Here is a 64,052-nt window from a genome sequence, read left to right on the forward strand (position 1 = left end):
AAGAGGCTTTGGAAGCAACGTGATACTCACTTAAGAATATGAAAGCTGAGGGGTGCCTGGGTGGCTCAGCTGGTTGAGCGTCTGACTTCAGCTCAGGTCATGATCTCGTGGTCTTTGAGTTCGAGCCCCGCCTCGGGCTCCGTGCTGAAAGCTCAGAGCCTGCAGTCTGCTTCAGATTCTGTGTCTTCCTCTCTCTCCATCCCTCCCCTGCCCATTCTCTCTCTCTGTCAAAAATAAATAAACATTAAAAATAAAATTAAAAAAAAAAGAATATGAAAGCTGAGGGTGATATTGTAACAAGCCTCTGTCTCTCCCAAATGACAGGACAGGAATCCACACTGGTGACTCATTTGTATCCCAGAACACTAGGCTAGGCTGAGGATTTAGAAGGGATCACTATTCCCCAGAGACTCATTCAGGAAAAAAGATAAGACACCATCATGAGTCATTAAAAAATTTTAAATGCTCACAGCAAGGGTAGTCACATAGACATGGGGGAGAGAAAAATTTTCCCAAACTTGTCCCTTCTCTGCCCAGCCACAGCCAGGGTCAGGGGACCCTCCTCTCTTCCCAGAACAGGTGTTGCCCACGGCTGTCCCACCCATCCCGGCTCTGCCCTCTCCCTCTGCACCCAGGACAACCTCAAAGGCCTCCTGTGGTCTTCAAGTGGCCCTCATGGTCCCCCGTAGCCCCTCACAGGACTCCACGGCACCGTGAGCACAAGGCAGGCCGGCCTTCTCCCGCATGGGTCTGTTCTACCTGGAATTTTCTCCCCGAGCTCTGCTCTGGGCTTACCGTTCAGATCTTGGCTTCAGTGTTGTGCCCCCGAAGGGTCCTTTCCGGATCTCTCCGTAGAAGGTGAGTACCTCTTTCTTTCCTTATCAACTCATTCTGGTTATTTTCTTTACCTTTTTCATAAGCATCTGTGCGTGTGTGCGCGTGCACATATGAGCGTGTGTGTGTATTTAAGACATTTGTTCTACGTTTTAAAAGTTTTAATTCCAGTACAGTTAACATACAGTTTTAAATCAGTTCCAGGTGTACAATATAGTGAGTCAACAATTCTATACATCACTGAGGGCTCGTGATTTTGCTCGTTTTTAAAAAGAAAGGACAGGGGCGCCTGGGTGGCACAGTCGGTTAAGCGTCCGACTTCAGCCAGGTCACGATCTCAATCTCGCGGTCCGTGAGTTCGAGCCCCGCGTCAGGCTCTGGGCTGATGGCTCGGAGCCTGGAGCCTGTTTCCGATTCTGTGTCTCCCTCTCTCTCTGCCCCTCCCCCGTTCATGCTCTGTCTCTCTCTGTCCCAAAAAAATAAATAAAAATGTTGAAAAAAAATTAAAAAAAAAAATAATAAAAAGAAAAAAAAAATAAAAAGAAAGGACATTTAAGTCCGAAGGTCCCCCTCCCTCATTCTCTTCTGTATCCTGCACCTAACTTAATGCCAGGGGCACTCTGAGGACATAATGTGTATCTGAAGGGAGGGCGGGAGGGAGAGGGAGGGAGGGAGGAAGACATCCATAATTTCCAGGAGTTCTGTTCTTTCATGCAGTGCGTTTAATTTTCCTACAGCAGAATTACACTGCGGAATTTGAGAATTAGCCGAAAGCCGGTTAGGTCAGTTGGGGTGGAGAAAGAGGAAGAAACAGGCGGAAAACTGCTCTCTGTCTGGAGTATCAGTACCAAAGATGTCAAACTGTACAGACAGAACAATTTGGCCGATAAACGCAGTTATGCTTCTAGGCTGTTTTTCACCCAGGTAACGGTTACCCTATCCCTTGTCTCTTCAGAACTGTGTCTTGTTCAGTGGGAAGGAGCCATCAGAGTTAGGTAATATCTCTACACACAGTTTGCTGTTTCTTCCGGGCTCACCTTTCACCAATGTTTTATGTGTCTCCACCAGCTATGTAACATTGTTTTATTTTATTAAAAAATTTTTGTTTTCAATGTTCATTTATTTTTGAGAGAGAAAGAGAGAGAGCACAAGCTGGGGAGGGACAAAGAGAGACAGAGAGAGGGGGACACAGCATCCAAGCAGGCTCTAGGATCCGAGCCCCACATGGGGCTCAAACCCACAAACCACGAGATCGTCACCTGAGCCAAAGTGGGACGCTTAACGCACTGGGCCACCCAGGCGCCCCTGTAGCATTGTCTTAAAATGACCATCAGGCTGAGGGAGAGAAAGAAGTCTTTACCATATGTCCTCAGTGCATTCTGAGGGCCGCGTAAGAGCACAATAAAACTATCATTCCTATACGCTAATAAATTTAACAAAGGCATTTATTTGGGAGTACTTTGTCTCCGTAAAATATACTGAGTTGATTTCTCCCTTCGCTCCTGTGACATCACACTCACGCCCTTTCCTCCGATGTGACAACTGCTCATTCCTGTTTTCTGTCTCGTTCTATTTCCATTTCATCTTGAATGTTGGAGTTTCTCAAGTCTTCTAGATCCTACGTGCTTCTCAGTAAGATTAACACCAGGAACAACGCCTGTGAGCCACTCTTCTATGCGATTTTCTCAAGCTTTCTCTTTTACCTCTACCAAGGTAGTAAGGGACCAGCCCCTACTATTGTCTCTGTGCCGGAGGAAGAGACAGACACAGAGAGGTTCAGTGAGTTACCCAGCCTGGGTATCGTGTCCGGTCGTGGACAGAGCCGGGCAATCAAACGCCACAACACCAGTTCATAACCATAACTCTCTGCCCATGGTTCCCAACCAGAAGCAATTTTGCCCTGTCCTGGAAATGGTTGGTTATCACAACTGGGGGGGGGGGGGGGGGGAGGTCCTGGCATCAAGGGATCAGAAGTCAGGGATGCTGTTAGACATCCCACAGTGCAGGGGGCAGATCCCCCAAAGAATTATACAGCCCAGGATGTTAATGGTGCTAAGTGGAGAAACCCAGCTCTATGCATCTTTTGTTAACCTTTTACCTTGAGCTATCGGTGACTCAAAGTCCAACCTGCAGGCGGAATATACTAGAACTTATATTCTTTGCCCTGACCACCCCTTTGACGTTTACAACTTTCCTGCATTTGGTGATACAACTTGACATCTCCATTAGATGTCACAGATTCACTGTATCCAAAACTGAGCCCACGGGCCTGCCTCCATCACAAATTCCCCTCCAGGGCTCCCTATCTCCACCAAATGGCACCACCATCAAATTATCCACACAAGCCAGAAACCTGGGAGACCCCTTGGGACCTCCTTCTTCTCCCTCTTCTCCAATTCTATCCAGATTCTACTTCCCAAGTGTCTCTGGAGCCCACCCATTCCTCTCCATCGCCGCTGACACCACCCTCTGGGTCCCAGTTTCCCCGCAGGCATTTCCAGCTTGGGCAATCACGGTCACCTCCTGAGCTCGGCCTCACTGCTCTGCACCAACCGGGGCACCTCTCGTATGTTACGATCCCCTAGAAGCCATGACTTAAGAAGGGCTCTGCTTGGATTTAGGAAAAAAAAAAAAAATCTTGAAAGCTATTAAATAGCTATCTTCCCCAGCTCTGAAAGCATCCTTCTCAGAGCCATTTCCCAGTTTGCTCATTGTTTATCCGTGGGTATCTGAACAGATGGCACATTTGAAACAGGATGGTTAGGACCAATGGCAGAGCAGGAGACCCAGATTCTGTCCCCCAACAGAGAACAGTAATTAAACAGATATCCACAAATGGAGATAGCTCTGGGGGAGCTCAGGAGTCCACCCAAGAAGGTGCAGCCACATAGCAGAGCAAAAACCCCGAGATTCACCGGAATATGTACATCTGTCTTTATTCTCAGTCTTAACGCTGTGCCTGACACATAGTACCACTTCATAAATTAAAAGTGAAAAGATCTGGATACATTTTTTTCTATTTTTTAAAGTTTATTTAGTTATTTTGAGAGAGCGAGACAGAGAGTGACAGAGCACGAGTGGGGGAAAGGCAGGGAGAGGAGAGAGAGACAGAGACAGAGAGAATCCCAAGCAGGCTCTGTGCCCCCACCCTGAGTCCCATGCGGGGCTTGATCTCAAAGACCACGAGATCATCAGCTGAACTGAAATTAAGAGTTGGACACTTAACTGACTGAGCCACCCCGTGCCCCAAAAGACCCTGGATATATATTGAGCAGTTAGTAAGCACTGGGTTCTACCCCGAATGGTGGCATTACATTGGTGGAAAAGATTGGTCTGGTTCCAAAGACCTGACAGTTAAGGGCTTTTCTGATCACGAACGAAACGTTTTCACAATTAAACTGTTCCAATAGGGAAGCTGTTCCACTTGCTTCCAATAGCCAGAGTCCCACTGGCCCCATTCTCCCGAGAACGGTGGCTCTGGGTCCTTTCCCACTTACCTTAAATCTTGCATGAATTTCTCTCACCCACTCTGCTGTTCGAAAGGAATATTTTTTACAATCTTCACTTTTTTGTTTCTCCCCCCTAGGACTCAATGCCTGGCCAGAGTCATCACGCAGAATATGAAAAATCGATGATGCATTGTTGCTCTGGGCGTCCTCAAAGAGGTTATGTTCCTTATTGATTCACTGGAACACATTAAAGCCCTGTACTGAAATCCTGACGAATCCCTGCCTATTTTCATGGATTTTTTTTTAATCAGGCTAAAAAGATATCTTGTAAATTTTCTGCCATAATAAAATTTCTGCAGCCTGCAAGAGCTTCTGGTTTCAGACCGCCAGAACTATTTTGTTGGAATCTTGTATAAAACGCTCTGGAGAATAATCAATTTATGGCTTAATGATTTTCCAAACACAGTATGTCCTAGGACACATTATCTGCAGGGAACAGCAAAACGTGGTTGAGGGTAGAGAAAAGCTATGTTAAGGATTCTTAGTACCTGCTCCTGTTGTCAGAAATCGTGTGAATCGCTCTGCTCTTAAATATCACCCAAGAGGTCCTTGAACCTTTGGCGCTTGATTGAAGAATGTCTCCAGTCCTCATATTTCTAAGCATATAGCTTAACGTTAAGGATGCTGCTGGCCCTCCGTGCAAAGTAAAGAAGGCGAGAGAATGAAATTAGTGGAAGAGGACGGTAGGACAGGAGGAGAAATAAATTGAAAACCAGGAGGCCTGGCTTCAATCCCCTAACACTTTCACTAAATACATACGCACGTGTCACTTTCCCGCTCAGCATCCTGGCCTGTGAAACGAAGGAGCTGAACCAGATCAGAAATCACAAACCGGCAGCCAGCTGGCAGGATTTGGCTGGCAGGCATGTTTTCTTTGGGTCACACGGTATAAAATAAAACCAAACAAGCAAACAAACGTGAAAAGCCAACATAGCCCAAGATGTTTCGCGTAAAGAGATGGCCACTCAAATTCTACGTATCAAGGTGCTCCCGAAAAATCAGAAGATCCGGCCATCTCCAGCTGCACTCCTTGTGGCCACAGCTGTCAGAAGTGTGTAGCCGCTAGCCACTTGACCTGGGGGCCCTGGCAATCCAGTTCATGACCATCTGCACACCGCCCCCCCCCCCCATATCAACCCCTGGTACTGGTAGGGAGGTAGACGTTATTTTTCATTTCTGTGCACGTTACTCTATTGTTCTCTTGTTGTAGAGAACCATTTCATTTTCCAACGAGTGATAGGAAAAAAAAATTGCACAGGGGCAGAGAGACAATGAAAGCCGCCTGCTTCAATAAAAGTGGCAAAGAAAACACGCTCTCGTGGAACTGAAGACTATTTCTAAGTGTGTCAGATGCAGACAGAGTGTGTCCTCATCGAACAGATACAACAGGTTGATTTCACGCTTCACCTGGAAGGTAGGTATTGGCGATTATACCTCCCCGATGAGACGATCTCAGGGGTCCCCTCTAGCTCTAGAGACTATGCCTAAGAAAAATCTGTGTTCTGCTACTAGAAAAGCCATTTATTCACCTTTTAGGGCTCTCTCTCTCTTTGCCTGGAAGAGTAACTCAAGGGGCGCCTGGGTGGTTCATTCGGTTAAGCGTCCGGCTTCAGCTCAGGTCATGATCTCACGGTTCGTGAGTTCAAGCCCCGCATCGGGCTCCGTGCTAACAGCTCAGAGACTGGAGCCTGCTTTGGTTTCTGTGTCCCCCCCCTCTCTTTTTGCCCCTCGCCCTCTAATACTTTGTCTCTCAATCTCTCTCTCCCTCAAAAACTAAACAAACATTAAGAAAAGAAAAAGAGTAACTCACGATGTGTCTGCAAAAGTAGGACCTGACAAAAAGCAACAGGGCTGGTGTACAAAACACATTATGTGGGATGCGGCCATCCGCATAATACTCTGCCTCCACGAGGAAAAATCACCTACGCTCTTCAGCAGGGGCAGAAATGACATTGCAAGAGCCATGGACGGCACATTGACAAGTTGTATATGGAAAGGCAGCTCATTTCTCCATGGGCACATCAGCATCCATCATCAACAGCCAGAGCTCTGAATCTGGAGTCCACGGATCCAATCAGGTCCTGCAATGCAAAGGGCTTGAGAGTCTCTGAGACATCCTAGAAAAATGCAAATTTTTGCACGCCTGGGCACACGTGCATCCACAGGTTTCACAAAATTCCTGAAAGCCCCCTGACTCCTCACCGCCCCCCACCCACCCCGCAGGTTAAGAACCTTTGAGATACACAGGGCATCGATTAAGCTAACCAACGGTATAGGTGTTCTTGCTGGAGCATAATTACAATGACCGTATTTTCAGAACCAAAAGCTGGGGTGCAGATTTGGGCACATAGCTGGAAACCAAGACAGGATATTGAGATGACAATTGTTCCAGGAAACCCAAGACATTCAGTCACTTTAGATTAAAAAAAAATTTTTCTTAGTGTTTATTTTACTTTTGAGAGATAGAGACAGAGTGGGAGAGGGACAGAGAGGGAGGGAGACACAGGATCTGCAGCAGGCTCCAGGCTCTGAGCTGTCAGCACAGAGCCCGACGCAGGGCTCAAACCCACGAACCGTGAGATCACGACCTGAACCAAAGTTGGACGCTTAACCGACTGAGCCACCCAGGTGCCACCCGTCGCTTTAGAAATTAGACCGTGAGGAAGTGATGAGAGCAGGGGGGGGGGGGGGGGGGGGGGGAAATGTGGTTTGGGGGGCGGGGTTGGCCATAGTCATACCAAAAGACTTAGAATAAGCAGTCGCCCTGAGGACCGCAGTGTTTCCGGAAAAATCAGTACCAGATTCGGGATCTTTTATCATCCCTTTCAGTGGCCTTTTCCTCAACTCCACCCGTGGCATTTATTTCAGATCAGACCCTCTCCCCCCACCCCCGCCCCCCAACCTGTCCCTTCTAGTTCTATTTCCCAGAGAAAGCCTAGCAAAACACTTCCTCTGTTGTGGCCTCCTGTCTCTGGCTTTTCTTCTAGGCCAGAACACATGTCACAGTGATTGGACAGATCCTGTCTTTTTTTTTTTCCTTTTTTTTCTCTTATTTTTTCCTCCTTCTCCTTCTCTCTCTCTCTCTCTAGCAGCTGTGATTTCGAAGACGCTTTTCTGATGTCAGACCTCATTTTAAATCTCACAACCCAAATTGTGATCAGCGTCCGTAGCAGAGTAACAAACAGGAAAAAATGGAAAAAAACTGAAAACCTCTCAGACAATACGTTCTGTCAGTCAACCCACAAAAGTTTCTTCTGACCCTCACTGGTGCTCGGAACGAAAACCTCGCTCATGTGAGTGTGGTCCCAGAACCGGCGGTATCAGTTTCACCTGGAAACTGGCTAGAAATGCAGAGTCACAGGCTCTTCCTCTTCTTCCACAGGCTTAGAGAATGAGAAGCTGCATTTAGCAGGATCCCCGGGAGATTTGGAAACACATTACAGTTGGTCAAACTGCGTTAAAGGCAGGTGCCCGGCTGTTGGTTAGAGCGCCCCACCTGGCCAAAAGCTGTTATTACAGCCATCTTGGAGAAACCAGGAGAGACTCTAATGTACAGTCGGAACTAGCTACGCACATAGATCATAGGGGTGTCCCTTTTTCCTTCATGAAAAATCGAAGATGGTCCCTCTCCAGGACATGAGTGCAGCATGATGAAACACCAAAAGGACCGCCGTTCTAAGGGTCCAAAACCTGGGGCTCCCGGATGGTTCAATGGGTTAAGCATCCAGCTCTTGATTGCGGCTCAGGTCATGATCTCATGGTTGGTGAGTTCAAGCCCGGCGTGGGGCTCTCTGTGCTGACAGCATGGAACCTCCTTGGGATTCTCTCTCTCTCTCTCTCTCTCTGCCCCTCCCCTGCTTGCACGCGCGCTCTCTCTCTCTCTCAAAATAAATAAACATTAAAAAAAAATAATAAATGTCCCAAACCTGTCTTCTAAGTGTGGCCCTGCCACTTACTTACCTAGATTTCCCTAAGGTCCTGTCTCATCTGATTCAAAATAGAGTGAATATTACCCTTCGTGTCCATGGGGCAGCGTTTCTGGGAATGTCAAATGGAAGGGGTGCAGGGTCATGGTTAAGGAGGAATCTAGAGCCCTAGATTTAGCCCCAAATACAAAGTATTTGTCCACCACTTCTTAAGCTGAGTCGCCTTAGGTAAGTAGCTTGCCCTCTCTGTTATCAAAGTACCTCCCACATAAGGTTGTTGTGCAGAGTAAACATTGTAACATGTTAAGAAGCAAAGGCGCCCGGCGGGCACACAGGAAGTAACCGGTAAGTGTTATCGCCTATGTGAAAGCAGTTTTGTGAAGAGGTCTACAGATGGGCTGTATCCTCAGTGGTGGGTGGGCAGGTAAGGCGATCCCCAGATGGGAATTAAAGATGTCACCCTGTGGCTCACCAAGGAATTTCCCGGACCTCTGTCCAGGAGCCCTACTGTATACATGGCGGCACCAGGACTTTGGGAGTAACTCGGCGCTTCTCCACGACACGCAGGTAGCAAAGCCGCGAAGTCACAGGCCTCTTTGTAAAAACCCACGAAACGGTGTTCAGTTACAGCGTTTGCTCACACACGCTCACAAATGATCACTGCTGGCACTGCTGCTATTCAATGTTTAGTTTCCTGGAAGACTATCTTGAGATAGATTCGAATAAACCTAAGAGGGAGATAAGCACCAAAGGGTGTAATCAACAGGACTTCCTCAGTTTTTCCAAACAGGACTTGATGAAACTCGTCCACTGTGAAAATTAAAACAGACCCCTCTTCCTTGTGAAATTCTCGTGTTTTAAGGGCTTTACAGGCAGTAGCATTGCATTTGATGCTCTTCTGGGCTAGAGAAGAATAATATCCCCATTTCACACACGGTGACACTGAGACCCAGGGAGAGAAAGAGATTTGCCTCGGGCCACGCACCTGGTTGCCGCTGAAGCCGGACCCCCGGTCTGCGAGCCATTGTGCTTTCTGGGCGTGAGCCAGACTCGCTGTATTGTTTGGCTCCGGCCAAGGTCCGGTTCACTGAACATCCAGGAGGAAAAGAGCCTGAGGACCACCAGGCAGACGGAGGGTCGCATAGCAACCTCATGCTTGAGCCTGGTGAGTGAGGCTCCTCAAGTTTTTAAAGCGCCATCACTAACAATAGCCTGAGAGGGGACAGCTACAGACGCTGTCCTCCTCCTCCTCCCTTGCCACTGAAGGTCTCTGCTGGGTCATCCTTGAGAAAAGCATGTGAAATCATGGGAGGCGAACCCCTGCGGCTTTTATCCAGCACACACGCCACCTGACTGCGCTCACTCACCTCCTGGGTGAGGGTGCGGCCGTGTGGATGGTACTCGTGAAGTATCTGCCTCCGTTTCTCTCTCTCCCCTCCAAAGCTGGGCTTCCATCCAGGTTGGGGAAGCCCAGCCTGCTTGATTGCCAAACACACGGTCCTCAGCCTCCCCGTATTAATCTCCCCGAAAGTAATCACCTTGGCTGGAATCACCTTAGGGGCAAACGTTTCTAATACCTACATTTGTCACTCTGGGAGAAGCCGTGCCAATTACCGTGGCACCAACTATAAATCTCATGGCTTCTAAAGAATATTAGATATTTAATTAGATCTTGAAAACCCTCCTCACCTAGTACCTTAAGGGTCTCCGGGCCCTCTTCTGAAGCTGATAATTAAAGAAAGAACTCTTCCCTGAGTCTGCGTCTTCCTCTGGGAATCAGAAAACGCCCATCAGAATAATTACTAAGCCTCAATATTGGTCTGACTTGGGGAGGCATAAGGAGCAGCAAAAGAAATTTAAATGCAGCCATTTGCCCCCAAAGAACTTCCAAGCTAGTTGGCCATTTATTTATTATTCAAGTGTTCCATAAATATTTATTAAGGTGGAAATAATGGTCCCCCTAGATGTCCACCTCCCAATCTCCAGAACCTGTGAAGGTGTTAAATTGCATTGCCAAGGAGAAGTAAGGTTGCAGACGGAATTAAAAGTGCTAATCCACTGACTTTACAATAGTGAAATTAGCCTGAATAAAATGAAATTAAAGTAAAATACAGTAAAGTAAAATAAGATAAGATAAAATAAAATAGTGAGATTAGCCTGGATTATCTGGATGGGCCCAAGGTAATCACCAGGGTCCTTGAAAGTGGAAGAAGGTGAGGCACGTGGGTGGCTTTGTTGGTTGAGTGTCCAATTCAGCTCAGGTCGTGATCTCACAGCCCTTGGGGTCGAGCCCCACGTCAGGCTCTGGGAGCCTACTTCGGATTCTGTGTCTCCCTCTCTCTCTGCCCCTCCCGTGCTTGCACTCTGTCTCTCAACAATAAATAAATGTCACAAAACATTAAAAAAATAATAAAAAATTAAAAAACAAACAAACAAACAAACAAACCAGGATTAAAACCTACTTTGCTCAGAGGCTCCTAGCAGGGGCCCTCCCCACAGCCTCTGGCTCAGAGGGGTGGTTCTCATTAGTCATTGGCGATCCCCCTGGTCTCTGTCCTAGAACTAAGTCTGAATGAAACAGCGGTCAGTAAGATACATTCCTCTATCAAGCATGTAGAAGGACCCAAACAGGGAGTCTGTCACCATGATCTCTTTCGCCCTCCAGGACTCACCGACGTATGGCTGGTTCAGATGTATGCATGAGCCAAAGCACTTTTGCTCGAAAGCGTCCGAGGGAAACCAGAGCCACCCTGCTCCAGGATTTAACAAACAGGCCAGTGCAGAAACACGCAGGCCAGCGGCAAGCTTTTGGGTGTTCAGGTCATGTGATCAAGTAACATCTCTCTTCCCCGAAACAGCGGCTGGAGAAGCTTCTCAAATGTGCAGCGTGAGAAAGATTATTAAAGTGTTTCTTTTAAGATGACTTTTTAATTGCAAAATAATAATCTCCCGGCATCTCTGCCTCACCGAGCTTAGGGAAATATTCAGCGAGCGTTTGTGTGTCCTAAGAGAGAGGCTGATGCATAATTGCAAATTATTACCACCTCTGTAGGTCACGATGCCCAGATTATCTCCCAGCAGGTTGACAATCAGAAATCTGCTTCTAATCTGGTGGTTTTTCACAGCTGGTAACCTTTTCCTTTATTCCTGGATAGAATGGAAATTAGTGTTGTATGCCTCCGCCTTTTGCTTTCATGGACCATTTATCGTATCAAAGCCCATTTGTCTGTGTACCAGCCTCACCGAATTAGGTAAACAGAGTTCCAGGAGGAACCAACAGCTGTTACCCAGACAAGTAATCACAAAACACAAAGCTTCAGTTCAGCAGCTGCCACGTAAACATCGTTTTCAAAAATACGGCAGCTAAGAGGCAGCGTGAGGAGAGAACCTTCAGGGGACTGTTTATAAGCGCTTGGTTTGAAACGGAGGCTTGAATTCCCAGTTCCTTACTCGGGCCAAATAGCGCTCCGGTTCTGGCCCTGCCCACCTCTCTGAGCTCCCTTCTCCCCCTCAGAACCTTCCTGGCCATCAGGGTGTCGGGTCCAGTGCTAAATGCATTCCCAGCATTGTTTCCCTTCATTCTCACAGCAACCCTTTGAGGCAGATACAAGGACGGCTAAAGCCATTCAGAGAGGTGCAGTAATCTGCCTGGGGGTGCACAGCTAGAAAGGGGACGGGCTCCTCGTATCAGTCTGATCTTTGTGAAAACGGTAAGGGAGACTTCCGCAGGGGGTGTCAAGACTATCACCATAGAGGAGAGAGACCAGGCTCAACTCTGGAACTTGGTATTTAGGTCCGGTGAGCTTAGTGTGAGGGCCAGTGGATGGAAAGTTGCTAGAAGGGACCTCGGGGGTAGGTAGCGGCATCCTTGCTAAACTGACTTCACGGGATTCTTGCCAACTGGCTTATACCTCAAGGTGGAGGTCAAGGTCAAGGCCTTATAAGGTCAAGGGTCAAGGACATACCTCAAAGTGGGGGATGAGGAACTTGACCAGATGGCAAGAGCAGGGTGATCCCCACTAAGCTGACTTAGCAGGCTTTCCCGTAAAATTGGGCTAGGCAACCCAGAACAGGAAGGGCAGGGGGGTACGGCTGATGCTTCGTAGAAAAGAGGGCTCTGAGGAACCTGAACTAAAATCTGGGCAGAGAGGGTCTTCGTCAGGGTGCTGATGTGAACCGGGCAGACAGTTCCTACCCTCATGAGCGTGGAGTCTAAGGTCAAACGGTGACTGTATTGTTGTCTGTGAGGTCACAGCCATCCATAGTGGGCCAGGACCCTCCCGTGGGTTTCCTTTCCTTTCATCAGTGTCTGACCAGGTGGTAGAAGGTGGAGGTGATGGCAGCAGAGAGGGGAAGTGACGAGAGAAAATGTGGCAGCCTGCGTGGGTAGCCTGCGTGTTGCAGGACCTGGCAATGATCGGCTCACCCCTGGGAGAGGCTGCCAGCCCAGGGCTGGTCTCAGCCCTGTATCCCTTGGCTCCTGGCCCTTTCTCCCTGGTTTGTCTTGTCTGGGGGGTGTCATCTGACCCCGACGTACCACCGAGATTTGGACGGCGCCTTGACTTGCCAGGCCCTGATGGAGAGTTAGTTCCAAGGGCAGGAAGACTGGGGAGACGGTTTCCAGCTTGATTATACTGGATCCTTCTCAGTCCTGCATTTTGTTAAACCCTGGGGGCCCCGGTCCTCGCCGGCAGCAAGGAGAGCCTGTTGTCTGTGGACATACTACAAGGACATTGTAAGCTAGAACTATTTAACAGGATGTAGATGTGGGATGAAAAAGAGAGAGGCTTCTTGTTTTCTTCCCCGGGCTACCTGGAGGTTCACCGACAAACCTGTGTGCAATGGACATCTTGCCACCTTGCCCTCAGCTTCTAATGCAATTTCCTCCTCTCTCCCACTTAGACAACTCGTGTCTCCAGTCTTCTTCAGCCTTACTATCAATCAAACCCCCTGAAACAATTTTCTCACAATTAGATGCGGGGCTTGAACTCATGACGCTGGGATCAAGACCTGAGCTGAGAGCAAGAGGCAGACGCTTCACCAACTGAGCCACCCAGGCGGCCCTAAACCATTTGCTAACAGGCAAGGTATACATTACAAATGAAAGACATCTGAGGGTGTCTATTTATGTATATGTACGTATACATGTATATATTAAGTAGCAGTCAGACACAAAAACACAGAGAAAGTATAAAAAACCACGTTTCGTAAGGAGCCAAACGTCATACGTGGATTTTGCCATTGGAGTCTCACGGCTTTTATGCAAATCCCAGCTCTATCTGTATCTGCTCTATGTTACTTAGCTGTTTACCTGCTCTCCGTCTCAGGATGTTTATCTGCAAAGAAAGAGAAGTGTCTACCTTGCAGGGTCGTTCTGGGATTTAATCCAACCCATCCATGTAAAGCAAGGAACACCCTTTCCTCAAACGCCTCACACACGGGGCCCTCGTGCGTAAGTGGTTGTCGTTGATGACGATTTCTGACACAGAGAGACTAAAACTCACACGGTCACGGGGTTAAGGAAAGGAAAACGAGTTACCCCCGGGGATGCCGTGGTGCAGGAAGATGCCATCAGGAATACATTCTTCACCTCTCCCAAACTGACACCCATTTTAATCTCCACGCAAGGTCAGAGTTAGGCTCCGGTTGAGGCAAAACTGCCGACATCTCGTTTCCCACGAGGCTACGCAAACTAGCCCACTTAGGCGCCCAGCACCTTTTTTGGGGGACACAATGTTACTTTTGACGATGAAGAAAGACAAACAGCGTTCAAAGAAGCGAGTTCTGCTTTGTACCCCTGCCTCTGAAGCACATCTGTATTCTGAATGACGACGCGGAAAGGAAATACGTCCCGACAGCAGCTGCCTCTCACCCCCTCCGTGTATGTCCTGCCGAGACTTGTTAATGAGGGTGGCATCCTTCGAGAGCGTCTGGTTGGGCGTGTTTCATGCTAGGCATTTTGCTTCCGTGTAGATACACTGAAGCAAGTTCTTTAGGAATACACGATTGCAAAAACCGATAAAAGCGAACCCCATGCGTACATCGTGTGTGTATATGTATCCGTGGGTATGTGGCAGGCCGGTCGCCAAGCCAGGATGCCAGAGGGGGGAGTGGCTCCCTGTCCACACTGCCTCTTCCCCAGTAGAGAACCCACCACTCTCTGGAGACAGGGTGCCCCCCACCTCTCACCGCCCCTGCCCCCCTTGGGGGCTGCCCCTATAGAGCAAGCCAGCCTCTCTCTCTCTCTTTCTCTCTCCCCCCTACCCCACTCCCACCAGCTGGCCTCCATGTATCCCGGCAGGTTTCCCCCACTATTTGGCTTCCCACCCTTTCTTCAGGCAAAACCAGCCTCTCCATAACCCCCCAAGTGTTTTATTCTCCGGGCTTCTGCCTCCTGGAGCGACTGTCACCTTCACGAAAGCCCATCAAAATCCTCCCTGCCCTTCAAAGCCCAGATGAAATCCTGCCTTTCTACATTTAGCCAAACACTATGTATTGATACCCATGTGCGGAGGCAACCGTGGTGGGGATAAGAGGCATCGCTCTCTGTCTCCCGGAGTCTAGGTTTTCGTGGGGAGAGGCAGAGAATTACGGAAAACGAAACACGGTATCATGTAGAGAAGAGTGCTTCAAAGAGAAATAAAGTGGGTTAAGGGAACAGGGAATGGCAGTGTTTTAGCTACTCTTTGGGGCAGCAGACCAGGCTCCCCCAGGAAGGTTTCCTTTATCCCCGGGAGGAAACTGCATCCCTCCCCTGAACCCCTACTCATCGCTCTAATGGGGCACCGCCCCAAGTGCCTTCAGCAAAACACAAGGTCCGATCACTGCTAGTGGGTCTTATGGGGGCAAAAAAGAACTCCGGGGCCAAGTACATCCGAGAAAAGCTGGGGTCCACGAAATAAAGGAGGCTTCCTTACAGCCGGACTTTGAGGGAACTTTGCCATGTTAATACAGAGCAGAGATCTGCAAGGGGAGGCATCAAATGCCACTGTCCCCAAACGTTGTTTGACCACAGTGCTCTCCCACTGGGCGCTTCACAGGGTAAGTTTGCTTGGATCCCCTTCTAGAACATTAGCTCTTCAATGACAAGTATGACAGCCAATCTCTGTGCCCTACATATGATAATACAGCTCACGCCATACAGTAGGCATCAGCAAGTAAGCTTTCAGGAGCGCCTGGCTGGCTCTGTCGAAAGAGTGTGCGACTCTCGATCTCAGAGTCATGAGCTCGAGCCCCACGTTGGGTGTAGAGATTACTTAAATAAATAAATAAACTTTAAAAAATAAAAAACAGGGGCGCCTGGGTGGCGCAGTCGGTTAAGCGTCCGACTTCAGCCAGGTCACGATCTCGCGGTCCGTGAGTTCGAGCCCCGCGTCGGGCTCTGGGCTGATGGCTCAGAGCCTGGAGCCTGTTTCCGATTCTGTGTCTCCCTCTCTCTCTGCCCCTCCCCCGTTCATGCTCTGTCTCTCTCTGTCCCAAAAATAAATAAACGTTGAAAAAAAAATTAAAAAAAAAAAACAAACAAATAGGTACTTTCATTGCTAGAGACCTGTTTCTTCTTCTTTTTTTTTTTTTTGAGTAACTTTCTTCTTTTTTTTAATGTTTATTTATTTTGAGAGAGAGAGCATGCACAAGCAAGGAAGGGGCAGAGAGAGAGAGGGAGAGAGAGAGTTCCAAGCAGGCCCTGAGCTGTAGGCGCAGAGCCCCATGCGGGTCTCGAACTCACGACCCCTGAGATCGTAACAAGAGCTGAAATCGGGAGTGGGAGGTTTAACTGACTGAGCCACCCAGGCGCCCCCTAGAGACCTGTTTCAAATCCTCTCTGATGTGCTAGGAGGGAGATCAGGGGCAGGTAGGAGCCTGCTGGGGGGAACGTGAGCTCACATTTGCTGTCGTTGTAAAAGAAAAGAATTAATAAGGATGCCTGCTTCTAGGATCCATCTCCCAAAAATACCCTCGGAAGAAACCTCTAAGAATCCCCCCCAAAGCGTGCACTCTGTGTGGAGGACCGGAGCTGCTATTTCCAAGAAGACTGCACGACAATTGGAAGTGGGGGAACTACAACCCTCAGGTTATGCTCATTTGGTGGCCGCCAGACACATGTGGCTAAGTTACCTGAAAGTAAATCAAATTCAAAAAAATTCAAAAAAATTTTTTTTTAAATATTTATTTTTGAGAGACAGAGCGCGAGCAGGGGAGGGGCAGAGAGAGAGGGAGAGACACAGAACCCGAAGCAGGCTCCATGCTCCGAGCTGTCAGTACAGAGCCCGACGCGGGGCTCGAACCCGTGAACCGCGAGATCGTGACCTGAGCCGAAGTCAGACGCTCAACCGACTGAGCCACCCAGGCGCCCCCCAAATTAAGAATTTTCAGTTCTTTAGTCACACCAAGTAGTCAAGCGCACAACTGGTCAGTGGCTGCTGCATTAGAGAACACAGGTAGAGAGACGATTTCCCTCACTGCAGAAGGTTCTATTGGACAGTGCTGCCCGAAGTATAACCCTCCCCCACCAGCTCCTTGAAACTGCTCCAAAATAGCCTGTGTCCTTTTCTGGCTTTTCCGCTGAGGACCTCACCCTCAATAACCAGCACCCTCTGTCCCCAACAACACCATGATGTGGCCATTTTAAGGTAGCCAGCCGTGGGACAAACGTGAGAGCAGCGGCTAGCAGCAAATTGGTGTGGTCTCAAAGGGTTTGTCTGTCTCTCTCTCTCTCTCTGCCCACCCTGCAGTGATTATGACACCAGTGACACCATACTCTGCGTGCCAGAGTGTCATTCCTGCGAGCAGAGCTCAGGCAGCATGGTTCCTGCCGAGGTGTCAAGAACGCATTGGATGAGGCACCAAGATAGGTGGCTGGTGGAGCCTGTATCCGAGGAGAGATCTGAGTTCCTGCCTCCCCTCGCCCACCAGAACGGGCAAGAACGCTTAACCAGGGTTGAGCTTCGAGTTCTGGGTGGGCAGACCTCGAGGCCAAGGTGAGGACACAAAGGGTGAATTCCCTGTGCGGTGGAGTCCGTGGTTCTTCCGCAGACGCCGAGCTTCCCACATGCACTGGAAAATCTGAAGCCAATTTCACGACTAATTCACAGGCTAATTGGGACCAGACTGCTGGTCGCCGTGCGGCACAGTCACGCCATTATGTGCATCCTAGACCGAGCCTTCATTTAGATTACAAATTTTCCCAGCACAGTTGTTACTGGTAATTAAACCTACTTGATTGTTCCATTATACAGAGATTACATGATGGTAAAGGAATCAGACATAACTAATCTTTATCTCATTTCTAAAGGGGCACAGAAACGAGAACCAACAATGGCATAAAATACAGGAGTGATGCCCATCCATTTTTGTGGGGTTTTGCCAGCCTGGCTCATGGAAACACAGAGATTGAAGCCATCTTAGCACGCAAGCATGTATCTGTTTTATTGTTGCACAATGAAAATTAAACATGGATGAAAACACCATGAATTGCTTTGAAAAATCACATTGGCGGTGCCTGGAAATAAATTCTCAGTGATTCACATTCTTATAATCTAGTTCTAAAAGCATTTCCCTATAATCCCTACCTAAACTTTAATTCATCGTCCACACCTGCTGCCAGAAATCAAGGGCTGTCTCAAGTCATTGACTTTTTGGCTGAAGTGACTACCCAGGCTTCCTGGGCCTGGCTGATTTCCACTATTTTTTAATTGAATTGAATTGTATTGTATTGTGTTATTTTATTTTCAGATTCGAGTTCCATTTCTCCTCCTTTCAAAGTGTACACTCCGAACAGAATTACCCGAAGGTCTGGAAGCAAATGCGGATGCTTGGGTCCCACCTGAGTCAGGATCCCCGAGGCCACAGCCCAAGAGCCTCCATGTTGAATCAGCCCCCAGGAGATCCTCGTGCAGACTGAGACTGCTCACCGCCACATCTGACACCGAACCCTCAAGAGTAAGGACCAACTGATACGTGTCTTTATGTCTCTGACATCCGACTCCATGCCTAGCCGAGAATGGGCACTTGACCAGAGAACGTACTGAACCAAACTCATAAACTCTTTCCTTTCTAATGGGTCCAAAAAAAAAAAAGAAAAGAAAAGAAAAGAAAAAGGCAAGGACCACGTGATGTGGGGATCAGTCCACTCCAGCCCACTTTCTACAAAACAATCACTCAACTTTCCCCTGGGGCCTCCCCTGAGACGAATCTGCCCAAATTGCCAGCTCCCAAGACCAGAGAGGAAGAATGTTCCAGTGGCACCAGAAATGGTAGTTCCTGGCCCTCGTGGCCACCACCTGTCGTCTCCTCTGAGGATGCCACATCAGCAAGTGCTACAAGGAGGGGGCTTTATCTTCTCAATATCAAACGTCTCCCTTTGGAGCCCTTAAACCAGTGTCTTTGACCTTTACAGCAGAATCATCTAGATGCTCTGGCGCACCTGGCTGGCTCAGTCAATTTTGGCTCAGGTCATGATCTCACAGTTCGTGAGTTTGAGTCCCGTATCGGGTTCAGTGCAGAGCCTGCTTGGGATTCTCTCTCTCTTCCTCTTTCTGCCCCTGCCCTGCTCATGCTCCCTCTCTTTCTCTCTCTCTCAAAATAAATAAAATTTTTTTTTTAAACCTTAAGCAACAAAAAAGAAATGTACGTTCCTGGGTGGGTTTTACTCTGAGATAAGTGTCTGTGGGGTGGGATCTGGGGCACTGAGGTGTCCATGCAGCATCCTTTCCCCCAAATGATTTTGATGCTGAGCTCCCCCCACTCCACCCCGCCTTCCCATCTGCAGAGAAATTCCTATTGAAACCCGGTCCTCAAAGAACTCCTTCAACTTCCTCTCCTTAAAAGTGGGGGAAGACTGTGGCTCCTTAACTCTGTCTGATTTCGGGGTGGGGGAGGGTTGATGGAGGATGGGGCTGTGCGTTGGCAGAGTTGGGGGGGGGTGGGAAGCGTCTGCTTTGCAAATCCCCAACCCAGCAGTTGTAGCCAGTATACTCGGATCGGATGCACTGGGGAGACACTCCCCTGTGACTTCCTTCTAAGGATTTAGAGCCCCTCCCACAAACTGAAGGTATGGGGGAAACTCAGATTTCCCAGGAGAATAATGCTCAGTACGCGTTCCCCAGTAGTTTCCCTTCTCTCCACAGCCTACTTGGACCCCACTGCCTGTGTCCAGCAGAATTCATTGTTTGCTATACCCCTCATCCCCCAGAGCATTTAGCCCTTTTCCTGGATTAAAGCACTCATCTGGCAATAAAGTTAATTGTTTGTCGTAGGTCTTGCCCCCAGATATCCTTTGCTCCTGAAGGCTGATTGGTATTTTCTTATCTCTGTGCCACCCAGGCCTGGCCATGGGGTGCTGCTCAAATAAAGGTTCCAGATGGGTGGGCTGCAGATAAGGTCCACCCTGCAGCCTGGGATGTGCTTCTTTGAGAGAAACACCAGCCTGGGATGTGCTTCTTTGAGAGAAACACGCAGGCTGGCCTGGACCTTGTTACAGCTTTGCCTCTCTTTTACACATTTTCCAGAATTATGTCACTACCAACAAATGTGTGCGCAGAAACTACAGAGACAAGCCATTTCCCCTAAAAGACATTGCCCGTTAACCTTGAAGCCTGTGTTGTTTTGCAGGTGCAGAGATATACACACACCCATACATATATAATCTTATTATGATGTACTTCACCTTGTGATGTTCCCTGTGGCTGTGGCTTCCAGCCTTAAAAAGCCATAAAAACGAAATGTTTTTACAGCAGTATATCTGATCTTGAAAGAAGATGCTGTGGACAGGGCCTTGGTACACAGCAAAGCGTCTCGGGATGCCGCATTTTACGTTAAAGCAACCTGGACCCCTGCCACGCTCTTTCTCATGTTGGGATTATGTGAATTTTTCTGGACGTCCAAAGCATCTTTTTCTGTTCTTTGGGTCCAGACTTTTGGAAGAGCCCCCTGCTCGCCCCCCTACTTTCACTCCCTACTTTTAATTCATTCCCACTCTGCTTCCACAGAGATCTCCTGGGAAACCCAGACCTGTTATTCTGCTCCCTTCTGGAAGAAGTTCAACCTCCATTTTGTTTTGGCTTCCAAAGCCTTTTCATCTGTTCCCAGAGATCCATTCTGAAAAATGTCCCTTTCTGTTCCCGTGTGCTATGCTGAGCAAGACCCCTCCCACGCTGCCTTCTGCTGTTCCCTCCGCCCAGAATGTCAACTTCCCCACCTGGGCCTCTTTGAAATCCCACCTACCTCTCAAATCCCACTGGAGTGCCGGATGCAGTTAATCGGACGGGCTCGAAACCAGGCTCCACCATTTACTTGCTCTGAGACCATGAGCAAGGCACTCAACCACGCTGAGCCACAGTTTAGTCATCTTCAAAACGAGGATTCAGACAAAGGACGCCTGAACAAAGAGCAAATCAAATCCTCAGGCGGTGATGTTCAGCCCTCCATTTCATTCTCGGAACCAGTCTCCCATCCCCTCTCCTACAGAGCTGAGAGAATACTGTGCATTGCTAGAGCTGAGAATCATGTTGATTATCACCCCCAATAGACCAGGAGGCTTTAGAGGTCAAGGGGCCCCATCTTAGACATGTCTAGCCCATAGTTGCTACACGGTGGGTATTGGATATTTATCTCCTCACTCACAGAGCCACATAATTCATAGTCACTTGCCTCTGAGAAGTGATGTCAAAATAAAAGAGCACAGAGGTCAGAACCGTCTGATCTTGAACTCTAGCTGTGTCACCTCACCAAGACATTTTTTTAAATTTCCTAATCTGGAAAGTGAGGAAATAACTCTCTGTGGACATAACTCTCTGTTGTGTGGTTGCTCAAAGGATTAAGTTCACACTAATGTGGGTGAAGGTGCCATTAACATTATCATTTGGATGCCAACAAGCTTTTAGTTTGGGCTCTCAGTCTTGCCAGGACTGGCAAGGTGAACATCTGAGTTCAGTGGTTTTAAAAGTCTTAAGAAGTATGGCTCAACTGTCCCACGACTGAGGGCCACAGAGTGATATTTCATGGGCTCTAGACAATTTTGGTTTCATGGACTCCTTCCTCCATGAAATAATAATAACATATTTTATGACTGCACTGGTATAAAGTGGATATAACCCAGGCTGGATTGATTATTACATATTGGTTATTATTGTATCCATCTTTTTTCTTCTGATTTTAAAAGAATTTAAAGGGGCACCTGGGTGGCTCAGTCGGTTAAGCATCCGACTCCGGCTCAGGTCCTGATCTCACAGTTCATGAGTTCAAGCCCTGCGTCAGCCTCTGTGCTGACAGCTCAGAGCCTGGAGGCTGCTTCGGGTTCTGTGTCTCCCTCTCTCTCTCCTCCTTACCCGTTTACACTCGGTCTCTGTCTCTCTCTCTCTCAAAAATAAATAAACATTAAAAAAACTAATTTTGAATAAATTAAAACTGGAACATTTTTGTGAGTCCCCAAAGTTACCGTGTACCTCCTGGGCCGCCAGTCTTTGAAGTCTGATGTCTTACGAGTGTCAGCTCAAAGCAGGCTCCCTGTCACTCGCTCTTCTCCAGCCACTCTGGGGTCTCTGTACAAACTTAGTCTTCTTCCTGGAACCCTCTCCCCTTATTTACTTTCCAAACATACCTTAGAGCAGTGGCTCTCTGAATATCCCACTCTCCTTAAAGCCCGGATTGCTGGGCCTTACCCCCAGCTTCTGATGCAGGAGCTCTGGGGGGAACCCAAGAATCTACTTTTTTTTCATTTATGTTTTTAACATTTATTTATTTTTGAGAGAGAGAGAGAGAGAGAGAGAGAGAGAGAGAGAGAGAGAGAAAATGAATGAGTGGGGAGGGGCAGAGAGAGAGTGAGACACAGAATCCGAAACAGGCTCCAGGCTCCGAGCTGTCAGCACAGAGCCGGACGCGGGGCTCGAACTCACGGACCGCGAGATCATGACCTGAGCTGAAGTCGGACACTCAACCGACTGAGCCACCCAGGCGCCCCACCAACGCCATTCTTGAACCCACCAACCGTGAGAGCAGGACCCGAGGCTAAGTCCGACCCTTAACAGACTGAGCCACCCAGGCGCCCCCAGAATATACATTTTTAACAGCACCCAGGTGATGCTCATGCTCTGGTCCCAGGACCACACATGGAGCACAGCTGCTCTAGAGGACGGCGGGTGTCCATTCTCTCTGGTGAGCCTTCTCTGACCTGCTTCACTCGCGTTTCTCCCTCATATGCTCTCCAAGGACAAAGGCATCTGCTTTATCTATGAAATGGCTTGATCCACGTTTCTCCCGTGCACTTGTCTGCAGGCTGGCTCCATGCGACTTTTTGCTGGCTATGCGATCTGCCCAAGCACGTGGTAGGTGCTCAGTAAACATGTGTAGACTGCTGTTCAGAGAAGTTGAACCAACTTAACCTCCTAGCAACAGTGAATGCGGTTTCAGAATCCTTTTAAATCACCTGCACTGCATTTTCCCCCTTCAACCTCAGAATTCTCATAGGCTCCCCATTCTTGTGGAAGAGTAAGGAGCTTGCAAACTGGTGCAGCCGCTCTGGAAAACAGTGTGGAGGTTCCTCAAAAAATTAAACGTAGATCTGTCCTATGACCCAGCAATAGCACTGCTAGGAATTTACCCAAGGGACACAGGAGTGCTGGTGCATAGGGGCACTTGGACCCCAATGTTTACAGCAGCACTTTCAACAATAGCTAAATTATGGAAAGAGCCTAAATGTCCATCAACTGACGAATGGATACAGAAGATGTGGTTTATATATACAACGGAATACTACTTGGCAATGAGAAAGAATGAAATCTGGTCATTTGTAGCAACGTGGACGGAACTGGAGAGTGTGATGCTAAGTGAAATAAGTCAGTCAGAGAAAGACAGATACCATATGTTTTCACTCATGTGGATCTTGAGAAACTTGACAAGACCATGGGGGAAGGGAAGCGGGGAAAAGTTACAAACAGAGAAGGAGGGAGGCAAACCATAAGAGACTCTTAAATACTGAGAACAAACTGAGGGTTGATGGGGGGTGAGGGAGAGAGGAAAGTGGGTGATGGGCGCTGAGGAGGGCACCTGTTGGGATGAGCTCTGGGTGTTGTATGGAAACCAATCTGACCATAAAATATATTTAAAAAAAAAAAAAAAAAAGGAGCTGGGCGGAAACTGCTTTAGCGAGTCCCCTAACGGCCTGGCCCTACGCCCCGCCCCACCCCGCCCCCTAAGGCCATAGGCCCCGCCTCTCTCCCCGCCCCAGGTCGCGGCTGCTCTGCGCATGCCCACTCGGCAGAGCGCGAGCTAGGAGTTGCGGTGGGGAAACAAACTTTGCCCGGGAGATGTCTCCAGCTCGTCCTTCCCCGGAGCCTGTCAGGTAAAGTCCCCCGGTCCCTGGCACTGCGAGCAGGGCCCGGCTGGCCCCGAGCGCGGCGCCGGGGCCGTTCGGCCGGGACTTTTCTTGCCGCGCCCAGCTACCCACCTGCGGAGCCCGCGATCGGTGCGCTCGCCTCCCGGGCCGCCCGCGGGGCCGCGGGGCCTCTGCACCCATGGGCTCACACCCGGCCCCGCAGGGTCCGCACCCCTTTCTCCTGCCCAGCCGCCTTTCCTCTTCAGCTTAGGGCTTCTCCGGAGTTCCATCCCAGAAGCCGGGAGCCCGCACCAGGCAGCTCCGGTTTCAAGGCCGCGGTGGCCACCTCCAGGGTCTGGCAGTTACCTAACCTCTCTGAGCCTGGGCGGGACCCAGTCCTAACCTCGCCCGGGCTGTTCAGAGGACAGAAAGAGAAAAGCGTGGAATGCGTGGGACGAGCCCTTGCTCAGAACCGGGTGGCTGCTACGTTGGTGTTTTTTTTTGGTGGTTATTCCAGCCAGCCCCTGATGTGGACACACACGTTTTTGCAGTTTTGCTTCTGCTGGTCCCTCTGATCGGTTCTGGGGCTTCTTAAAAAGCCACAGTCGGTGGGTCCAGTGCACACTCTGGCGGGCCAGTTTTCTGGACGTGGGCCTGTGTGCATGGGGTACACCGAGGAGCCCCCTCCAGTGCCCGCTTGCTGTGGTTCTGAAAAGGCCTTTGGTCGTTTTTGAAATCCACTGCTGGCACGCAGCCAGCTTTAGTGAGCATCCTGCCATGAAGAAAGAGGCGCAAAAAAAAAAAAAAAAAAAAAAGGCAAACACCTTCCCCAAACAACTTGCCCACCTAATGCCGGAGACATTTATGACAGCAGTCACGACGTGTTTACAGATACCTTCAAGCAGGTCACAGATGAGGAAAGCAAGGCCTGGAGAGGTCCTTCCTAAACACTTTACAAGCAGTTCTGCCCCCCCCCCCCTTAAATATCTGACTTCGCCCACTCTGCAAAATTGCCTTTCCGAGAGAAAAATTAAAACCAAACTGTTAGTTTCTAGGGCCGCCGTAACAAAGTATCACAAACTTGATGGCGTAAAACAACAGAAATCCATTCTGCCATTGTCCTGAAGCCCAGACGTCTGAATTTCCTGCCTGTTGCAGCTTCCGATGGACCTTGATGTTCCTTGGCTTGTGGCCACATCACTCTAACCTCTGCCTCTGTCTTCACATTGGCTTCTTCTGTGTGTGTGTGTTTCTATGTCCTCTCTTCTTATGAGTATGCCGATCATTGGATGTAGGGTCCACCCTACATCCGGGATGATTTCATCTTAAGACTCGTGATTCCACCTGCAAAGACACTGCTTGCAAATGAAGTTGCATTCTGAGCCTTCTGGGTGACATGAATTTGGGGGGACACTATTTAAGCTACTACACAAACCAGCAACAAAATACACCAGTCAAAAAGACCAGAACATTCAAAGTCCTGAATTCGGGGCACCAAATGTTACAAATCCAAATACGTGCATATTGTCAGGTAATGGCTCTCAAAGGGGGTTCCTCTGGTCCACAGCATCAGCATCATGGTTGCTTGGGAGTTTGATGCTAAGTTCCAGGCCCCACCCCAGACTTACCGAGTCACGCTTTAGGGGTGGGCCTAGCCATCTGTGTTGTAACACGGTGAATCTGTTGTCACTAGATTTTTGGGACCTTTAAGGCAATTGAAGACATAAGGGTTTTTAACCCTTTTTGAAAAACTTTATAAGGCAATTGAAGACATAAGGGTTTGATAACATAAGGATCAGGCTAAGAGAGTTCTAACTTAATGACAACGACCTGCTTACCAAACCTGTCTTACTGGAGTATTATCAAGGATTGCAACATTTAACTGTTGCAGTTTTGAAAGAATCTTTTACCATAATTTGTACTTAATTTCCAAAGTGAAACCATGCACTAAACTGTATTCTTAGCCTTTTTTTTGCTCATTTTATCTTGCCGGTCATGCAATTGGGGTGAGAGTATTATTCCTGCCATGTTATCGACAAATACAGTGAGAGTCAGCCCTGGTAAGCTCCGAGATGCACAACACAACAGAAACATAGGCAGGACTGGGAGCTTTTTCCCCGCAACTCTGGTTACTGAAGTGTTTTGTTTGTTTCCATTTCAGAAACAGTCTGATAGATGATGCGAAGGCCCGCTTAAAAGAGCATGATCCCGGGACCAGATATTCTCATTTGTCGTATGACAAATACTCTGTCCTTTTACCGTTGCTGGTGAAAGAAGGAAAACTCCATTTGTTGTTCACCCTCCGGTCGGAGAAGGTAGGTGACAGAAAGGTCCCTGCCATTAAAGTTCCAGGACCTTCGAAAACCCCACCAAAACCCGTCACGTGCACGCATTTTGAGGCCACGGATTCTCAAATGGACTTTGAAGATTGTGATGTTCAGGGGGACAAGAAGCCGCAGGGTAGCATGGCAGTTTTTGGAGAAGTTTTAGAAAGAAAAATAAGCAATTAGCAAGTAGTTTGAAATATTTTTAGGTCAGGGTTTCCTTAACCTTAGCTGTATTGGTTGGCATCTGGGCTGGATAATTCTTTGTTGTAGGAGCTCTTCTGTGCACTGCGAGATGTTTAGCATCATCCCTGGGTTTTACCCGCTAGGTGCCAGTAATACACACACACACACACACACACACACACACACACACACCCCTTTGTGACAACCACAGGTGTCTCCAGACGTCCCTGCCTTGGCAGGGTTGGGGGCCACAACTGCCACTGCCACTAGAAAATTCTCGAACACAGAAATGAACAGCCAGGGCCCTGAAGCTGGCTGCCCGCCTTTGAACGCAGGCTCTCTCCTGGCCAGCTGTGTGTCTTTGGTCTAGTTACTTACCCTCTCTGTGCTACAGTCTCTTTACTTGCAAAATGAGGACAAACCACTAGTACTTGCTTTGTGGGGCTACCCACGAAGGATTTCCCAGGGAAACAAACACAGAGCACCTAAACCCACCTCTTGCTTGGCAAGGACTCGGTAAGTTTCAGCCGCCACCATTGTTACTGTTAGCCCACTCGGCCTGGGCTTTAAAGATAAACTGTTGGGGCGCCTGGGTGGCTCAGTCGGTTGAGCGTCCGACTTCGGCTCAGGTCACGATCTCAACGGCTCGTGGGTTCGAGCCCCGCGTCAGGCTCTGGGCTGATGGCTCAGAGCCTGGAGCCTGCTTCCGATTCTGTGTCTCCCTCTCTCTCTGCCCCTCCCCCATTCATGCTCTGTCTCTCTCTGTCTCAAAAATAAATAAACATTAAAAAAAAATTTTTTTTTAAAGATAAACTGTTGTACTTTAAAGAGGTGTTGGGCTGAGAATGGAGTTTCCATGGGTACACCCCCTGGATACAGTCATTCTCCTTTGCTGTTGGGGCACTTCTTTTTTTTTTTTTTTAACGTTTATTTATTATTGAGAGACAGAGAGCATGAGCATGGGGGGGGGGGGGGCGCGGTGCGGGCAGAGAGAGGAGGAGACACAGAATCCAAAACAGGCTCCAGGCTCTGAGCTATCAGCACAGAGCTCAATGTGGGGCTTGAACCCACAAACTGTGAGATCATGACCTGAGCCGGAGTCGGATGCCTAACCGACTGAGCCACCCAGGCGCCCCTCTATTGGGGTACTTCTGAGGTAAAATTGGGGAAGCAATAACTTCAAAGTTATCCAAGTACAAAAATGAAAATGGGCCATAATAGCCCTGGCTTTCTAAGCAGGACAATGAACTGTATCCCCTCAGGGGGACAAAGAAAGCGGAGGAATCAGCTGAAGTTTTGTGGGTTTGGGATTAGACTCGTGTGGATTCTTCTATTCTTTTTTTTTTTTTTTTTTTTTTTTTTTTTTTTTATTTCTTTAAGTCATCTCTACACCCAATATGGGGCTGGAACTCACGACCCCGAGATCAAGAGTCGTGGGCTCTTCCTGACTGAGGCAGCCAGGCGCCCCTAGACTCGTGTGGGTTTTTTTGGATCTGGGTCAGGCAACGATCACATCAATACAGGAGGTAATGAAAATCCAGGTTCCAACAGGAGAAACCCAACTGGAAACCAGGGGACTGGGTCTGTTCTCATTTCTGCCAAAGAGCAAAGAAGCACTTCAATATATTTTTTTTTTTTAATTTTTTTTTCCAACATTTATTTATTTTTGGGACAGAGAGAGACAGAGCATGAACGGGGGAGGGGCAGAGAGAGAGGGAGACACAGAATCGGAAACTGGCTCCAGGCTCCAAGCCATCAGCCCAGAGCCTGACGTGGGGCTCGAACTCCCGGACCGCGAGATCGTGACCTGGCTGAAGTCCGACGCTTAACCGACTGCGCCACCCAGGCGCCCCTCAATATATTTTTTGAACAAGGAGATAGACTAGTGTAGAAAATCGAGGCAAGACCGAAATGGATCTCCAAGTTCTGTATCACCCAGATAGCTTTGCCTGTTGATAATTACAGGAGAATCATCTTAGACCATAAACTCTGGTGTGCAATGGTCACATTTCTTTAAAAAAGAATATTGAGGGGCACCTGGGTGGCTCAGTTGGTTGAGTCTCCAACTTAGGCTCAGGTCATGATCTCGCAGGTCATCGGTTCGAGCCCTGCGTGGGGCTCTGTGCCGGCAGCTCAGAGCCTGGAGCCTGCCTCAGATTCTGTGTCTCCCTCTCTCTCTGCCCCTCCCCCACTCACTCCCTCTCTCTTTCTCTCTCAAAATCAAATAAACATTAAAAAATTAAAAAAAATAAAGAAAATTTAAGTCGAATTAGATCCGACTATATCCTATCTGCCTCTGGAGGGCAAGGAATTTCCCTCCCAGGCATTACGGGAGCTGCACCCCTCCCTGGAGTCATGCATGCAAAGGCTCATGGGTTTCCCACCAGTAAATGGGGAAGGGGTGCCTGCCTCAATCCCTCCTGCTTCCGTGTGGGCTCTCGTCCTAGCTCCGGAACCTACAGCAAAGTTCTTCATCTCTGTGAGCCTCAGTTTTCTATTCTCAAAATAGGACTGAAAACAGTGCGTAATGTTTGGAGGGTAAAGAAGCTCTCCCTCTCCCTCTTCTCTCCCCTGTTCTGTCCCCCTCTCTCCTTGCCTCCCTCTGCCCCCAGCTCTCGGGGCTTGAAACAGACAAGAGGAAAGGCAACAATAAAACGTGGACTGAAGTTTTAGGAAATCAGCCTGCAACCTCATTTGGCTTCTGAAGAGAATTCCACAAGGTTTTATTTAAGAAAAAATGTTATGCTGTTAAAAAGAAAGATGGGGTGCCTGGGTGGCTCAGTCGGTTAAGCGTCCGACTTTGGCTCAGATCGTGATCTCGCTATTCATGGGTGTGAGCCCCACCTCCGGCTCTGTGCTGACAGCTCGGAGCCTGGAGCCTGTTTCAGATCCTGTGTCTCCCTCTCTCTCTGCCCCTCCCCGGCTCCCACTCTGTCTGTCTCTCTCCAAAATAAATAGACATTAAAGAATTTTTAAAAAAAAAAGAAAGATGGAAACCTTGCGTACTTTGATAGGGGCCTTTTTGGTGCTGACAGTTTGTGAATAATCATTTTTGTGAATGTGTCTGTTCCTTGAAAACAGCATAGCATTTTCTTAGGAGTATTCAGAATAACCCATTACGTCAGGCCAGTATTTCTGTCAAAGCCGATGATTCCCTGTAAGTGCCTCCTGCCCGTATCGCTTTGATGCTGAATGAGCTAACAGAATGGAGGACTTCTTGCAGAGGTGATCTTACAGGACGTCTCTTTCTTGGGCGTATGGGTGGTCATCGTCAAGACGGTAGAAACATATCCCTCAACCTTGTTTTCACCAACTCATAACCCTGATATGAAGGTGTGTGCGATTTCTGTGTACTATGGCAATTCCTGCAGTGTTATTGATTTGTTAGCAGAGAAGAACCTTAAAATGTTTCCTTTTGCTTTTTAAAAAGCTTGCTCAAATAGGACTTTCAATTCTGGAATGCTGCAGAATTGATAATGGCATCTGGCTTGTTCTTACACAGATATATTGGCCCTGGTGCTAAAAATGCCAACAGGACCTTTTGATTTAGCTTCTAAACATCATGAACTGACCTTGCAAGTTGATGTCAACAAATATTTCACATGGGCCAGGCCCTGTGCCGTGACGTTCAGCCGCTAGCTCCTGTGACTGGCCCTGTGACCTTGGGAGGTACCTGACCCTGGGAGCTCTGTGGAGGACGTTCCCTCCCCCCACCCCCCACCCCCATGGTGCCCTGTTGAGAAGAGGCCCACCCGGGACTCTAGCTGACCCTGAGGCCTCCTCGACAGTTGAGTAGAGAGAGGATGGTGGGCACTGGGCGCGAGTGAGTGTCCACGAAGTTGAGGTCACATTTGCTGAGGAGTTTGGTCCTGCACAAGGGGATGTGCTTCCCCACCTCTGGCCAAGATAAGAGAGAACTCATAACAAGACGGAGACAAGAGAAAGGGAGGATGCTACAAACGGAGCCACAGTTCTGAAGTCAGGAAGGCATGGGATCAAGGACGGAGGTGAAAGGGCCAGTGCAGGGAGAAGGGACTCCTGTCCCTTCACGTGCATGTGCAGAGGGACACAGAGGCACCCCCACTTGTCACCGCTAATGGCTCAGGTGGCCACAGTTCCTGTGTTTTAGTAAGCCCTTAATTAATGCTGGTATGCTGGTTAAGAGCCGGGATGGAGAAGTAAACATTCCACTGCGTACCTTGCGTGACCCTGGTCGTGTTATTTAACCTCTTTGAGCTTAATTCCCTTGCCAAAAAGTGGAAGTGATAATAGAATAGTAGCTTATATATCCACAAATGGATCGAGAGATAACTTGTGGGAGCACCTGGGTGGCCTGGTTAGTTGAGCATCCGACTCTCAGTTTTGGCTCAGGTCATGATCCCAGGGTCATGGGATCAAGCCCCACATCAGGCTCCATGCTGAGTGTGGACCCTGCTTAAGAGTCAGTCTCTCTCTCTCTCTCTCTCTCTCTCTCTCTCTCTCTCTCTCTCTTCCCCCCCTCCCTCTCTCCCTCTCTTCCTCTCCCTCCCTCTCCCTCTCCCCCTCTCCCTCTGCCCCTGTCTCCCACTTGTGCTCTCTCTCTAAAATAAAAAAAAAAAATTTTGGAAAAGATAACAAATTGTGATATATACATACAGTGGAATACCGTTCTGTCATGAAAAGGAAAAAGTGCTGATATGCCGTGGTACAACACAGAAGAGTGTGAAAACCTCACTCCGGTGTAATGTATATATAATTGTTGAATCACGATATTGTACACCTGCCACTAATTTAATATTATATGTCAACTATACTTCAGTTGAAAACTTAAAGATTAAAAAAATTTTAAAACATTATGCTAAGTCAAAGAAACCAGACACGAAAGGTCACATGTCATATGATTGCATGTATATGAAATAACCTGGGGTAGGTAAATCCCTAGAGACAGAAAGGAGGGGCGGGGTAGGGAGGGGTGGGGAGCAGCTGCTTAGTGAGTACAGGGTCTCCCTCTGGGATGAAAATATTCCGGAACCAGATAGTGGCAGTGCTCACACCCCACTGTGAATGTATTAGATGCCACTGAATGGTTCGCTTTAAAATGGTTCATTTCATGTTATGTGAATTTCATCTCAATTAAAAAAAAAAAATGTTTAAAAAAAACCCAACAGCATGTGGAGCCGATCTGAGGGCTCCTGTGAAGCAACATGCCCAGAACATGGTGGGACTCAGTAAAGCTTATCTGCTGATCACCGTGCCCTTTTTATCACCCCTCCCAATTTTCTTCCCCCGTCCATGTAAATCTGTATCTTCTGGGCAGATACAGATTTTTCTGAGAACGGTGACAAGTAAAGGGAGTTCGCAGAGTTCATGTTTCAAAAGGATTCAAGTAAAAACTTTTTTTTTTTTTTTTTTTTTTTTGTGTGTGTGTGTGGTGGGGCAGTCTTCTTTCCGCTTACTCCCACCAGGGTGGTGGGACTGGTCTGTGACCCAAGTTCAGTAAATCCTTGCTGAGTGAGTGAACGGTGCCTGAGTGGGAATCCCGCATTGCGACTCTGCCCTTTCAATTCTCAGCTACGCAGGTCTCCTGGAGAAGTTTGCTTTCCTGGAGGCAAGTGTGAACCCACAGATGTGGATGATATGGCCACGGCTGTCCGGGAAGCCCAGGAGGAAGTGGGGCTGTGCCCCCGTCAGGTGGAGGTCGTCAGCCGCCTGGTGCCGTATCTGCTTGAGGTAAGTGTCGGGGTGGATCTGGGTGGCTCGGACTCCGAGCACCCAGCGGATCCACTGTCTCAGCATTCCACGCGTGGCCAACCGTGACCCTCGACAGCGCCTAACACAGAGTCAAGAGCCTGGTTCTCATGCGGACTTTGCCCCTCGTGAACTCAGTGGCCTTGGGCAAAGCTCCGTTGCCCATCTGGGCCCCTCTTTGACCATCCAGAAATGAACGGGTCAAACTGCATCAGTGGGTCTCAAAATGGTTTCTGTGGAACCCTGTTCACAGAACAGAGTTCTTTCCTTAGCATTAGGTTTCCATTTACTTTGCACCGGTCAGCATTTCTTTTGAGAATTCTGTTGAAAAACCACCACACACGTGAGCATGCTGTATACCACATTTTCACCTCTTGGAGGCCACCAGTGCATCACCTTTGTCCTAAATATGCTCAGTTTTATTATGTATTTACTTTTTTTTTTTTAATTATTAAGTTTATTTATTTTGAGACAGAGTGCAAAGGGGGTGGGGCAGAGAGAGAGGGGGGGAGAGAGAGAGAGAGAGAGAGAGAGAGAGAGAGAGAGACCGACCCAGACTCTGAAGGAGGCTCCAGGCCCCAGGCTGTCAGCGCAGAGCCCGACGTGGGGCTCGAACCCACAAGCTGTGAGATGATGATCTGAGCCGAAGTCAGATGCTCAACCAATTGAGCGACCCAGGCACCTCTAAATATACTCATTTTGATATATACCATGGAATCAGGCTTCTTTTCCATATATTCATTGAGTAGTACCCTGAGATCTCCAGGCAAGCTGTTCAAAAACTATTACTATTTGTGACTACATTTCTGTACGAGTCAGGATTTCTTGAATAGTATACACCAAAAACCCATAAATGCAGCAAAATGAATTCTGGAGCTGATCTAGCCTGATCTTATTTCATATGAACTCATGACTGTTTACTAATTGACTTTAGAAGGAGTAAATGTAAATTTGTATTTGGATACCAGCATTATTTTAAAGTTTATTTATTTTTGAGACAGAGAGAGACAGAGCATGAACAGGGGAGGGGCAGAGAGAGAGGGAGACACAGAATCTGAAACAGGCTGCAGGCTCTGAGCCGTCAGCACAGAGCCGACGCGGGGCTTGAACTCACGGGCCGTGAGATCATGACCTGAGCTGAAGTCGGATGCTTAACCGACCAAGCCACCCAGGCGCCCCGATACCAGCATTATTTTATCGCTTTAAAATTTTGAACGTAAACTTGCAATGTCAGAATAGTTGCAGATTTACAGAAAAGTTGCAAAGATACTATGAAGAGTCCTCATAATCCCGCCCCCACTTCATCTCATTAACATCTTGCATCCCTGATGTCTACTTGTCACAACTAAGAAAGCAACGTTATTACATTGCTGTTACCTAAATTCCACATTTTATTTGCCTTTTACCAATTTTTCTACTAATGTCCTCCTTTTCTGCCCTGGATCTCATCTGGGACATCATATTGTATTTGCTTGTCATGTCTCCTTAGTCTCTGCTCTGTGACAAGTTCTCAGACTTTCCTTATTCTCATGACCTTGACAGTTTTTTTTGTTTTTTTTTTTAATATTTACTTTTGAGAGAGAGAAAGACAGAGTGTGAGTGAGGGAGGGGCAGAGAGAGAGGGAGACAGGATTCCAAGCAGGCTCCAGGCTCAGAGTCATCAGCACAGAGCCCGATGCAGGGCTCAAACTCACCGACTGTGAAATTGTGACCTGAGCTGAAGTCCGACGCTTAACCGACTGAGCCACCCAGGTGCCCCGATCTTGACACTTTCGAGGTGCACTGGTCAAGTATGTTGTAGAATGCCTCTCCATTTGGATTTATCTGATATTTTCCTCGTGGGTAGGCTGGGGTTATGGGCTCGGGGGAAGAATACCACAAAGGTAGTGTGCTCCAACCAGGTATCGGAGGTAGGTGTGAGCTGTATGTTTTATACATTGGGCATTCAGGTAAATTTTTATTTCGGGAGGAGAGTCCCACTGATGCATACAAATCAGAACACCCGTGGGTTAGACCATTCTTTATGTTGCATTCGGCCTCAAGTCTTAATGGTACAGCGTTGTCACAATTAATGATGCTGAGACATCTATCTTAATCTGGCCCATTTGAAAAACAGAAAGGTCACCACTCGGGGGAGATTGAGTTGAGAAGAAGCTAATGGCCTCTCAAATAAATGCTTCCTAACTAAGAGGGGAAAATGTGGGATTAGGACAAGAAATGTGTCAGTTACTTAATTACTTTCTAGGCAGCTCTGTTCTCTCTACGGGGAACCCTTTCCACTTGGCATCGGCAAAATCCTCCAGCGTGTTTTGGGGATTTATATTAAAACTCTATTGCCAGATCGAACCGTAATGGTTAAAAGTTGCCCCAGTGAGAGGAACTCCATTTCCAAGGTGCCCGGGAGCTACTGAGTTCTGCCCGGAGCGGTGGGAATACAACAGTGTTCACAGGAGTGTCTTGGGTCTCAGGAGATTTCTGTGGGCCAGACGCTCCTGGGGCCGGATGTTTCTACAATGACCAGCTCTTGATATAATAATGCCAGTCACATGATCAAGAAATGAGGAGGAACACAGGGCTTTCTGGAAGGGTGTACTGTCTTTGGAAGTGCTGGCGAGGACTGCTTTGTTCTTTGAGCCTTGCAGTTCTTTTAAATGTAGCACAAAAATGCCATGTGTTAAACACTTAGAAGCATAATCTAATTCAGTGCCTCCTACCTAGGGGCGATCTCGTCCCCCAGGGAACATGGCAATGTCTGGAGATGTTTCTGGGTGTCAGAGCCAGAGCGGGTGCTGTTGGCTTTTTCCCACCCCTGCACTAACCGCCCCCCCCCCCCCCCCCCCCGCCAAGGCAGGCTGTGGCCCTCTGAGCCCACCCCAGTGGTCTTTTCGTCAAACGTGTGTGTACTTCTCTTTGCAAAAGTCTCAGGAGACATTTCTTCTTTTTCTCTGTCTGTGGCCATTACGTTTCCGTTCACTCCTTCACTTTGCCATCTCTGCAGCTTCAACTCCTGTAAACATTTCGGTGCATTCCAGTGGCATGTCCCTTCCTGGGCATGTTTCTAAGAGCATGTGGCTTGGGACGACTGGGTGGCTCAGTCAGATGTCTGATTTCAGCTCAGATCACCATCTTGCAGTCTGTGAGTTCGAGCCCTGCATCGGGCTCTGTGCTGACAGCTCAGAGCTTGGAGCCTGCTTCGGGTTCTGTGTCTCCCTCTCTCTGCCCCTCTCCGGCTCATGCTATGTCTCTCTCTTTCTCTCTCAAAAATAAATAAACATTGGGGTGCCTGGGTGGCTCAGTTGGTTAAGCGTCCGACTTCGGCTCAGGTCATGATCTCACAGCCCGTGAGTTCAAGCCCCGCATCGGGCTCTGTGCTGACAAGCTCAGCCTGGAGCCTGTTTCATATTCTGTGTCTCCCTCTCTCTCTGCCCCTCCCCTGCTCATGCTCTGTCTCTCTCTGTCTCAAAAATAAATAAAAACATTAAAAAATTTTTTTTAAATAAATAAACATTGAAAAAAACCAGCATGTGGTTGCCTCCAGAGACCCAGAAGCATGCCTTTCCCCTTTCCCACAGCCTAAGCCAGTCTCCACGGGATTCCAGCCCAGCAGGTGGCCGAAATTCAGTCTTTTCTTGGTCCTAGAACGTCCGCCATGCACCCGCCATCTTTCTTCCTTCCAAGATGGACACCCGTGTCTAGGAACTGGGTGTCCAAAGATGCTGCTTCATTTACCGATTTCCAAAGTCTCTCACTTTTCTAAACTTGAACCACATTGAACGTGCCTGACTTCCCTTCTGAATCATTCAGTCTCAAACCGTTATCTCCCTTCGTGGCTTTGATATTTTTCCCCACCAATTTCCTCACGCTTGGACACGCTGGTCCAGGGGCCAGCACTGGCCTCGCCAGGTTGCTCGTTCACACCCGTGCCTGTAACGGTTTGGCCCTTAGAGTAAGGATGCATTTGTGTCCCTAGCTCAGCCCTCAGCAAGAGCTTAAGTCCGAGCTGCAGCTGAGAACTCTCCAGAGCATGTGCAAGCCACGTGCAAGGCTGGTGTGCCACTCGGAGATAGGGTAACATTTGTGTCTTCACCGAACATAAGTGCTCTGCTCTACAGCGTGGGCAGCAGGCCAGGTGAATCCTGGTTCCTGCCAAGCATTAGCCGGCTTTGACCTTGAGCAGGTTTCCTCAGGTCTCTGATTTCCATTGTTAAAGCTTCCTCAAGGTCAGGCTGTCGTGAAGAAGCAGGGAGAGGGTGCTGCAGACGAGACCAGGGCCCCTGAGGCTGCGGTCACGGCATGGTGACAGCAACCACAGATGCGCCCTGGACGAACACTCCGGGTTCTTCCAGACCCTTTCTTATCCCTCTTACTGTATGTCTGAAAGCTCACACCCGCAGCTTGCCACCTTCCCCTGCTCACAGAGAGCCTGGAGGGCCCGAGAATTCACGCTGCCAGGCGCCCCTTCGCCGGCGACCGTGCTGAGGGTCGTCAGAGTCCATCTCCGACGTGAACGGCCGCAGCCGCCCTTGCCCGGGTTCCTCCCTGCCTCATGCACCTCCTGGGAGCTCCTCCTTCAGAAATCACTTGTATCTGAACGTGTCATGTCTCAGAGCACTTCTGGGGGGCCCGTGGCCCGAGAGGCTGAGCATCCGCTCGGGGCCAGGTGGTGGTTACTGCTTCGGCCCTGGGGCCACTTCTGACCCCAGATTTTCCTCCCAAAGGACAGCGAAGGCCTGTGCTGCCACCTTCCCCTCCTGGTCCGCACAGTTGACTTTCACCATGAATTCCGTTAATGGTCTGAGTCATCACCGCTCTGAAACATGTTTCAGCTCTCGCTCCCCTGAGAAATTTTCCACAGGCCCGTGTATCCTGGTATCCTAGGTCGGTCTCCCAGTGTACCCCTGGCTTCTCCTGGCCGCTTTCTCTCGGGACGCCCCCCAAGAGCTCTAGACTCTCGCTTTCCATTTCAAGGGTACGCAGCTCTTCTCTTCTTATGTAGCTCCTACCTGAACCCGGGCCTCACCCTCCAGGTTCCCGGTGGGGCCTTTCACTTCACACTACTTTGCATTCCTTTGCAAGCAGTTGTGGTTATAAATAGAAACCCCCCCTCCCATACATAGACATCTATGTTATGTAAACTGGTTCATATGTAATAAGTATAATTCCCCATAATTGGGTCTATGCCACAGTTGCTATGTCACTCGACTTGTGTATTGATCAGATGGGCACGTCCTTGTCTGTACTGATGGGGACAGGTGGTGTCTATCACATTCATTTTAAGGGCCGAGAGCATCCCCTTACACAGATACCCTCCTAACTGACCTACGCTGCACGTCCGTCAGCGGATGAGTGGAAACTTCAGAGCCTGGGGCTAGTGCAGATAATGCCTCGGTCTTGCATCTTGACTCACTGGTAGGACTTTATCATACAGATACGTTTGCGCAAATGCGCTTGCGAGGTCAAAGGGACCACGTTTTTATAGTGTCGCCAGGCTGCCCTTGCCAAAGATGATGCCGGTATGTTCACAAAAGAACATTTTCAGAGTCGTTTCACAGATACTGCCCACGTGTGTCCCCCCATTTCACGGGGAGCATAAAGTTCATGTCTGGAGCAAATTCCCCCTCCGTCCCTACCCACCTTATGTGATTGGCCGCTCTGGACCCTTCTCTTATTTTCCTAGACGTGGCAGGATTTTAGCGTCTGAAACAATTCCCTCTTCACTTCTTAATTCGTGTGTTTTGTTTTCCGCTTTCAGAGAGATACGCTGATAACCCCCGTCGTAGGATTCATAGACCACAAGTTCCAGGCCCAGCCCAATCCCGATGAGGTGAAGAAGGTGTTCCTGGTGCCTCTGGAATATTTCCTGCATCCGCGGGTCTACCACCAGAGTCACATGACATTTTCTGGCCATGATGTTGTTGTTCACTACTTTGAGTACAGACATCCTGAAGATGGCGTCACCTACCAGATCAAGGGAATAACGGCGAAACTTGCCCTGTTCGTTGCCTTAATTATTTTGGGGAAAAAACCCACCTTCGACGTTGAATTTAATCTCAGCGATCTAATGTCATCCTCTGAAGAGATCTTCCTGAAGCGGCATAAACGTGCTACAAGCAAGTTATGATTTGTGAGACGAACATCCAAATAACTAAGAGGATTTGGTGTGTGCTTATCCACAAGGACAACAATAACGCCAGCTGTCGGAAATGGACGGGCGCGAGTATCGTTCCCACAGTATGAAGGTAAAAGATACCTTGCCTTTTTCCCACTTGCCCTCTATTACCCGAAAGAGCAAAACGTCTTTCAAAAGTGGAAAAATGTGAGGGGCGCCTGGGGGCTCAGTCGGTGAAGCATCCAACTTCAGCTCAGGTCATGATCTCGTGGTCTGTGAGTTCGAGCCCCACATCAGGCTCTGTGCTGACGGCTCAGAGCCTGGAGCCTGCTTTGGATCCTGTCTCCCTCTCTCTGCTCCTCCCCAGCTTGTGCTCACACACACTGTCTCTCTCTCAAAAATAAATACACATTAAAATTTTTTTTTTTTAAAAAGTGGAAAAATGTGTTTATAGTGTTGCGTAATTTCACCCACAGTTTGTTAATAATACATTTTTTAATACTTGTAAGAAAAATTATCTGGCATATAGTAGGTACTTAATAAATATTTGTTGACTATATGACCGTGTGGCATTGATCTTATTCTTAGGAGGGAATATATTCCTTTCTGTCTGTTGTTACATGTGACTAGAAACTTCAAACCACCTGTCAGAATCTAGTCACCTTCTCCTTGCTGGCAGCAGAGTTGAAGCTGAGCTCTGAGCTTCCCAGGAAGAAACAGCATTACCCAGGACCCCTTGTAGTTAAATGTGGCTCCGGAACTTAAGCTGGGCCAACAGGATGTGAGTGAAGGTTGACCTTGCAGGCCATCTCCAATTAAAAAAAAATTTTTTAACGTTTATTTATTTTTGAGAGACAAGGAGATATAGAGTGTGAGCAGGAAAGGAGCAGAGAGAGAAGGAGACACAGAATCCGAAGCGGGCTCCAGGCTCTGAGCTGTCAGCACAGAGGCCGACGCGGGGCTCGAACTCATGAACCGTGAGATCATGACCTGAGCCGAAGTCGGACGCTTAACTCGACTGAGCCACTCAGGTGCCCCTAAGGTCATCCCTGTTTTAAAAGATAAGCCAGCGTCCTCAGACTCTCGTCCCCCTTTCCGGGGGCCACAACACGGATGTATCTGCAACCCCGCCTTGACCATACAAGTGAGGACGATTCTGGGGGGGCGGGGGCGGCAGACCTCAGAGGTGGTAGGAGTTTGGATCTCTAAATGACTCTCTGTAGCAAAGCAACCTGTCACTCTGCACTGTGACGTGAGAGGAGAATTAAAATTAGGTCATTTTTCTGCCACCTATTTGGGGTCATTTTGTTAGAGTAGAGTTATTCCCCTAAGTAATCTGTAATACTTGGAAATGGCCAGCTGGATAGTCGCCCAAACTGGAAGGACGGCCAGCAGTTAGAAGTTGCAACGATCTGACGGTGAACGTGTGGGTTCTGTGACGGGCACAAGATGCCCGGGGGTATTGCCTGGTTTGGCACTCGTTATCCAGAGCAACTGAAAAGAAGGAATTTGAGGCCCCTATGCCCACCAATCGAGAGAGAGGATGTTCTCTTGTCTTAAGATGATGAAAGCAGAAAAACACTGGTCTTGAGCACTAGCCCCAAATCAAAAGTCAAAAAGACAAACGTCCTGAATTGCATGCCTTGAGATGTACCACTTCTTACATGGGCATCTCCAGACCTCATGCTTCGGAGTCAGCAGGAAATCTCTTTAATCATGGTAACCGTCCTGCACGAGGCCAAGGACACCAGTGTGCAAAGCAAAATGACCTCAAGTCCGTGATGGCAGTTTCCCGTCTTACTAGCAGTCGCCGGAGGCATAGGAAACCACACCGGTTGTAGGAAGACTCTGGGATAGCTGAAAACAGAATGCCCACGCCAAAGCCACCACTCAACCACACAACTGCCCATCGCCTCGGAGTTCTTGTCTGCGAGCTGGCAGAGGAAAGATACCCGATCTGGTGCCTCATCCCCAGAAACATTGAAATGGCATAGAACTGGCTCCAACCTTGAAAGCAGATGCTGGGTAAGCCTCCCCATTAACATGCAGTAGCTGGCCCTGCGTGAACAGGCCCACACTGTTGCCGAACAATTACAGAGGCATTTGCGAACGTGTATTTACAGTCTGACAGCAGTGTAATCGCCTGGTAGATTCTTGAGCCCTCTGACCTTGCAGAAAGCCGCCTCTCTGAACTGTTTGTTTTCGTGAACCCCGTAGGCCTGCCTGGTTTCTAAGAGGACGTGGCCCGGCCAAAGTCTACAGTCTGAAGTATGCTCGTGGCCACCCAATTTAAGGGGCCAAATATTCAGCACTGGAGGTATTAGCCAACCCTGAACATACACCTTTTTTTAACGGTGCATTTTATGACATCGATGTTCGGGATTCCAGGGAAACGTCCTTTGGTTAAAAGGAACAGAAGTCTAGCAAATCCGGCTCAAAGGAAAGAAGGTATTGGCAGGGTACAGATCTCAGGGAGTCTGCAAAACCACTGAACCAGTCAACCTCAGGAAGCTTAGCAGTGGGGAGGGAGCAAGCCCAGCTAGCCACCTCTAAAGCAAGAAGTTGTAAACCTTCCTTTTTGCATCCTGTTATTTACTTTAGAAAATTTTTTTTTAATGTCTGTTTATTTTTGAGAGCAAGAGAGAGCACGAGCAGGGGAGGGGCAGAGAGAGAGGGAGACAGAATCCGAAGCAGGCTCCAGGCCCTGAGCTGTCGGCACGGAGCCTGATGTGGGCCTCGAACCCACAAACCACGAGATCATGACCTGAGCCGAAGTCAGACGCCCAACCGACTGAGCCACCCAGGTGCCCCACATCCTGTCATTGTGACAATAACCGCCTGTTTGAGTTGACTGATACAGACATAGAAAAGCGAGAGGCCCTCACTGCGTCCATCTCCAGTTTCTTGGAGGAAGCTTCGTTTAATGGAGCTTGGGACACCTGGCACGTTTCCAGTAACCTGTGGATACCTTCAAGGGCAGGGGTCAGAGTTGGGACCACAAATGCACACATCTCCCTAAGTCCCCTGAGTCAGCAGGCAGTGGGTGGGAGCCCTTCAGAAGAAAGTGGGCTAGGTGGCCATCCCCAAACATCTAGTGTCTCGGTCCCTGAATTCCGTGGATTGTGCCATGCAGACAGCTCAGCTGTCTCCTTCTTTGCATCCCTGCGTCCTTGGTAAGCAAGTGGCTAAGAGCCTTGAGTCTGAGAGTCAGGATGCCTAGATTTGAATCCCAGCTCCAGCATCAGCCTATTTGGTGACCTTTAGCAATTACTCGTATACTCTATAGGCCTCAGTTTCCTCTTCGGTAAATGGGAGAAGTCAACCTTTTGTTTTAGGTCTTTTGGAGGGTTTAAAGGAGTGAATACATGTGACCCCTTTACTCAACAGCACAACCAGATGCTCAGAACAAGCATCTGGCTAGTAATTATGGTGTTCTAACTGCAAGGTTATATTGTAACAATAATGTCAAGTATTGTCCTTTCTCTGGTTCAGAACGTCCTCATTTTCCTGTACAGCGGTGCCTGCACTTTCTTGGTTCATCGTGAGCACCCGTGGCCTCTCAGTAATTTTTTCACAACACAATATAGGCCAAAAGAAACCTAATAGTTGCATTTGTTATGTCGTTCTAGCCAAACAATCTAGTAAGTGTTTATGTCCTACTAACTTGGTAGCTATTTGAACATAAACTATATACTAGAAAAATACTGTTTTTTTAATTTTTGTTTTTTATTTATTTTTGAGAGAGAGAGGGAGAGAGAGACAGAGCATGAGCATGGGAGGGGCAGAGAGAGGGAGACACAGAATCCGAAGCAGGCCCCAGGCTCCAAGCTGTCAGCACAGAGCCCAACGCTGGGCTCGAACTTACGCACTGTGAGATCATGACCTGAGCCGATGTCACTGAGCAAAGATGCTTAACCGACTGAGCCACCCAGGCACCTCTAGAAAATACTGTTGTTTTTTAAGTTTATTTGGGGGGGGGCGGTGAGGGGCAGAGAGAGAGGGAAAGAGAGACTGAGAAACCCAAGCAGGCTCTGTGCTGTCAGTGCGGAGCCCGATGCGGGGTTCGATCTCCCAGACCATGAGATCATGACCTCAGCTGAAATCAAGAGTCAGACGACCAACTGAGCCACCCAGATGCCCTTTAAAATACGATTTTTATTTGAATCTTATAACCACATTTGCTTACTAATGGGATATGGGCATACTAGTTGGGCATAGAAATAGATGAAAGATTCAAATACCGCCATGTGGTAGGAATAAACACACAGACACAGAGAAGAGGGATGGATGCCTGACTCAGATTTAGGACTCAGAGAAGCCATCTCAGAAGAGGTGGTGGCTGAGCTGAGCCTTGATGGCCGAGTGAATGGGGTGGTGGTGTTGTTGAGGGGAACTAACATTGATTAAGTGCCTGTTACATATTTGGTCCTTTACTTTGATTACTCATTTAATCCTCACACCAAATCTCTGCACTGAGGATTACTCCTAACTCCCAGTTTATTTTATTTTAAAATTTTTTAATGTTTATTTATTTTTGAGCGAGAGAGAGACAGAGTGTGAGCAGGCGAGAGGCAGAGAGAGAGCGAGAGACAGAGAATCTGAAGCGGGCTCCAGGCTCCGAGCCGTCAGCACAGAGCCCGATGCGGGGCTCGAACCCACGAACTGTGAGATCATGACCTGAGCCGAAGTCGGACGCTTCACCGACTGAGCCCCCCAGGCGCCCATCACTCCCACCTTAGGTGAGGACCACAGAAGTTAAATATTTGCCCATGATCGCACGGTTCATAAATGGAAGAGGCAACATCCAAACCCACACGTATGAATGTCGGACCCTGTGATTTTCTACTGTTACGCACTTGCTCCGAGACAAGGCTCGTTTCAGAAGGACGCGGGCAAGAATAGAAGGTTAAATTGGCGTTTCCTTTGATTCGCTCCGTCTGAAAGGGAAGACAACACAAACTTAATAAATTGGAGGGGGAGCAGTGTTTATTTTTGCCGTCATGGTGTCCTCCCACTTACTCAGCTGGCGGTGCACACAGTGAAATGACTAATTAGCTAGGATGATTTTAATTAAAATGGAACCTACCAATTAATAAATGAAAGTGCTGGCATACTTGCTAATTTAACAACTCTGTCTGTGGTGCCAGCTTTTCAGTTGAAGAACCGAGACGGGGAAACATTGCCTTCACCCCTGAGACAAGACGATTCAATAGAACTCAAGTCGTGTTCTTGTTTCCGGTTGGTTTCTTATCGGAGAATAGCACAGCTTTTGAGAAGATCATCGGAGTGAGCCTCACTCAGTCCAGTTGTCTTAGATGTGGTGTGCAGGGTCGCCGATGGGGTCTGTGTGTACACGGCATTCGGGATTCTTGACTGCCTTGCCATCACCCCTCAGTGCCTTCCCGTTGTTGAACGGGACTCAGACTTTGAGTTCATTCCCGGGTGCCCACTGCCTCGACCACCCACGCTACGTCGTGGCACGGACACATGGATATTGCCCTGCGTTGGTTATCTGTTGAATATGTGTGTATCTGTGTGCCTATTCCAGCCATGACCCTGAAAGGGACAGATGAGCATTCCATGAGACCGCTCAGTCTGACTTCCCCTGGCCCTAAAGGAAGCACGGATGGGGGCAGCTGGGTGGCTCAGCCGGTTGAGCGTCCAACTTTGGCTCAGGTTGTGATCTCACAGTTTGTGAGTTTAAGCCCCACGTCGGGCTCTGTGCTGCCAGCTCAGAGCCTGCTTTGGATTCTGTGTCTCCGTCTGTCTCTCTACCCCTCTCCTGCTTGTGCGCGCTCTCTCTCTCTCAAAAATAAACATTGAAAGAAAGAAAGAAAGAAGAAAAGAAAGAAAAAGAAAGAAAGATGGATGGCCAACCCAAAGGGAGTATTTAATTTGATGGCCAGTGATCTATGACTTGTGTAGTCTACTTAGATGACTAAGCTAAGTCTATTAGATTATCCAAAGAATTTGAACTATGCCACAACATTTGAACTTTGCTCAGGAACTACTCTGGGCCATGTGCATGATGATGAGTAAGCCCCAAAAGTCAGAGTTGAAAGGTTAGTTAGCCAGTAATAGGTGGAAATGTGTCTTGAATCTAGGCAGTAGCTGTCCTGTCAGAATCCACCAGACACAACTGGAAGAGGAAGGAATATTTCCTGATGCAATTTAAAGATCCCTTTTAAAGACCTCATATTCAAGTCCATAAATTTTTATTTTATAGGTGTAGCCTTGGTGTGATATTTCCTCGACTATAACTCCCCATTTTTCATTTTATATCGTCGAGCCTTTGTTCGTTCCTTCATCATGGCTGTCAATGGCACTTCTGTTTCCTTTTTTCTTTTCCCCCTCTCTTTTTCATTTCTTTCCCACGCGAAACTGAAATTTTCTGGTCATTTTGTTCTACTTTCTTAATTTATTTGTGTTTATTAATTTGTGAACAGATCCCTCTCTGGGCTCATTTCCTTTCCTTCAACCAGCCTGGGTTTTTCTTCTGAATCTGCTATATCCCATGGAGCCCATAAAGCATTCTGAGAAGTTGCCTACCTTTTTTTTTTTTTTTTTCTGACTACAAATCTGTATGGCCTAACATTGAACCCAGTGATAAATTGAAGATAGTTTTGCTAGAGTTCCTAACCTCTTATAAATGCATATCAATCTGTCTTAGCCCCCTCTAGTGAATTGAACAGTGGCCCCAAAAAGAAATGTCCGGCTCCTAATCCACAGTACCTGTGAAGGTGACTTTATTTGGAAAGAGGGTCTTTGCAGACGTGATTAAGGATCTTGAGATGAGATCATCCGGGAGGTAGGGTGGGCCTTATACATGGATGGAGGGGGAGATCTGAGACACACACAGAAACACAGGGAGGAAGGCCTATCAAGATGAAGGCACACGTCGGAGTGATGTGGCCACAAGCCAGGGAACACCAGGGGCCACCAGAACCTAGAAGAGACAAGGAGGGTGCCTTCGCTAGCAACGTCAGGGGTGTCAACCCTGTCAACACCTTGATTTTGAACTCTGGCCTCGAGAACTATGAGAGAAGACATTTCTGTTGTTTAAGGCCACCAAGTTCACGGTTCTTTGTTATGCCAGTCCTTGGAAACTCATACCCCCGGCTCTGAACCCCTCCCCACCACCAGTTTTGAGGAATAAGTCTCCCTTCTGCCTTAGGATTACAGTCCCCTGTCGACCGTCCACGGGTTGGCATGCAGCCCACGCCGTTAATCAGATTTACTTGCCCAGTAATTCCCCTGAGATTAGGACCACGCAGCACCAGCACCTTCCTGCTCTCTGGAGAACATCCTTGGGTGTTCTCACTAACTAGCCTAGCAGTAGTCTGTAAGTTCCATGAAGGCAGTGACCTGACCTCGTTGGCATTTCCAAGGCATGACAGTACCCATGCTGCAGCCCTTCCCGACGTTTCTTATCTCAACAGCTCAGAAATCTTTGTCGTCCTTGACACTATCCTCGCCCTTACTCCCCAGCAGACACAGTCGGCAGCCCACGCACACCCCCAGGTCCCCATCGATGCAGTGAGCTCCAGACCACTTCCAACAGCCAGTTCTTCCATCTGTGTTCCCGAAGGTTTTTCTAAATCCGTAGCAGGTAGGTTGGGAGTACCAGAAAACTAATGGCCCCCAGGTCAGTCCTCAGTCAGTAACTGGAAGAATTTGGTCTGTCAGTCGCCCAGTTTCTTCACCCGTCGGGTGGGATAATTCTGAGGTGTAATTCTTCATGGACTCGGAGAATGAACTGAGTTCCAGTTGTCCGCTAGGGTAGCCGACTCGCCTTTCAGTAGCTGTCTTCTTTTTCTTGTCCCCTTTCCTCACTCCCCTACGGATGTGTCCTGCATATTCCAACAAATGACTTGAGTCTTTCTCTTAGATTTTCTAGGTAAACTCAAACTAAGATACTCCCGTATTCGAACTGTCACCCAATTCTGCTGAATTTACCTTCTGAATATTTGTCAAAACTATCTTTTCACATCTCTACTGACATCAACTTAGTTTAAGGCATCATAGACTTCCAGAAAATATCTACCTGATAACCACTGCTCTGTACCATTTTCTCCCCTAGCCGGAGTTATTTTTTCAACATTTAAACATTTTCTTTGAGACACCTTGATGACTTCCCATTGTTTTTATGAGAAGGACTGATGGAGCTTAGAAGCCCTGTATTCTGGCTCCTGCCTACCTCTCTAGCTGTGTGTTGTACCACGTGGCCCCTCCCTGCTCATCCCACTCCTATACCCCTGGCTTTGGTTCAATTCATGGATGCCACAGGACTCTTGCACAAGCCGATCCCTCAGTCTGCAACGATTTCACATTGGCCTTTGCTAACTCTTACTTATTGTTCGGATCTCAGCTTCTCAGAGAAGCCTCCTCTGGCACCATAAATAGGTCAGCTCCCCTGGTGACAAATTCTCTCGGTATCATGTACCTCTCCGCCATAACTCTTACCACAGCTACATTATTACACCCCTTTGGTTCTTCGATTGACGCATCCTTCCTCCTCTAGACTCTGAGCTCCGTAATAGCAGGATCGTGTCTCACTTTTGGTCCATCGCTGTACCCTACCGTTTAGTGTAGCCCTTGGCAAAGAGTGGATGTTCAACACATATTTACTAAGTGCAAGAATAAAACTAAATGGGCAAAGAGGCATGTCTTTCTAATCAAATAGCCAGTTTGGCGGGCTAAGGAAAAATCCAGTCTCTTCCAAATAGTGGACTTGACAAAGAGCAACCCGAGACGGCCCGATGTGGTTCGTCAACCCCATTTACTGCATAACTGGTGGAAAGTGCCCTACCAAGAGTCAATCAGGGAGCAGCTCTTAGCTTCAATCGGTCACATGGTTGTTTCCCTACCTAGCTGTCTGGATGCACTTTCCCATGAGCACTAGAGAGCAAGAGTGAGACCCCCTTCATCCTGCCTCCAACGCCAGGCACACATTCGTGCCTCTGCCCCTTCAGATCTAGATGAACTTGACTTGAATCCCCACTGTGATTCCAGGCCAAACCCAATGTCCTCCCGAGATTTATTCCAACCCTCAAGGGCTTACAGTTCCTCGAATCACTTCTGGCTCAATCTCCAGCTTTGGCGAATCTCAGTTCTGCGTTCTATATCTTGAGGTTTTTCCTTCCTTCTTCCTCTACCCCGGTGTCAGCCCAAATCTGGTCACAGACCATCATCTCTCCTTGTTTTTCGCAAGATGCCTTTTATGTAAACCTCTGAGTGCCTTCGTTTGCTGGGAGACAGATGGGGTATCAGCCAGGAAAGCAGACTGTAACACGAGAGAGCAGAACTTAAATCTGAGTGTTGCGTTTTCTTGTGAAAAAGGTCCCGTCCACTTCTGCCACATCAGGCTCCAGGTGGACACCGCCCTCCTCAGCCCTCTGGCCCTTGCCTTCTATTCACTCACACTCCCTAAGTGGCACTCGTTTCTTTTCTGGAAGGTCATATCTGACTTACTTGCCTCCTTGCATCTCGTGAGCACCAGGACTCACCTTCCACATCCAAAAAGCCTCGCAGTGAATTTTCCTAAATAAGAAGAATTCATCTACATATGGTACATGGATTCCAATCACATTTTTTCCCCCTCATCCCCTTGGATTTTTTTTTTTTTAATGAAATGACAGGGTCAAGTGAGCACAGTCTTCGAGCAAAGCCCATGGATGCTGGATGGAGCAAAGCCCACATTTGTGCAAAACGTATGTGGTGTCTACATGCATTGATTGTGTAGAGAGATAGGCGGGCCTGAGAGATGGTGGTGAGAGTGATGAGATCAGACGTTGGAGTAAGAAGCTGCATTTGAGGGCTGGGGTGGGGGGTGGAAGGACGAAGCAATGGGGTCACAGTGGAGTACAAAACACGGAGGCGGAAGAGAGCGGGAAAGGAAGAATTTTTATCGAGGGGGCAGTTTGACTTTTGGGGGAGGGGGTCGAGAGGAACAATCTGGACACACATAGAGACAATACTGGGTCACCAGCCAGGGACGTGGGCACTGTCCCTGGCACTGTCCCTTACCGTGCTGTGTGACCTTGGAGACATTAACCAACCTTTCTGAACCTCAAGCTTCTTATGGATAAAGCAGATTTGAACTGGTTGCTCTCTGAACAACTTCTGCTTCTGAAATCTCTACTTCTGGATCTTCTCCAGCCATATTTGAGCACATACAGGTAACTAAGCGGTTTTGCTTACCATTTTACAAAGGAAAACATCTGATTGAGGAAAAGAAAAGAATCGCTTTTTGTGTACTGTTTGAAGCCAGTGGCGTGCAGAGAGCTCATTATGCGAAAATACCATGTGGGGGAGATTAATTAAAAACTCTGACATTCAGAGCAGGGATTTGGGGCAGGAATGTACAAGTCCAGAACTCTAGGTAGAACTCGGCATCAAAACGGTGAACCTTATTAGGTGTCTATTAGGCATTAGGAGGCGGACATTTAGAAGCCAATATTCGAAACCCAAATGCTGGTTTGTACGTTTTGTTTGAATTATTGCACATTTAATAGGATTTGGCTTCGGCGACTGTGCTTAATAGTCTGTTCCCTTGACAATTCAATCCCCAGAGGGGCAGAGGCCACGCGGAACACATGGGCCATTTTGTAACTTAGCAAGTGAGGTGAACGTGTATCCCTGCCCCCACTCACACAGTAAGGAAAAGAATGGCCAGCACGTGGTAAGGGCTCAATGATGGAGGCCTACTGTCATTACTATCAGAAAAAAAATCCACACTATCCTTCATATTATAATAGATGCCCAAACAAGCTATGTTTTTCCCCAAAATGCTTAGCAGACAAGAGACTCTTTTCAGTAGTTCTACTGGCACTGTCTTTGATTCTGGGTGATTTTGCTCCCCCTACATCCCTCACTTGCTTTCCACCGGCCAGTCTTGTTCCAAGTCATATCCCAAATCCATCCAGTTCTCCCCATTTCCCCCGTGACACCTGGACTTAGCCGCCATCACCTCCTACCTGGACCCACAACAGCCTCCTAACTGGCGCCCTCCTTACGCCTTTTCTTGCCCCCGCCCTCACTCCGTCCTTCACCCAACATCCAGGGTGATCTTTTGAAAACAGGAGCAAAGTCATGTCGCTTCTTGGCTTAACCCCTTCCCGTACCTCCCGACCGTGCCTATAATAAGGTTCAAGCTTGTTTCCTGGCTGACGAACAGGCGCATTCTGGATCCTGCCTGCCTCCGACCCCCCTCACCCTCGGCCACTTTGCTTCCTTCAATACATTCTTCCTTCTCTCCCAGAAGCATGCCAGCATCGTCCCTATGACAGGCTTTACACCAAGCTGTCCCCTCGCCTTGGGATGGTCTTGCCCTGGTCTTTGAATGTCTGGTGCCAGACTTATCACCAATTGTCAACACTCTTGTCCTTTCCGGGGAGAGTGTCATCCTTACAAACCCACGCGTCAGTTTTCTACACCCGGCTTCCATATCTGATATTTTTGTATATTTATTTTATGTTTCTTCCTCTGTCTCCCACTGGAACCTAAGCTCTGTGTGTGGGGGAACATTTTATTGAATTTTATTTTCCGCCAGGACTCAGCAAATCTATCTGCAATGGATGATGGATTAATTTTGTTGAGAACTAGGTGGCCGAGTCCTTTTGCCACAAAGAAGTAGGTCAGCACCGTAATGAGATCCTATCAATGATTAGGTCAAAAAATTCCCAGGTATTCCGATTTTGGTGTTTATTATATTTTAATATTGGTAATTTGGGTCACCAGGGGGCAATTCTGTCACGATTTATGCATCTTTAATTATGTTTTAGAATTGTTAATGTTTTTTTTCCTTCTTAAAAAATGTCTAATTTATTCCAGCTGATTAGCCCATTTCTATATTTGTATACGTTAGGAAAAAATTAGGACAGCCTAGACACCCGACAACTTGCGAACGGTTTAAATAAATTAGCGTAAATTATGGAAAAGTCTATATGATTCCATTTTTGTCTAATAATCTTACCCGTGCGTCTCGTTAGATAGTCACCAAGGTGTTTGAAATTGTCTTCTCAGGAAGGGGGTTGGGATCATGCTACCCTTTAACCCAAAAAAACTTTGAAAGGCTGTAAAATGTAAGGATTTGGGATGTGTGAGTAGGAGGAGAGAACTTAAAAAACAAAACAACCACCGAACGCCTAGTAGAGAAAAAGGGAGTAAAAGTCCAGATACCGAAATCAAGATTTGCAACTACGGCATTCAGCTGGGGTGGTCGGAGAACGGTAATTCTGGCTGTGTTTCTGGTAAGCACTGGCTCAGCCAACCGGGCAACACATGGCACGCTGTAGGTGGCTTTGAGTCCATCTTCTCTGACGTCCCCTCTCTGACTCCATTCCTTGCACGCCCCATGTCACCCCCATCCACCCCAGTGTATCATATTCATGTACCTGTGTTACAAATTGGTCACCTGTAAAACACTCAGAGAAGCTTTGAGAAGGTTTGTTTTTGCTTTCTTTCTTTTTTTTTTTTTCCAGTTTTTTTACTGATTTGGAGAGAGAGAAAGCACAAGTCGGGAAGGGGCAGAGAGAGAAGGAGAGAGAGAGAGAATCCCAAGTGGGCTCTACACCGTCGGCACGGAGCCCGCTGCGGGGCTCGAACTCACCCACCATGAGATTATGACCTGAGCTGAAGTCAGACGTTCAAATGACCGAGGCACCCAGGTGCCCCACCACTCATCCCATGACAGCAAATAGTGTTGATATATATCTAACCCAAGACCATCCCCTAAGAATGGTTCTCCAAGATGAGGAAGAAAACACATTTTATAGTCTCACAAAATTTCCAGGCCACTCAATAATCACAAATGCTCTGAACTAAAGACATGGGTTTCAGTTACGGCCAGATATAGGTAATTACTTGAGAAAACAAAAAATATTGTACTTAAAAAAGAGTCTGAGCCTTTGCATACAGAAGACACATGCTTCTCATGCCACAGATTTTTTTTTTCAACGTTTATTTATTTTTGGGACAGAGAGAGACAGAGCATGAACGGGGGAGGGGCAGAGAGAGAGGGAGACACAGAAACGGAAACAGGCTCCAGGCTCTGAGCCATCAGCCCAGAGCCTGACGCGGGGCTCGAACTCACGGACCGCGAGATCGTGACCTGGCTGAAGTCGGACGCTTAACCGACTGCGCCACCCAGGCGCCCCTTAATTTTTTTTTTCAACGTTTATTTATTTTTGGGACAGAGAACAGATTTTTTTTTTTTTTTTTAAGCAGGCTCCACACCTAGCACGGAGCCCAACGTGGGGCTTGAACTCATGACCCTGAGATCAAGACCTGAGCTGAGATCAGGAGTCAGACGCTTAACCGACTGAGCCACCCAGGCGCCCCTCCACAGATTTAAAATAAAAAAAAACGCAAGTGGGTCCTTCCGCGGGGCTCGCAGATTTTGAAAACCTTCATCATCAGACAACTTTTGCAAATGGCCTCCTCTTCTACCCACTGCTACTGGAAATGGCTGAGTCTAAAAGGACCCAAGCAACAAACGGAATGAACAATAAAGAGTGTTTCCGGGGGGCTTTCCCGCTCCGCTCCTTGCTTAGTCGTCCTATGCTCCTATGTGCAAGACTGGAACAGTTAGCCCTGTTGTACACAGCGTGAGTAAAGAGATTTGTGAGGTCGAATGATTGCCTAAGGACACAGGGCTCTTCAAGTGAGGATCACTACTGCAGGACCTACGCGGGTCCACCTGAGTCACCTTTCCCAGGAAAGACAGAAGTGGTAGCTGTGGTTTTGACGGCCCTAGCATGTTTTCAGGTCTCCGTTAGCCGACGGTCATCGGTGACTTCTCTCAATCACTCCTTCTGAGCTTCCCGTCATAGGATCCCCGTGTGGTGTTTCCTCTCTGGGCAGAGAACCCACAGCCCTTTCTAAGGACCTTATGGAGGTACGAGGAGAAACAGAATACTATTCAGTCTTGTGCCCTAAGAGTTCTGGGCAACACTAAGTTCGGAGGACCCCCAGGAATAACATTAAAACGACACCACCGACAGCAACAACACTAAGCAGCTGACAGAGTGGAAATTGTCTGCCAATGAGTTCTATTTTTTTCTCTCTCTCTCCTCCAGGCAATCTGACAAAATTTATTAATTTTGACCTCCAGCTAATAACACATCGGGAGATAAGCTCGCTGATGAACGTTTTCATTTGGAACATAAGGCCACCGGTGTTTGGAGATCATGCAACACTGTTAAATTAATGCTCATGCTCTGTTAGTAGGGGGGAAATAAAGTTGTGGATCTTGAACTGAACTCATCAGATAAATTCTCTTGGCTCCTAAGCACTCAGACCGCAGGGAGAAGCTGAAAGTAAACCGCTGGATTATCTTGGTCTACTCGCATTTTTGCAGTGAGTTGTTCCGTATAAAATTTCCCTTCTCCAGCCCTGAAGTTGAATCTCGACTGTGTTAACGAGAAATGAACCGGGCTATCTATTATTTATTTCCCAAATTATCCTCACTTACTACAAGTTTCGGTCAATAAAAATGGAATCGTTAAGGGGCCAGCATAGCAAAAAAGTGATACTCAAGAGGCAAACATGTTTAAAAAGGGACACGCCAGAACACTGGGATTAGAGAATTTTGTTGTCCGATTTAAAGCCCAAAGGAAAGAATCCACCCCCACCCCACCAGCACTTCCAAATGCAAAAACACTACTCCAAAGAGGATGAAAATGAATGGCACCAGCCCCAAATTCTGAGAACCCGGCAGCTGAAAGAATAAGGGTTAGGTCACTATGAGATACTTCCAATAACAATAGCACAGAGTCATAATTACTACCACCATTTTATTTTATTATTGATTGATTGATTGATTGATTGATTTTTCTAAACGCGAAATTTATTGTCCAATTGGTTTCCATGCGACACCCGGTGCTCACCCCGCATTTTCCTGTTTAACCCTCACAAAGACTATGAGGAACGCTGATGCTATTTCCAGTCCCACTTTCCAGATGAAGAAACCGAGGCCCATAGAGTATCAAGTAACTTGTTCAAGTAAAGCCGGGGCTCAATCCACTTCTCATTGTAACATGTCACCTTTTTACTGAACCCCCGGGGGCTGCCTCCCTCCTGCCTACCTGCTATTGTCCTTCATTACACCGGTACCCTCTAAAACCTATAAAATCTGCTTCCCCGGGCCAGAAAAAATAGCTTTGGGAGCAAAGGTAGAAGCTTCTAAAGGGCGGATTGTGGGGGTGGGTGCGGGAGACCTTGCTGGGAAGCCCGTTCTGCATCATGCATGAGATAAATATTAGCCAGTAACCAAAGATGTCGCCACAAAATCAAACTCTCCCTGCCCAAACATCCTCTCCCCTCTCTTCTCCCACCCCACCGCGCTTTAATAATTTAGGAAAAACTCAAGGATTTCCCCACACCACAGGACACAAAACAACACCAATACGGAGCTTGCGAGAACTCTGTGGCCAACTCCCATCTGAGATCACCGTGTTCCAACTCGGACGATAAAACCAATGGCGTGTAAAGACCGACAGACAGCATGGCCGCTTGAAGGAATCTGCCATTTTCGTGACATCTCGAGAACGACGGGCGCTTTACGTACGTTAGTTCTGACCGTCACCACCACCTACAGCATCGGTATGACGGTTGCCATGCTGCCAGTGAGGAGAGCCACCAGAGCCACGGAGCTGGCGAGGGGCGAAGGATGTGATCTCTCTCCATGCGGCCCATATGGTTCCAGACGCCAGTGCTCTTCCGTTCTCATTCGGGACGTGCACCTTCTCTGCCCATCTTAGCCCTGCCCCTGCTCCCTGCGCTTGCCGAATGCCCTTGGCTTCTCTGATTTGACCTTGTGGGAGCTCTTCGAGGGCCGGCTCGTGCTCTCATGTTTAGTCCTCCACTTCCTCCTCTACTCACCGGCAGGAGGGGGATGCCTTTGACCTCCTGCCCCATGCCCTGCGGGGACTCTCTCTGCCCCTCAGCGGTCACTTCACCTGACCGGTCACCTGACGGTCACTTCACCTGACAAGAGTTCCGGCTCCCTCTCGGTCTCGGTCTTGGCAAATCCAATTAAGATCCCCGGTAACGTGTGCATATTTCACCGTGAACCTCTCCACTGAAGGGCTCCGACACTGCAGGGAAACTGAACATCACGGCTCCCTCTGCGGAACCCACAGTGCAGGCATATGCGAGAAAAGGCGGTGGACGGAAGTAGGGGGGAAAACCCACTTGTTTTGGGCCCCATCAGGTCTGAATCTATGCAGGTATGGCCAGTCCTTTACTACTGTTGGCCCTCATGTCCTCATGTGTCAAAGAAGCATTGAGGTACCCAGTCCGCAGGGGGATTGGAAGTAACAGAGACAATAAATTGAGCGACCTCTGGACTCCTGACCAAGAGGGCACCGAATAGTCACCGGTATCATCATACACACTGCATAGACCCCTGCCCAGGGGATTTTTGTCTCTAAAACTATGTGCCCAGAGCTACCTCTCTAAACCTCTCTCTTTGCTCTAGTCCGTTGCTTCTCAAAGTGTGGCTCTTGGGCAAGCAACGTTGGTCCTCATGCAGGAGTCTCTGTGAAATGCAGAATCTCAGGCCCTTCTTCAGACCTTGTGAATCAGAATCTGCAGTGAAATAAGATCCCTGGTGATTCTTGCGAAGTTTGGGAAGCACTGCTCTATCTTATTCTTCCCTAGTAAATATCAACCTGTAATTTTTGTCCCCTCATACATGTTATCTGGTGTATTACATTCCTCTTACTGCTGTAACAAATTATCACAAATGGAGTGGCTTAAAACCCCACACGTTTATTCTCTTGAACTTCTGGAGGCCGGAAGTCCAAAAGCATTTCTCCTGGGATGGATCTGTTCTGCTCCCTTTTCCAGCTTCTAGAATCACATTCCTTACGCTTGTGGCTCCTTCTCCATCTTCAAAACCAGCAGATAGCCTCTTATGTCAGCCTTCCCATGGCTTGTGCCTCTCCCTCTGCTTCCTCTTTTAAGGATTCTTGTGGCTACATTTAGGGCCCAACTGGATAATCCAGGAAAATCCCTGTATATGAAGACCCTTCACATCTACAAAGTTCCTTTTGTTATATAAAGTAACATTCAAGGCTCTAGGGATTAGGACATGGGTATTGGGGAAGACCATCATACAGCTTGTCTGGGTCTCTGTCTGGCACTTGGTAGGGTCTTTGATAGAAGTTAGTTGACGGTGCTGTTCGTTTAGAGGATGTCGCAATTCATACGTGCCCACCTGGAGATGACTTCACGGAGAGAGGCAACTAAATGAATTGACTATAATCTGTCTTCATCAAATATTAATGAACATGTCCCTCAGGTTCGTATGTTTTCAATGGAAGAAGTAATTAACCTTCAAGGCTTCACAAAAGAGGCGAACTAAGTCCTGAGAAATGAATAGAAACTCTGCAGGTGACTGAGACAGGCAGAGACACTTCAAGCAGAGGGGAGAGCGTTTAAACAAGCATGGCGACGTAAAATAGCAAAGCCCATTCAAGGAGCTGTAAGTTTTCGGGGAAATAAAGCACCAGTATGAAGCCAGGAAGATCAGAAGATTAAGCCAAGGCAGACAGGAGGGATCACACGAGGGAGGGCTTTAAATGCCCGACCAAGCAAATTGGTGTTCATCCTGTAGACAGCAGGCAAGCATGAAAGAGTTAAAATCAGGGTATTGACGAGATCGCACATGGCTGAAGAAAGGTCCTCCTGGTGACAGCGTGGAGGCTCTTTTGCAAAAGCTCAGCACCATTAAATTAATGTTCAGTGCGTTGTGGGTGTTAGAATAAATATCTGCTCAGTGTTTCTCATGCACCATCACTCTTGAACTGCCGTGGAGAAAGGGACCCAGAATCACAAGATGTTCTGTTCCAAGCAGATGCCACTCTGATCGGAGTTGGGGGCACAGCTGTTCAGTGGTAATCAACATGCCGTTGCTGCTCCAATCCTTTTTAACTAAAGAGGGGACGCCAGGTATTAAATGGCAAGAGAGCTCTTGGCACGGCCCGCCTGGAAGGCGTCTTCATTCCTTCAAGGCGAGCTCAGTCTGTTCTCCGCTCAGGGCGTCTGAGCCTCAGAAGATCTGCGCCAGTCACAGTCATCTGCCTTTTGAATGGGCACCTGCGGGCAGTTCTGGTGGTCAGCAGGGTTGAGGAGCACTGGGCTGGCCACTTGAGTTGTCCTTGGGAATCTTGAGATCCGTGAATCATCTGGGGCAGTGTAGGTAGACAACCATGACTTTTCCTGGCTTGTCTGGAGACGGGGACGACAATGAAGAAGCTGATGGTGACAATGACTGTTCAACCACTCCCTCTGTGCCTAGATCTTGCTTTACCTACACTGCCTCTAATCTTTACAAGAGTGTTCCTAAAACTTTTGAGTGTCACCCACAGGAAGGAACTCATTTTATACTGTCATGCATTATACACATCTGTGTGCGTAAACGCTGCACGAAACTACACGCTCTGTGTAATCCACTATGGCGTTTTCCACTCCATTCTATTTCATTTCATATGTTTTAAATTTCTTTGAATGTGTATTTATTTTCGAGAGCAAGAGAGAGACAGAGCATGAGTGGGGGAGGAGCAGAGAGAGAGGGAGACACAGAATCCGAAGCGGGCTCCAAGGCTCTGAGCTGTCAGCACAGAGCCCGATGCGGGTTCGAACTAACAAACCGTGAGATCATGACCTGAGCCGAAGTCGGGTGCTCAACCGACTGAGCCACCCAGGCGCCCTTATTTCATTTCATTTTTTAGATGATGGTCGTCGTGTCCTAAATTGATTTAGCGATCCACGTTCAAGAGTCAAAGGGGAGTATGCTTGTCCACACCCTCCTACCAAAACAATCAAGGGTGACACGTATTGAGCACCGTGCCTCGGGCACCAAACATCCCAGTCCACTGCAAACTCTGTTCCTCCCATCCTGTCACCCTGTGCCCCAAGGCACAGGGCCTCTGCTGTTGGGAGAAATGCCTCAGCGCCACAGAGAAGGGACAATCACAACCACAGCAGTGACATCATAAATATCAACAGCCAGCACCATTTAAGCCCTGTTGACGCGATAGCCGCTGTGCTAAGCGGACGTGTAATGTGCTTCCCGCTTCGAGTGATGGACACGTACCACCAGAGACACAACGCAGCGCGCGGAGCGTGCACCGAACTGAGCACCGGAAGCTTTGCCGTCTGCCCCGCTCCCATCCCTGACCCCTCCTCACCGAGTCCGGCCTCAGATCACTTAACTGGGCACGGAGGCCAATTACTTGTGCGACGCCAGCAAAAACATCTAAGAGTCACATTAAGGATCAGAAGCGCTAAATCCCTTTGTAAACTGGACAAATGTCAGTTCTTTACTTGTTTACCATTCTCGAGAGGCCCCCTTTGCAAAGAAGATGGAAAAAATGCCAAGCCCTCAGCTTTGTTCTCTCATCAAAGAAGGCAAATAGGAGTCTTGGCGTTCCTCGCTTCAGGAAAAAAAAAAAAAAAAAGCGCCTGACACAAGCCGGGATTTTGCCAAAAACAAAAAAAACAAAAAACCCAAAATCTGGTTTCCTTCCAAGAAAGGTACTGCCGCGGTCATCCGCCAAGCTGACACTTTTCAAGTGGGGATCTGTCCCTTCCCGAGCCTCTGGGGCTGGAGGCCGGGAGTCTGGCTCTGTCCATTCGCCTTCCGCCTGTTCTCAGCTCTTCCGGGAAGGCCTCCGCTCACCAAAACTGGAGGACAAAGGGGCAGAAGGTGCATGAAAAATCCAGAGCCCAGTCTCGGGAGGAAAAGCTCTAGAGACTCTTGAACAACAGGCCCCAGGGGCGCCTGGGTGGCGCAGTCGGTTAAGCGTCCGACTTCAGCCAGGTCACGATCTCGCGGTCCATGAGTTCGAGCCCCGCGTCAGGCTCTGGGCTGATGGCTCAGAGCCTGGAGCCTGTTTCCGATTCTGTGTCTCCCTCTCTCTCTGCCCCTCCCCCGTTCATGCTCTGTCTCTCTCTGTCCCAAAAATAAATAAAAAACGTGGGAAAGAATAAATTAAAAAAAAAAAAAAAAAGAACAGGCCCCAGATGGAGAGACACCAGGAACTCCGCTAACGGAGCCGGCTGAGATCAGAGTGCGCGGGAAGCGTGGGTGGGAGAGGGAGACACAGAACCCGCAGCAGGTTCCATTATCCTTCGGTCGTGTCCCTACGCTGCCCTCTGACCTCCGACCTCCGTCTGCGCTGTCCCTTCCCCTGTATGTCTGCTCCGTGCTCCCGTCTCATCCGCATGGTGGCCGTCCTTTGGTGCTGCCTCAACTTTGTTACGCCAACCTCTGGCCTTTCTCTCTCCCCCTTCTCCTTCCCCTTCCCTGTCTCTCTGTCTGTCTCTTGGTCCACAGCACTTTTCTAGCACTTTACTTCACTTCGTTGTAAGTATAGCCTCCGAGACTGCAACACACTCAGTTTCCTAAGAAACAGAACCGTAGGAAGAGTGTGGATTCAAACCTCGCTCTGCCTCCTGCCAGCGGTGTAGGCAAATCCTTTATACGATTCCGCACGAGCCCTGATGGGATAACACCTGGGGTCTGGGCCACGGGGCTGGGTTTTAACCCTGGTTCTAGCACGTGGCACATAGCATGCATTCAGAAGCCACACACTAACATCTGTAGGTCTTAGCATCCACATCTGTAAACTGAGGAAAGGAGAGCCCCCTCCTCCTGGCGCAGCTCTGAGGATCGGCGAGGTGACTGCACGCACGCGATGACACCCTGGCTGTCTGAGGGTCACCTTCGCCACCCCTGGACCGCCGTGAGGATGGAAGGAAAGGCGTCCCTAGCACGGTCCGCGGCAGCGTGAGCGACTCGACAGCTGTGATCCCTGCGCCTGGCTGGGCAAAACAGACACCCTCACTCCTTCTTGCTCATTCTTGAGGGTTCTCTCTGTGCCTCACGATGTGCTTTGCCCATAGCAGGCTCTTGGCTGGCATTTATGAAGAGCAGAACACCGCTTCGGGAGCAAGTTAATCGGCCCACGTCTCCTAAGGTGGGTTCCAGGAGGGGGGAAGATGCCACAGGAAGTCAGCTTGCCGCCGACGAGAAGTGTTCAGGAGATGTAGGGGCGGGGCACTACAACCAGAGTTTGGCAGGCGAATAGCTCACATCTCCTTGAATGAATCCATTCATTCACTCACTTACTCACTCACTCATTCATTCATTCATTCATTCAGTAATAAATGAGGCCACTCCTTTCCTTCCCTGCATTTACTAAACCCAAGGAAATCTTTTGTCTCCCATCATCTCCCCCTGAAACATCAGCTTGGCCAGACTCAAAGGCCTTCCTCTCAGCAATCCAAAACACCAGAGTCATGAGGACAGACCACTCTTGCCAGACAGACTGCGGAGCAACAAGACTTGTAGCTGACGCAGCATTTCCCCTGCGTACAACACAACCAGCCCATGGCCTCGTGGAAAAACACGGGGCATGGCGCCAGGTTCCTGCGCTGTGGCACCAAACGCTCTCAGCTTGCTGTGCGCCTGCGGGTGAGTCACTTTACCTCTTTGAGCGGACAATGCCACGCATGCCTGTTCCTACGTAGATATGACGCCACCGTCGACAGAGCCCCCACACTCTGCTGGGTACTTTGTATTCATTATCGCGTTGAATCTTTACAACAGCGCTGTGTTGGGATTTGAACCAGAGTTGATCTGACTCCAGATGTCATGTTTTTCGATGTTTCAGAAGCCAGTTGGCTTGTGTATCACCTCCATGATTTTTGCCATAAAAAATGCCATCCTGCACCCTTACTGATATCTTCAAACTTATAGACACTTATCCTAAAGGGAAACTATATTTCACTACCATGGAAGGAACACCAATATATCACTGGCCACCAAGAAAAGACGAACTCAAAAGGAGGAACAAAACAACGCTGTAAAATGCTAGCCAGATATTGGTATGAATCCAGGGCTCACAGAAAACAGCTGATGCTCTCACATGGGAAAACCGAGGAGAATTTAATGGGGACATTAGTAACTAAGATGTAGAACAAAGTTAAGGGAAATGAACCTGGCAAATGTCGGGAGCAATCACCCACTAGGGTAGGCTTGATGGATTTAGCCAATCAAGACACGGGATGTCTGGTTAAACTTGAGCTTCAGAAAACAGCGAATAATTTTTTCAGTATAATTATGCCCCATGCAATATTTGCTATCTGCTTGTACTAAGAGTATTTGTTGTTTGTCAGAAACACAAATTGACCTGGCCTTCCTGCACTCTTCGCGCAAAGCTGCCCTAGGAGGGATGGAGCAGGAGAAGTTATTGGAACACACGCGGAGTGCGGTATCTGGAGAAGAACCAGTGGGGCAGGGTAGGACCTGGAGGAATGAAGATCCGAGCTCTCGCTCCTCCTGCTGGTATTTCCCATTTCGAGAACAATCCAGAAACTGGCGCGCAAGTGAGTCTGCTGACAGTCTTCCAAAGGTTTCCACGGAGATCAGCCTCGAAGGGCACAGAGCAGGATAGAGAGAGGGGGAGAGTGGATCCGGAGGGCCCTAGCACACCTCCAGGGTATCCGAGCCCGAAGTTTAATTTCTTACAGTTAAAACTTTAGCAAGACTTAGAGAGGCGTCGAATATTTGCTAGCACCCAACCTGATACTTTCTCCTTAACTTAGCCAGAAAGTATGGAAAAAGGAAAAATAACCTCCTCGTGAAGCGACTGGTGTTATTTAATGTCACGGCGATGTACCACCAAAGGTTATCGTGTGCGCGGCCGGCGCTTTGGGAAACCTTGCTGTAAAGTCACCTCTGCAGGGGTAGGGCTGGGGTCAGAGGAGGGAGGCACTCACCTTGGGTGCACAATGAAAAAAAATTTTTAATGTTTATTTTTGAGAGAGAGAGAGAGAGAGAGAGAGAGAGAGAGAGACAGAGCATAAGCAGGGGAGGGGCAGAGAGCGAGGGAGACACAGAATCCGAAGCAGGCTCCAGGCTCCGAGCTGTCGGCACAGAGCCCGACGCGGGGCTCGAACTCACGGACCGCGAGATCGTGACCTGAGCCGAAGTCGGATGTTTAACCCACAGAGCCACCCAGGCGCCCCTGGGGGCACATTTTAAAGGGACGCCAAAAAAGTAATCAAGGTCAACAGTAGTCTAATGCATGATTTCTAGAAATCAGAATAATGCAAATATCCAAGATTACCGAAACATCGATGTTTTAACAAAGACAGGATCCACCCCCGTGTCTGCATAACTCATTTTCACTTGCATCCCCCTAACCCCGCGTCTTAGGCAGTGTCTGCACTTGGGGGGTGTGGTAATACCAGTACTTTTCACATCTAGGGAGTACTTTTTTTTTTTTTAATTTTTTTTCAATGTTTTTATTTATTTTTGGGACAGAGAGAGACAGAGCATGAACGGGGGAGGGGCAGAGAGAGAGGGAGACACAGAATCGAAAACAGCCTCTGAGCCATCAGCCCAGAGCCTGACGCGGGGCTCGAACTCACGGACCACGAGATCGTGACCTGGCTGAAGTCGGACGCTTAACCGACTGCGCCACCCAGGCGCCCCTAGGGAGTACTTTTTAATTATTAACACCTTATTTGAAGTTCCCAGCAATCTATGAGGGAGCCAGGAACAGTCATGCCTGTTTTATAGTCAGAGATGAGTGGTTTTAATCAGGGACCTGGGTTCAAAGCCTGTTTCTGCCTCCTAGATGTGTGTGACCAGGGACAACTTGCAAATTTACCTTCCCCGGGAGCCTGAGGTCCTTCAGCTGCCCCACTTCACCCTGCCCTCTCCCTTCACTACAGAGCCACTCAGTACCCACTGAAAGGTCACTTCTAGAACTGGCAGGGAGAGCCCCTCTCTGCTGAAGACTCTTTATTTCCTACCAAACTCATTTGCTCTCATTCAGTTGAAGAGGCTTTCACTGGTTGACTTATTTCCGGTCTTATCCGTGAAAGGAGTGGAGGGAAGGTACGTGGAGGGACTAAAGAGTCATTTTCCACCATATGCACAGCGAAGCAAAGAAAAGGGTTGGAATAAAAAAGCAAATTTACAGAGGGAAGCAAAGAGAAAGCACCGTACCCCCCAGAGACCGAGAAAATGCCAGGAGGGGTTTCAGACTTCCTTGTCGGGAGTCCCATCCACCCCTGGAGTCCTTCCAAACACCACCTGGCTTTTTCTTTAAGTCCATTTTTAAAGGTTTTCTTTTGCTTTTACCAACGACAGTAATGAAAAAGCAAAAACCATTTTCACAGCAACCTAATTAATTCACCTGTAGCTCTTGGAGGCTCCATCGCTTCTCCTGTGTGGAGTGAATTTTCCCCTCTCCAAACAAGAGGTAAAATTGAACGGTGAGGCTCGTAAAATACGCCAAATAAATATTCATCATTGCCTCATCTGCTTATTCAAAATCCCTCCTGGATATTTGCAGATTTTCTTGTACAGATTCTAAAGCGTATAATCCTTCCATACCTCCTGAGCTTTGAACAGAGGAACAAATCACACCAAATGTAGTTTTCAACTCTCTGAACAATTCTGATTGCTGTGACCATGAACGTATTACGGGCTCAGTTATTTTGAGAAGTGTTACTCTTTGAAGAAGACGGTCTGGGGATTCGTGAGTCAGACACAGGGTATGGGTTCTGGTTTTGCCACTTATTTGCTGTGTGGTCTTGGGCAAACAAACAAACAAACAAACAAACAACTTAGTCTCTCTGGATCTTATAAATTTGAAATTTATAAGGTGGGAATAATATCTTCCTGGCAGGAGTTCTAGAAGAATCAAATAAGATAGTATATACGAAGAGGGGATGAAATTAGCTCCGACATACAAGGTGCAAGAACATCACATTTGTTTCTCTGAGTAAAATGTACCCTACTCACAGCCTTGTGCATCTCAGTAATAAATAGTTTATGGCCCGGCTGCTTCTGCCTCCCCAGTCGCCTAAGCCCAGAATCTTCTCCTTCCCTTGGAGACATTTCAACTCTATGCAAAAGTGCAGGCCAGAGATGATAGACGCGCAGCCCACAGATGTGTTTCAATTATTTTAAAAACTGAACGCGTTGTTAAGGTCTAAAAACTGGGTGACAATCAACCTTGGTACATGCACACAAGGGATTACGAAGGAGCTGTAGACACAACTAAGAAAGATCTCCATGAACTGATTATAGAGTGATTTCCAGGAGAGACTGCTAAGTGAAAAGAGCAGAACACAAAAAGGCATATACAGAATGTGTTCGAAGAGAAAAAAAGAAAACAGTCATATATGCGCTAATCTTTAAAAAAGAAAAAAGAAAAAGAAACAAACACAAAAGGCAAGCCAGGAAACAATGAACTGGTTACCTACAAGGGTGGGTAGGAGGAAGAGTGGGGGAGAGATACACAAGGGGGCAAACTTCTTTGAGTGTACCTTTTCGTATAGTTTTGACCGCTGGAAGAGTGTTCATGCTCCACGGGTTCAAAAACTAAAGTGAAATCCACCAGCACCACCAGGGAGGAGTGATGCAACCCAAGGTTAAGCAACCTGGGGTCAGTCGGCCGCTTACACGCCCCAAAGCCGGTTTGAGTTAGACCATCCAGCCCATACCAACCCCAGGGCCAGTGGCTCCCCTGTTGCACCATTTTGGCACCAGCTCTCCCAGCCACTGACTAGAGATGAGACCTTCCATCTAAGCATCTGAGGTCTTAATGCCTTAGCACTACCTACTTTGCAGTTAGAAGGTTAAAAAATACTTTCCTCCTTTGGAAATTCTTTCTATCCCTTCCATCCACTGCCCTTGTGTATCTCTAATCCTTTATCTCCCCCCTCCCCTGCCTCTTGGGGTGAGGGAGGGGTTCCACTTCTCTCTCGTTTGTTCATTCATTCATTCATTCATTCTTTTCTGGGTCGGCTCACTGGGAAAGAAATCACAGGCTCCTCTTGGACCCTGCAGGTGAAGTATCTTCAAGGCAGCTGGGCTATCTGTTACCACGGGTAACCTGCCGTCGGTGCTGTCCCAGAAGACTTTGCCTCTTTCCCCACCTTGTGTCCTATCACCAAATACCATCCACTTGCCTGGACTCACTATACCTCTGTCCCAGGAGAGGGGCAAGGAAGGCCAGTGGTCCCACCCCAAGGGTAAATATTTTGGGGTGTTTAAATCTGATAGACTAAGCTCCTGCCTTCCCCCCAACTCTGGAA

At 48.3% G+C, this 64,052-nt stretch overlaps 1 protein-coding gene across 2 annotated transcripts; it reads left to right on the top strand.

The window, feature by feature from the left end:
- Positions 1–23,498: 23,498 nt before the first annotated feature.
- Positions 23,499–38,484, top strand: NUDT7 (nudix hydrolase 7). Of its 2 annotated transcripts, XM_043599726.1 has the most exons (4): positions 23,499–23,606; positions 25,741–25,894; positions 31,640–31,798; positions 37,569–38,484. In XM_043599726.1, exons 1-4 carry the CDS (start codon positions 23,572–23,574, stop codon positions 37,935–37,937), a joined length of 717 nt encoding a protein of 238 aa, XP_043455661.1. In that variant the 5' UTR covers positions 23,499–23,571; the 3' UTR covers positions 37,938–38,484. The 2 variants fall into 2 exon arrangements, with proteins under 2 accessions (XP_043455661.1, XP_043455662.1); XM_043599727.1 differs by lacking the exon at positions 31,640–31,798 and having other exon boundaries at positions 37,569–38,229.
- The last annotated feature ends 25,568 nt before the right edge of the window (positions 38,485–64,052 follow it).

The sequence above is a fragment of the Prionailurus bengalensis genome, chromosome E2 (genome assembly GCF_016509475.1).
Source record: "Prionailurus bengalensis isolate Pbe53 chromosome E2, Fcat_Pben_1.1_paternal_pri, whole genome shotgun sequence".
Lineage (NCBI taxonomy): Eukaryota > Metazoa > Chordata > Mammalia > Carnivora > Felidae > Prionailurus > Prionailurus bengalensis.

What these genes read in the sequence shown, in the direction of transcription:
- NUDT7 (XM_043599726.1), top strand. Translation starts at nt 23,572, where the DNA reads ATGTCTCCAGCTCGTCCTTCCCCGGAGCCTGTCAG. An exon ending in TCACCCTCCGGTCGGAGAAG is followed by an intron (nt 25,895 to 31,639) that starts GTAGGTGACAGA and finishes TTCAATTCTCAG; the next exon opens with CTACGCAGGTCTCCTGGAGA. An exon ending in TGGTGCCGTATCTGCTTGAG is followed by an intron (nt 31,799 to 37,568) that starts GTAAGTGTCGGG and finishes TTCCGCTTTCAG; the next exon opens with AGAGATACGCTGATAACCCC.